At 46.5% G+C, this 66,399-nt stretch overlaps 1 protein-coding gene across 1 annotated transcript; it reads right to left on the bottom strand.

Annotated features, from left to right (window-relative positions):
• Positions 1 to 27,891: 27,891 nt before the first annotated feature.
• s1pr4 (sphingosine-1-phosphate receptor 4) lies at positions 27,892 to 29,578 on the bottom strand (the record flags this gene model as incomplete). The annotated part of the gene is made up of 2 exons (XM_080535600.1): positions 27,892 to 28,747; positions 29,214 to 29,578. 2 exons carry the CDS (start codon positions 29,576 to 29,578, stop codon positions 27,892 to 27,894), a joined length of 1,221 nt encoding a protein of 406 aa, XP_080391726.1.
• Between the last annotated feature and the right edge of the window lie 36,821 nt (positions 29,579 to 66,399).

Consider the following 66,399-nt stretch of genomic DNA (forward strand, 5'->3'; position numbering starts at 1 on the left):
TGTTTCTCCTCACGTAGAGATTTGTGTCGGAATGAGAGACTTCTATTCACATGACCTCACCCTACCTCATCACTGACCCACAGCTTATCAATACCGCTGGCTATATCAGTGAAGGGTGTTAGCCAGTAGCCAGACCTTGCTGTACAAACAGAAAAATAGCAACGTTGACTTGTGTGTGTTGACCGTCTCTGCTAGCGAGCGCTCTGCTCTGTATTAGATATCGAGGGAACTGAAGCTCTGGGGTTTGGAAGGAACCTTTAAATCTCCCAGCTTTGAAGTTAGACCAGGAAGTATTTCTCACAGCCCTGATGACATGCAGACCTTTCCCCAGAATCAAATCTGCACACTGTGCACAGGAAATGAAGAAATCATGCTGCCATGGGTGAGGAAAGTGGGGTGTTAAGTCAGTGCACATGGGATAAACCCACAACCAGCACGTTTTCATTGTGCAGATTACGGGGGGGGATATTTCATTGACTCAATGTATCAGTCACATTGACTAACTTTTACATGTGTTGAAATGATGGACGTTCAACTGTACACATGTTGCGGGCAGACAATCTTCTACATCTAAGTTATTTATGTATTTGGTCGCATTTCATGTGTTGTGACCACAGCAATCTGGCTGAGGTCAAAACACTTGAAATGCCACAAGAAATGCCACAAGAAATGCCACATGAAATGCCACATGAAATGCCACCAAATGTGCCACCAAATATTTATAAATATTATTTTAGTGCGATCATTTGATCATCAAGTCTGATGTTTCTTGGGGTATAAATACTTTCTTGCAGCTCTAACCTTTGACCTCCCTGCTCTGCCTCTTTCTGACCGTAGGGCCATACATCGACCATGCATCGACCATGCATCGACCATGCATCGACCAGGCATCGACCATGCATCGACCAGCCACCCTCTTCCTTCTGTGAAACCCTCCCAGCCTAATCCACACCACCTTTTGATTAGCCAAACATCCGAATGATCTCTTTGTTCTACAAGCAAACTCTACTGCCCAGCACCACTCCTTCTACCTGGTCTGGCACTGCTCACCTCTCTGTGTGAGGTGCGGTACGTCCCAGCACCGCGCCGTAGCCTCTGATAGTGATGGATGAGCCGGGGGGGGATGATGAAGGAGCTCACGTCAAACCCTCATCTGGGATGCAGCCTTGGGGACCGGGAACCTTGTGCTGCCCTCCAGGGTGACGGATCCACTGAGGCCGGCCCCCCCCCCATGTCCTCTGGGGGCAGACAGACAAGTAGGGGTGCAGGTGGTGCAGGGTTCCCATGACAATACCTGGCGGCTGGCGACCACTCCTTTAATGTTTAATGAAGGACACTCCACCATCCCACACCACTCCCATATGAAACACGTGAGATATTGCAAAGAGTTTGAAAAAATATGAATTCTGAGCCAAGGCAACTTTGACATTTTTAAAAGGGGCCCCCACGACTCAAAGTGTGTAAATCTCTCCTAGTCGCCTGTCTGCTCGGTCTCACCTTTAGGGCAAGTCACGCCCCCCCCCCCCCTCCCCCTGCGTCGTAACCCCGTCAGGGGGGGTAAGTGATGGAAGAGGTGACTTGATTTGGCTGGGGGGTGGGGGGTGGTTTCGGGGAGAGGTGAGGCGAACGAAATGCGGTGGGGGGACGGGGGACGGGTTAGGGGGGACGGGGGCTCCAGCAGAATTACCGCGGCCCCAAGCCCCCCCCCCCCCCCCACCCGGTCCTGGTCTGACCAGCCCCGGGCGTTTGATGTGGTAATGCAGGGTGGCAGGCAGATGTGGAGGCCCAGCTGTGGTTCAGACCAGAGAGTTCACGTAGTCCCCTGAGGATTTCCCTGTGAGCCTCTTCAAGACCCACACAGCCAGCCAGCCAGCACATGTACCGCCCTCCCTCCTCCCTTACCTCTCTCCCTCCCTCCCTCCCTCCCGCCCTCCCTCCTCCCTTACCTCTCTCTCTCCCTCCCTCCCTCCCTCTGTCCTCCGACCCTCCACAATCCACAGGATGCAGCTCCACAGATGAGGAATCCCTGGGTACATACACTTTACCAGGCTGCCCTCGAAAAGGCGATTCAGGACCCTGGCCGCTAAGACAAACAGACTGAAGAACAGCTTCTACCACAGGGCCGTCCAGGCCCTGAACACAGCAAAGACCTAAGTTCTGGGCCCTGGACAGTCTGGACGGATTGATGGCAGCTGCTGGACTGAAAAAATCAGGTGTAGTGCTGAGGCACAAACATGTACATTTCAAGCCTGCAAACTGTGACACTTTAAATAAATGTGAAATAATACTTTGTGCAATATGACAACCCTAGTCGTCTATCTGTACAGTATAGTACAGTGGATAGTGTACATAGCCTTTATTTATGTAAACCAGCTCCTTCCCTTCTTGTGATTTTTTTTTTTTTTTTTTTTTCTTTTCCCTTTCCTAACACCAGGGGAGCCACCCCTCCTAAATTTCGTTGTTTGGTACCTGTACTGTAGCAATGACAATAAAGTCCATTCATTCATTCAATCTCTCCTCTCCCTGATTCATCAGCATCTCTGTCCTGTTAATACCTGGCCTGGGGTGAACAACGACGACCTTAGAACAAAACCCCTCTCTGAGAGAGAAAAAGACATGGAGAGAGAGGAGGACCCACAGAAGGCCCGAGCTCACCAAGCAATATTCACCACAAACTCCCCCTTTCAGCTTACTATATAATTCTCGGAGCTTAAGGAAACATATGTGTCTATTTTTATTGGAAGGAGCAAATCTCGCAGCCCTCTGTGTTGGCGTACATGTTGGCGGGTTTCTTGCTCTTGTAGAATTCCGACTAACACACCTGGGCAGTTACCAGACAAAAATGTCTTCTGAGGCAATTCCATTCGGGGGTTGTTCTCCGACAATCTGTTTTGTTTTATTTTGCCATTTTCCTACTCGATATTAACTTAGAAACCTCAGAAAAAAGAGAAAGAAAAAAAGCTCTGACACAGGAAGAGGAAATAAAAGAAAGATGTAAATGTTTGCAGTTGCTGAAGACAAATTACAGACCACAGGAGACGAATTGTAATTGTAAGATACAGACAACCTTTATCATTATCACCCAGCCCTCCCCTGGCCCTCCCATGGCCCCCCCGCCCCCCTGCCCTATATGAAGAGGCAGCCTCTTGTCGAGAAACAGGATGTGGGCAGTAGAACTGGGCATCTGCCACATGCTGTGGAACCTTTTTACCCCTACGAGTTGAGACTGGAGCCAGAGTGTGCACGTGTGTGTGTGTGTGTGTGTGTGTGTGCGTGCATGTGCGCGCATGAATATGCATGTCTGTGCAAGTGTGTGTGTGCAAGCTTCAGTGTACCCAGACTGTGTGTGTGTGTGTATGTGAGTGTGTTGTGTGTGTGTGTGTGTGCGTGCGTGTGTGTGTGTGTGTGTGTGCGTGTGCTCAATCTCTGGTGGTTTCAAAGAGCGATGCCCCGGCTGTGTGTGTGCGTAGGCTTACCCTTCCCGGCACAGCAGCACCACCGACCATGGCATCCTCTCTGGCAAGGTCCACGGTCCACCGCCCACCCTGACCCAGCCAGGCCCCCAGGCCCCCAGGCCACCTCTACCCCCTGCTATGGCGCCTCTCCACCCCTGGCCAGGCCACCTCTACCCCCTGCTATGGCGCCTCTCCACCCCTGGCCTGGCACCCACCCACCACTGGAAAGTTCAAATGCTCCAGACCAGCGCAGGATAAATAAACAAACCCAGAGAAGGAAAGAGAAGGAAACCCCTGAGGCCCCCTTGCTGTGCTGTTCATTAATCTACTACCTTGGTCTGGGAGCTGTGTTCATTAATGGACTACCTTGGTCTGGAGAGCTGTGTTCATTAATGGACTACCTTGGTCTGAGAGCTGTGTTCATTAATCTACTACCTTGGTCTGGGAGCTGTGTTCATTAATGGACTACCTTGGTCTGAGAGCTGTGTTCATTAATGGACTACCTTGGTCTGGGAGCTGTGTTCATTAATGGACTACCTTGGTCTGGGAGCTGTGTTCATTAATGGACTACCTTGGTCTGGTCTGAGAGCTGTGTTCATTAATGGACTACCTTGGTCTGAGAGCTGTGTTCATGTAACACTAGAACAGCTATGGGTGGGGTCATTTGACCAAGTGAGTAAAACAAATGTTTATATCTTTGCACTTGATAACATTTCAGGACCCTCCTTTCATGACTTTTCCTAGATACTGTATGTGCGTTCTACCACCCAGTATCCTTACATTTTCAAAATCACATCAGGATAAGCTAGTATAAGATTCATATTCAGATTCATATTCAGTTGAATGGTCGTTGGAATAGTACAGTGACAACCAAATGCATTTGGCATCCAGACAGATTACATTTACAAACAGTGCAATAGTGCATAGTGCAAGTCATAGGTGTGTACAGATATATGTACAGGCAGGGGTGAGGTATGAACAAAAACAACAATGTGATGTTGATCCTGTTGGGGGGAGGGAAGGGGGAGGGGGGGGGCTGGGGGGAACTGGGAGGGGTGTGCAAAGTTAATTCTGTTTGGGGGTGGAATAAAGCTTTTGGTATAATATAAAAGCTATTTTGCAGTTTGTTTTTCTGTGTAGGAGGCAGGCAGGCTAATTTACAAGACGCGCCAACTAGTGGTCTTTGCGTGTAAGTAGCAGCTTCCCATACTAAAGACTATGTCACTTGACTATGTCACACCCCAGAGGCGGCTCTAATAGTAGCTAAAATAGGCACAGCGGTTCTACATTTACATTTACATTTTTGGCATTTAGCCAAAGATGCCTTATTCCAAAGCGACTTACAATCAATACATTTGACTAAGCAAGTGAATCATCAATCCACCAGTCATATCAGGAAGAGTAATCTAGCTCAGGCCAGGGGCCAAGGGTTCTAGTGTTAATAATAATCATCATAATAATACTAACTTTTTATTTGTATAGCCCTTTTCCTGCAAACGTTGCAGCTCAAAGTACTCTGTCGTTGCAAATGCAAAGTAACGGGTTACCTTGGTCTGAGAGCTGACTAGTGTGCTGCAGAGAGGAGACGACAACAACAACATGATTTGCGATAAACGAGGAACAATACTGGCTCTGTGTGCCACGCTGCCGTCCAATCACAACGCCGCCCCGCTCTCTCCTAAACATCATAATCATCTCCGAAAACTGAATTAAGGGAGTGGTTGAAAGAATGTCTCCTCTCATTTTGTGGAGTCGATTTTGATGCATGATTATATTGACAAAATATGTGTTGGATTATTCTAGTGATATAAAATGGTGGCTTGCCTTGCTTACAGGGGGAGGGGGGGGGGGAGAGCAACAGATGATCAGTGTGCTTTGCTTTGAAGTTAGGAAACTGTAATCTAGCAAGATTCTCAGCAGATGTTTGCTGAAATTGTACACTATGTACCTTTTTCCATTTCTTGATAACATTTTGTCCATCTGCTGCTTTGGAAATTCGAGCTGAGTCATTGGGTTTTGGGGCATAAGATAAATCATTATGTGTTGGTTATTGCATGTTAATAATACTGTACATGTAGGTTTATGACTTGTTTCACAACCGATAACATTATGGTTACAGGCTACTTTATTGTGCCAAGATAGCTTTATTGTCTGTCACACAGTGACAGAAATTCTCCTTCGACAGGCAGAAGTGCAGCTCAAGAATATATTTCCACATTAAAAACACACATAGGTCACATACATTAATACACACAATAAAAACAGACAGACATAGCAGTGTTTATAAAAATGTAGTGCCTTTCCTGGAAAAGTACAATAGCAGTGGGTGAGAGGTGAGGGAATATCACAGAGCACACAGGAACAATCAGTGCCTCTCTCGCTAGAAACTTCATACGCCACCTGGGCTCCTTGGAACCACCTCCACCCCGCCGAGGGGAAAGAGAGACAGTGCCCCTTTAAGGGCTAAATCAGAAAGGAAGAAAAGCCGAAAAGGCGTGAGAGGAGGTGTGTGTGTGTGTGTGCTTGTGCGTGTGTGTGTGTGTGTGTGTGTGTATACATGTACAAGTCAGATTGATACACACATACACTTGGGGGAGAGCGAGCAGAAAGAGAGAGAGAGACGGACAGAGAGAGAGAGAGAGAAAGAGAGAGAGAGAAAGAGAGAGAGAGAGAAAGAGAGAGAGAGGGGAAGAGAGAGAGAGAGAGAAAGAGAGAGAGAGAGAATGCATTAGGCACTAAGAGCTATCCCTCTCTGGCTAAAGGCTAATGCAATTGCCACAATAACAGTCTCAACGGAGCCTGGAAAAAAACAGAGAGCGGGATGAAAGAAGAGAGGGAGGGATAAGAAAGGGAGGGAGGGAGGGAGGGAGGGAGGGAGGGAGGGAGGGAGGGAGGGAAGAAGGGAGGAGAACTGGCAGCGCTGCTTCCAGACTCTCATATGGACAGTGGATCTCTTGGGACAACCAGTTGAAAGTATTTCTCCTCTTTCTCTCTCTCCCTCTCAATTACTCTTTCTCTCCCTCTCTCCTCCTTCCTCTATCTCTTTCTCTCTCCCTCTCTCCTCCTTCCTCTATCTCTTTCTCTCTCTCTCTCTCTCTCTCTCTCTCTCTCCTCCTTCCTCTCTCTCTCTCTCTCTCTCTCTCTCTCCTCCTTCCTCTATCTCTTTCTCTCTCTCTCTCTTTCTCTCTCTCTCTCCTCCTTCCTCTATCTCTCTCTCTCTCTCTCCCCTCCTTCCTCTATCTCTCTCTCTCTCTCTCTCCCTCTCTCTCTCTTCCTCTCTCTCTATCTCTCTCTCTCCCTCTCTCTCTCCCTCTCTCCTCCTTCCTCTATCTCTTTATCTCCTGTTATTATGGGCTGATGGCGCGCGTCTCCGGGAGTGATTCATCAGGTTAAAGGGAGAAGAACTACAGTAGCAGTCGCCAGCAGGGTGTGTTAACATCTGACCTCCTCCCTCCTCCTTCTCCTCCTTCTCCTTCTCCTCCCTCCCTTCTCCTCCTCCCTTCTTCTACCTCTCCTTCTCCTTCTCCTTCTCCTCTCCTCTCCTCGGGGCCAGCCAAAGGAACCCAACACTCCTCTCTTCTACTCTTCCCTCTCTTCTCACCATGCAGCGATGGGAAAAGGACAGATTCTCTTCTCTCTCCGGCTATGGGAACAGTCCAGGACAGGACAGCCTCTCTCTCTCTCTCTCTCTCTCCGTCCCCCAAAAAACAACCTCAGCGTGGGACAGAGCTGCTGCATGCTGCTGGATCTGATATGACACATTCCTCACGGCAATCATTCTTCCCAGGGAGAAACTCCTCCACTGTTCCTCCTGACCCGCGCTCCTTCTTATCCTCATCTGAACTCTGCAACCGTGCGATGGTGGATCTGGTGGGCATGGTGAGTGGCAAGCACTGTATGACTTCTTTCTTTCTCCCTCTTGTTATCTTTCTCTATCTATCTCTCTCTCTCTCTCTCTCCTTCTCCTTCTCTCTCTTTTCTTCTCTCTCTGTCTCTCTCTCTCTCTCTCTCTGTCTCTCTCTGTCTCTCTCTCTCTCTCTCTATCTCTTTTCTTTTCTTCTCTCTCTTGTTCTCTCTCACTTGGAGAATGAACTCCCTTGTCACCAAGATCAGACAAGCTAACCTAATTACTTAAAAACCTGTTTAAAGTTACTGCGACTGTGGTATGTGGAGCGTCAGTGTAAGTTTATGTTGTAAATCTCTGGCTAAACCATGGCGCGTAAGTTGAGTAAGTGAATGAATGGCAAAAGTCATGTGTCATGTTCGAGTATGTTTGAATCGGAAAAAAACTAGTTGGTTCCTTTTCCACCCTAGCTTTTTGGTCCTTCAAAAGACCATTGAAATGTCTTCTAATAACTGTGTTGCAAAGGTGCAAAACCTGTCTTTGTGCCTCCACTCCCTGTACCCTCAGCGTGTGCTTGTCAGCCCCAAATATGTAGTCTCGATGTGGAACGGTTTGATTTCATTTTTTTTTTTTTTCATTTTTCAACTGTTCAACAATTTTTTTCACAAATAATTCACATAGTTGAACGTGTTCCAGTTCCACGGTTTAATCAGGATCCGCTTATTCAGGAGTTCGATGTTATTTTCGGGGGATAAGGGTAATATTTCACAAGGGCCAGTGTTTTATTGGCCCAGGACAGTTCTCTGTGTCTGTGTGTGCAGATCTGTGCAGAGTTCCCGTGTGTCCTAATGAAGACGTGTGTACTGACTGACAGGGGCGTCGCCTGGGCGCAACAGACAACAGCTGTTTGTTATTTGGGATTTGGGCTGTGTCGATGTCTTTGGTTGTCGATGATAGAGGGAACTGTGTGTGTGTCTGTGTGTGTGTGTGTGTGTGTGTGTGTGTGCGTGTGTATCTGTGTCCCTGTGTGTGTGTGTGTGTGTGTGTGTGTGTGTGTGTGCTGTGTATGTGGTGTGTGTGTGTGTGTGTGTGTGTGTGGTGTGTATGTGGTGTGTGTGTGTGTGTGTGTGTGTGTGTACGTGCGTACGTGCGATCGTGCGTGTCAATCGTCTGCGCGTGCATGCGTGTATGTTCCCTTCAGATCAGGCCCTGAAGCGTTTAAGTGTACAGGCTGGTTCCTCTTTACCCTTATCCAATCTGGCGTGCCACCACACTGAAGCAGAATGGTTGTCTGAACTTCTTGGCAATTACCACACACATCCAAGCACATGCTACACAAAAATGAAGGAGTCTTTGATAGGCCAGACTGACGCATATTTACTTTTTACGACCGACCGAGTAGTAAACAGCTTCCCCTTGTTGGCTGCTGGTGTGTGAGCTTAAACACATGCTTATACACACACACACACACACACACACACACACACACACACACACACTCACAAACAACCCGCCAACAGTACTCATATTCTCAAAACACGTGCATATCGTACAATCCTCCCTTTTTAACCAAATGATCACCTCTTAGGGCCACCAGTCATTGGAGTAATCAGGTTTTCTGAAACTCACAAAACTGCTGTTTTCTATGCTGTTATGTCCTGCGGTACAGCAGCAGCAGCAGGACCAGCAGCAGAAGGCTACAATTGGAGACATGTGTCATGGAAAAACAGTCCGCCTTAGTGTGGGATAGGGAGATTGCATGCTTGGGATGGGAGGAGAAGGAGGGAGCCTCCCCTAGTCACAGAGGTCATGATCCTAGCACGTCAACTCTTCCTACTCTTCTCTCATTGTTTTCCTTTTTTTTTTTTTTTAAAGGCTCTGTCTGTTTATGACGCTGTGAGTGTTTGTATTGGCCGAGGCTCAGAGGAACCGGTTGATATTATGGGCTGGTTCAGAGGTTCAGAGGTTCATGACCTTCTGGTATGGACACGGAGGCTTCAGATCAGGGGCGGGTCTCAATAGTCGTCAGTGGCGTCCTCTCCTCGCCTCCTCTCCTTGCCTCCTCTCCTCGCCTCCTCTCCTCGCCTCCTCTCCTTCATCTGAACTGATCGAAAAGAAAGTAAACACACACGGGATAGGTCAAAAGCAATATGGTGGATGTGCCCTGTGAATCTGCTTCCACCAGTCCAGCTCTTTCACATCAGTGGAGAAGAAGGAGAAGAAAGGGGAGACCAGAAGAGGAAACATCTGTAGACTATTGGGACGTGCCCCCCAGGTCTCCTCAGATGATCCCACTGTGTTGTTGTGTCTGTGCGCCTGTGGTGATTACTCCTCTGTGGTAATTTCAGTTCACTCACACACTCTCTTTCCCCACTTAAGGGCTTGTAACAGGAAGACAACAGCTATTAGCTAATAGCCAGGCGATCAGATTATGGTGATAGCGTCATCAAGCCAGGGCTTTTATGCAGTTGTGTTGTTTTCCCTCTCTTATGCGTTGTCATCGATCATGTTTCCTTTGTGTGCCTTTCTCATTCCCTCGTTTTCACTATGAGGAGATAAGAAGGGCCTGTGTCATTTCGGCTCCTGTCGCAAATTATATTAGCTAGTTGTAATCAAATCTACGGGAGGAGGCACGCACGGGGAGGGGAGGGGAGGGGGGGGGGGGAGGTACAATATTAAATTCACTTATCAATTTCCAACTACGTTTGTACTGTAGAATGACTTTTTTTTTTTCGTTCATGATGATTGATTAGTAAATGAAGCTACATTTTAACAAACCGCATTAACACGATACAAAGTGAATTATCGCTAATGGGGACAAAGAAAAACTTGATAACTAGTTCCTTCATTTGTCTCTTCTGAGAGGTAGGTAGATCCTGGGGATTGAGTGGCTTAATGGGCTGAATAATTAAACCCAGGACCCTAATGAACAATACTAATGACTTTTTAATGCCATGGGGCCAGACTACCACCTGAGTGTCGGGGTGTGAACTGACCTGCGCTTTGGTCATGGACTTCTCTTGTCTCGTTATCGCTTCCATCTCAGATACTCCATCACTACTCCTTTTCAAAGGCCTGTAACCATTTACATACATCCCCATACCACCCCAAAGGCCATGGTCATGGTAAATGGTAAATGGACTGCACTTATATAGCGCCTTTATCCAAAGCGCTTTACAACGGCCTCTCATTCACCCATTCACACACACATTCACACACCAATGGCGGCAAGCTACCATGCAAGGCACCGGCCCGCTCACTGGGAGCAATTTGGGGTTCAGTGTCTTGCCCAAGGACACTTCGACATGTGGCCAGCCGGGGCTCGAACCGCAGATCTGCCAACCTTGCGGTCATTAGACGGCGGCTCTACCTCCTGCGCCACAGCCGCCCCCTGTATCCATTTACATACATCCCCATACCACCCCAAAGGCCATGACCAGGGTGTCACACACACACAGTCATACAGTAGTAGCACATTTTGAATGTAAACATTGTTGTTCCATTGAAAGCAATGTCTTACATTTTAGACTTAATTCTACGTTATAAAACCTATACTGTACAATACTGTCTGAACCAGGCTAGATACTGTACTGTACAATACTGCAGGAACCAGGCTAGATTGGCTTTTATAAACCTAAAGTGGTTTAGAAGCTGGACACGCTGGCATCTCTAGTTTCAGCTGGCTGGCTCTCTCTCTCTCTCACACACTCTCTCTCTCTTTCTCTCACACTCTCTCTCTCTCTCTTTCTCTCACACTCTTTCTCTCTCATTCTACCTCTCTCTTTCTCTCACACTCTCTCTCTCTCATTCTCTCTTTCTCTCACACTCTCTCTCTCATTCTCTCTCTCTCTTTCTCTCATTCTCTCTCTCTCACACTCTCTCTCTCTCATTCTCTCTCTCTCTCGTTCGCTCTCTCACACTCTCTCTCTCTCATTCTCTCTCTCTCTCTTTCTCTCACACTCTCTCTCTCTTTCTCTCACACTCTCTCTCTCACACTCTTTCTCTCTCTCACTCTCTCTCTCTCACACTCTCTCACGCCTGCTCTCCTCAGCTGGTCGTGTGTTTCTGCGAGCAGCAGCGTTTCATAGTGACAAATCACTGTGGCGCCGGGGTGTGAGATGCGGAGTGACGTCAGCGTGGCGTCTCTGTGGTCCGATGCTAAACTTACACCTGCAGTCATCACCGGCAGACACATGTTAGCAGACGCCAGTGTCAACAGAGGTAGTTTTAATGCTGGGAAGACATTTTTGTTGGGTTTGCTGACTGGGTTCACATCTTTACCTCAAATAAACCGCACAATGCACGGCAATAACCCTTCACATTGTGAACGAGTCCACTTTGCCTCAGTCTCAAGACTCAGACGAACAACACCCTGTTTCAACAAACCAGCAACAAATCTCTGTAGTGTTTAGCTATGGAGATATGGACAAGATGTTAAGTGTTTGGGGACTGGGATCTAAGTATGAGCAATAGGCTGAGGCCTATTATGACATATTTGTGTATAGAGTGTTGCGTGATTCAAAGTTCCATTCTATTCCATTTCTTTATTATGTTAGTGCAGTTAGGTTTTTATTCCAAATATGACATGCATGGTCTTGGGTAATCCTTTGTTTGCTTAACAGAGCTGGATAGCTAGCTCTGCCACAGAGCGCTACCCTCTAGGTGCCGCCCTCTGCCAGGAATACGTCACCTTAAAACCCACTCTGTCAACACTGTGGACGGTGATCAGTGGAAAATGATATCACACATTAAACATTTCCTATAGCACACCTACGTATCTAGCACACACACACACACACACACACACACACACACACACACGCGCGCACACACACACACACACACACACACACACACACACACACACACACACACACACACACATATACACACACAGTCTCAGAAGTCACACAGAGGATAAGACTACTCCCTCTCTACCTAAAATACACTCTTACACTTTCTCCTTCTCTGTTTCACATCTCAAACTAACCAACATATGCACAGTATTCAAGTGTGGGGGAAGTGAGGGAGGGAGGGAGGGGCTACAGTAAGTGTTAACACGGAGCTAGACAAGACAAATATATTTCCCCCCTCTGGAAGAAATCTGCACCACAATTTATTGCTGAATGCAAAGAAGGACACTCTGTTCCCTGGAACATGAAGGCGACGTATGAATGCAGGATATCGTGAGTTTAGAATTCTAAGGTTCTATCTCCGTTTAGGGTAGTTCAGAGATATTGAGCGTCAAAGTTTTTACATTCCATTATGTTTTGTGAGATGGAACCTTTGTATTTTATGAATTACTAACTCAAAAATGTCAACATTTTAAAAATAACACCACACAGGCATTAATAAACACCTAATGGATCAGATTATGTAAAAAACTCAATTTTGACAGAAAAGGAGGACATCTCAGGATATCTCAGGGATGTTGTATTGTCTTGACTCTTTACCAACATTTACATGTAGGCCTATTCCCAAATAGGCTATTACTAAAATATACTGTAATGTTTGAGTGTATATTCATACACTATTATTCATACACTTTGATCATACACATCATAATACGTATGATAGACATGGTCAGATATCTATGTTATAGTCTTCAATGACTCCATATATCTTGGCCGTGACATGGACATCCTAGGTAGGTCCCCTAACCTCTGGACAAATATGATTCATATCCCTTCATGTGGAAGGGATAGTCATAATGTATGAGATGTGGACCACCACTACTGTAGATCATGTTCTTTAAAGCAAAGGCTTCTATGATGTCACCCTGCGTAGGTTTAGGTTAGCCAACACCGCTCTCCCCACCCACAGCACCTCCTCTGGCGTACACCAGGCATCTCTGAGACGCAGCTATCCTGTTATTATGTCGTCTCCACAAGGGTAGCCCTGGAATGTTCCGGGTTCTGGAGGAAAAACAACAACAACAACAACAAAAATGATAATAATACAGGACATTCTCATAAAGCATCTAAGAAGGAAGTTGTTAAAAAGAGAGGAGCTCGTTTTAACTGCCGCTCTTGGAAGTTCTAACCCTAACCCATGAAGAACTAGAAGCTTCTAGAACTAGAAGCCACTTTTAGGGTTGAGAACCTTCAGCTCGATCTGCTTTGCTTTGCTCCAGGATTCGAAGGAAAAGGGTTGTCACAGGGGAGAACCTGGCTAGCCCTGGTTGTTATCCTGCTATGTTTATTTGCAGTCCTCTGAGGCCAGTTATTCTTCACAGAGACATAGTGTCTTGTAGTCCAGGATATGTTTGGTGTCCAGTTTTCCTAGGTCCTAGGTTCCATCGGGATTATTGAAGTCCAGTAGCAATAGACAGCGTTCGTTTCTCCCGCCATCCCAAACAAGAACAATGTTTTCCCTCTGAGTCATTTCAAACAATGAGCGCTGGCCGAACAGCTGTGTCTGCATATCCCAAACCAGCCACCACATCTGCTGCTCCCTGCTGACGCAAATCCATGCAAGACAAAGTCTGCACAGTCATCCTTCATGTCCACTAACTTAATAAGAAGAAACCGTCTCTCATTACTGGAGTCAGCGGACTGGTTCTCATTGTCGGACGTGGCTTATGAGCAATTTCATGTGGTATGGCTTAGTTACTGTAGAGAATGAAGAGCTGTGAGCTATTCAGATGGCTTGGCTCAGTGTCGTGTGGGTAGATATAACTGCATAGGGCACAGTACTGGATGGATGGGGAGGGATGGATGAGGAGGGATGGATGAGGAGGGATGGATGAGGAGGGATGGATGGGGAGGGATGGATGAGGAGGGATGGATGAGGAGGGATGGATGAGGAGGGATGGATGAGGAGGGATGGAGGGATGGATGAGGAGGGATGGATGAGGAGGGATGGATGGATGAGGAGGGATGGATGGGGAGGGATGGGTGAGGAGGGATGGATGAGGAGGGATGGGTGGATGAGGAGGGATGGATGGGGAGGGATGGATGAGGAGGGATGGATGAGGAGGGATGGATGAGGAGGGATGGATGAGGAGGGATGGATGAGGAGGGATGGATGGATGAGGAGGGATGGATGAGGAGGGATGGATGAGGAGGGATGGATGAGGAGGGATGGATGGGGAGGGATGGATGAGGAGGGATGGATGAGGAGGGATGGATGAGGAGGGATAGAGGGATCGATGAGGAGGGATGGATGAGGAGGGATGGATGGATGAGGAGGGATGGAGGGATGGATGAGGAGGGATGGATGGATGAGGAGGGATGGATGGATGGGGAGGGATGGGTGAGGAGGGATGGTTGAGGAGGGATGGATGAGGAGGGATGGATGGAACACAGTACTGGATGGGGAGGGATGGATGTGCTAATAAGTATCTTGATCATTTGTTGTGTCATAATGAAATTGTAATAGCTTTCTCTCTGCCCCCCCCCCCCCCCCTCCCTCTCTCTCTCTCTCTCTCCCTGCAGGGTAACCGGAGCTACCCGAGGTTACAGGTGGTCTACAGCCGGAGAGAGGCATCTGGTGGCAGGGAGGGGGGGGGCTCGGGGGGGCTCGGGGGGGGTGCATAGCTACCAGCTACCAGTCTGGTTGTGGTGGGGAGGGTTCCTGGCACAGTGATTTGGTGCACAAACATAAACAAAAATCACATTGCCAGGGATTTCCACTCCTTCACAGCTCTGCAGGACGGGAGACTCAGCGTCGTCGGTCGGTATGTCCTCTCCAGGGGTATGGTTTTGGTTTGTGTACCCCTCTTGGGTCTCGGGTGTTGGTTTGTGGAAAAGAAGAGCATATAAAAGGACGAAAGGCTGAATTCGGTTGTTAAGTCTGACGTGACATTTAGCAATTTCCGGGTCCAAACCAGAAATTCTCCGCACCAGAGTACCAGTGTACTAAAGCGGTAGAATGACAGTTCAATCGTTTTTTAGACTCAAATCTATTCATACAACAAGGGACACAGCACTTTCCTGTTTTTCCCATATTTGTCAGCGTCTTTGAGCCTCGGAAAAGCGCTATATAAATATAATGAATTATTATTATTACTGAGGCATTTCGAAGAGAGCGCCTCAGCCAACTTTGGAAGCGCAAACACGTCACGACTTAACAACCGAATAGGGACACCTATCGGTCTTCTGTTTGCTTCTGAAACAGAGAGCAGTATCCCCAGATAGAAAGAGTGAATGATGAAAGCTTCAGGGAGGTTTAGACAGACAGGAGGTGTTTTCAGCTCTCACACATTTAGAGATTTAGAGATTACCTAACTGGTCTTAGCCTTTTACTAACAAAACCCCCAAACGCTTTATTCCCTGGCCCTTGAATGTGCTCTAATGCCTCTAAAGCTGCAGATGAGAGTCCTGCCTGACTCTGCTCTGCTCTACCACAGCCAGGAAGTCAATCCACCCACTGCATTTGAAAGCAGTCCAGCTTTACACAATCATGTATCATATTTTGGGGAAAGATCATGTATCACCAATAAGAATGCACAACGACCTACGGCTTTATAGCCAAGGAGATAAAGCTACTGGTGCCGCCGTTTGAAATGGAGAAACTTATGATCCTACTTTCTTCGGTAGCATTTGCTGATAGATGTACCGCCCCTCCTGGTGCCCCCATGGTTGAAAAACATCTCGCTTAAGTGCCCTTTTGAGTGGCAAAAATGCCCCTTTGAGTAGCAGATGTGCCCTATTGGTGCCCCTCCAATGGTCTAAACTTGACCATGTGCACTGATGGGGTCCCATGTTGTGCAGTAGGTGCCCTTTTTTTCTTTTCGCCCCTGCCCTTCAAACAGCCTGAGTCCACCACTGTGGAGTCGTGACAGTCAAAGGCAAAGTTCTTTGGGAACGTAGCCTACGGTACAGTATATGAGTCCTACAAAGTACAACTTTACAACTTCACCACTGAGCAGTCTCCGAAAGGTCGTCCAAAAGTGTCTTTATTCTCTCCCCATCCGGGGCGCATCCGGAAGGGAGCAGCAATTTGCTAAAGGCACAGAGCTTAGCTAATTGGTGAGCATTGATCCCTCCTATGTGTTGTTCACAGTGGCTAAGTTCAGTGCCTGAAGTGAAATAGTTTGATACGATGCGGAGAAGAAGAAAGGAAGAAAGAAAAAAACACTTGTTGATGTGAGGATATGACGTTGATGGATGAGTGGGAGAGAGAGAGAGAAGAAAGGGGGGGGACAGAAAACGAAGGAGGAGAGAGCGGTGCGCAGCGGCGTGACGTGGTCGGGCACCGACCGAGGCGGCAGCGAAGGACGCGGCAGGATACTCCCGTAAAAGACGCCCGGAATGCTGCGGGAAATGTCAGGCGAGCCCAGGCGTGCCCGGTGGTTCTAGTCCACTTCAGTCAGCGCAGAGCAGAGAGCAGAGAGCACCCCCGCTTTGGCACGGAACACCGGCAGGGACTCATGTGGTAGAGGAGGAGGGAGCTAGCTAGGCTCGGGCTTAGAGAAGGCACACCTTCTCTCTCTCTCCTTCTCTCTCTCCTGCTCTCAGAGGAGGGCTGTGTGTGGGCTCTCTGACCTCCTCCTCTCTCACCCTGAGGGCTGTGTGGGTACACGGGCGGTAAACTTTGCTGCCACTTTGTAAGTGTGTGCAGTTCAGTTTATTATGCAAACAACAACGCACATACTGGACATCTTCTTTTTACGTTTATTTTCATTCATACTATGCTGCTGTATGGCCCTGTATGGTGGGGGCTGTGCCCCCCTCCCGTGCCTACTGAACTGGTATCAGTGTGTCTTCTGAGTACTGGCTCAGTTCAGCAGGAACAGGAGTGGAGCTCACTATGTGCCATTACATCATCGCCAGCCAATCAGCATGCAGCAAGATACCCAGTATTCCATTAGACCCGCCCCCAATAAGCCAGCAGAGGTTCCAACAATCATTGGCCTTGATTAAATAAACCAAAACATGGGAGGCATTCAGAATTAAATCGAATGAAGAGTTTAAATGTCCCTACTGGTATGAATGTGTTCTAATCAGATGTATCACTGCGAGGCATTGTGAGACGTTAGTTCTTTGAGTTTGCTGCATACTGATGCAGTCATTCTGTTCAGACCGCATGTTTATTTTAGTGTCACATTCCTCACTTGACAAGGCCGCAAACATGCATACGCACGCACACACGCACACGCACGCACAGGCACTCACACACACACACACACAGACACAGACACACGCACGCACGCACGCACGCACGCACGCACGCACGCACACTCACACACACACTCACACTCACACTCACACTCACACTCACACACACACACACACACTCACACACACACACACACACGCACACGCACGCGCACACACACACACACACACACACACACACACACACACACACACACACACACACACACACACACAGAGTTCCCCATCTTTCAGAGCCATCAGAAGCCAAACAGAGAGAAACTGAAGTTCATTGTGAGGTAATCCAAGTGAAATGTCTGCTATGTCTGTATGTAATTGATGCCGTCCTAGATGGGCCCTTTTTAAGCAACGGGGGGAATGTCTGCAATGTTGCTTTTTGCTCCCCTGCCTCAGAGATAACAGAACAGGCCATAAATCAGCACTTTAAGAAACTTGCTGCTTTTGTCTTAAGGCTTCTTTTCTTTAGCCCCTAGGAAAGAGGGGGTTCATTAGGTGCACTATAAATCTGCGCTCTTCCAACAGCCAGGCCATTGAGAGAGACTTCTCTCAAAGCAATTTATCTCAACCTCGAGGACCTAGGAGGGAGATCACCTGAACGAGATCCAGTTTGTCACGTTGTAATAATGACAAGACTTAGCCAGAGGCCACGCCACTGGAATCTGGCCCTCAGGGCGTTGTTCCAGCAGGTGATATCACTCCAACAAGGTGCTCAGAGTCAGACAGATGTTCTCCCTGACTTGTTTTATCTAGGGAATAAAAAATGTGTGTGATACAGAGAGGAAAGGGAGTAAAATGGATTTATTCAAATTGTCAGCAGGGTAATTATTTCTGGTCTGATGCGTTTCTTTTGTTATTACGTGTCTTTGAGCTGTACGTCAGTAAATCATGTGCGTTACTGCCAAAAACAAGCAAATAAAAGATATGACTCAATACCAATGACTGCTCTGTGTCTTTTGTTTTACCTGAAGGGTATCTCTTGCTGCAGTTCAGTGGTGTAGTCTAGGTGATACGCAGGACTACGCCGTATACCCACTAGGAAAGGCCAAGGATTTCCGTATACCCACTTAAAAATGTGTGAGGATACGTAACAGCGTTTTGTGACAGAACTTTCACACTTTCATTCAGAAAATTCACCCCGTCTGTGTTACGAAGCACTTGACTTTTGGACCATGGGGACTGACTATAGCGTCATATACCATCAACGGGGGGAGATGCGACATGAAATATGTCAAAATGCAGCACTATCATGCACAGATCAGCCTTATAACATGTAATGTTAGATATATAACGTTAGATTATTTTATGGCATTCCGAAATCAACGATATGAGGCTGGGAGGGAAAAATCACAGTATACCCACTAGAAAAAACTAGACTACACCACTGGGGTGTCGGACTCTGGATATTGCTGAACAACACCAGAGCTTTTATCATTAACTCCATTGCTGGTTTCCCTCGTATGGTCTAGCCTCTCTATGCTACAGGAAAGGGCCATCAGCGAACCGTTTGACCCAGCCAGCATGAGGTTTTCCAGGTCACTACCCAAGGTCACAGGTTCAAATCCCCACCAGGATTACACGAGGAGAATCCAGTGGCAAGCGGATTCTGCCACCATACACTTACAACTGTAACAATGACAATACACAATCTCCACCGCCTCAAACACACAGAGGCCCTGAACCCTGCGGTGGCCCAGAACCAAAGACTCTGTGCCGTGGCTCACACGCCTCTTATTTTAGCCTCCGGAGCCGGTGCCAAAGTAACGTTCACCAGACGGCTCTGAGGCTGACGAGCCTCCGTGATGTGGCAGCTTCATTTGACGTGATTTGCTTCTGTTGCCCCCCTCCAGTGTTTAATCAGGGGTCTTGTGGTCCCTGGCTGGGGCGCTCTGCAGGCGGGGGTAATTGGCTTAACCCTGAGCAGGACCAGCTGCGCTACAAAGCCAGGGCCGGGTCCTCCGCTCTGTTTCATAGTGAAGCGCCTAAATGACAAGCTGGGAGAAAAACCACCAGCGTTGGGCTAGAGCCGAGTCCTCCCAGGGTTACGGCCTCAAGAAAACCCGCTCACAACCCAGAGACGTATGACATAGCTTTGATATGTGTGTGTGTGTCTGTGTGTGTGTGGGGGGGGGGCGGGTGTGTGGGGGTCAACCCATGACATGGCTTTGATATGTGTGTGTGTGGGGGGGTGGGGGGTGGGTGGGGGGGTAGGGGGGTGGGTGGGGGCCTCAAGAAACCCACTCACAACCCAGAGGAGTATGACATGGCTTTGATATGTGTGTGTGTGTGTGTGTGTCTGTGTGTGTGTGTGTGTGTGTGTGTGGGTGGGGGGGGAGGGGGTGTATGTGTCTGTGTGAAGTCATGCCGGCATTATCGTCGTTGGACCAGTTGGAACGAGAATGTTTTAGTTTTTTTCTTATTGATCTTAAATAAGCAACAATGGAGGAGGGGGCCCAGTAAAGTAAACCTTCAAAGGGAAAGTGTTTGATTTAAAACAAAAACAAAAAGTTGTCATAGATATTTACAAAGAAATAATGTCTTCACTTTGGAAACTTCCAAGGCTTGTATTGTATGCACACACACTCTGTCCTCACCCTTGGATAACACTTCACAACACAATTAGTTGTGGTAACAGCGACCCAGCCAAGAGAACAGGGGAAAGGAACTGAGAAAACATGTCCATGTTCGTTCCAAAGGTAAGGAGCAAAGTCACTGCACTTGGACGACATCCAAGCATCTGTCATTGTCTTTTTTTGCCCAACGAATACAAGAGTTGGAGTTACAAATGCTCACCTCCCTCCCTGCTCTAGATGAATAGGGATAGCCTACCCCCTCACCTCTTTATTTCTCTTAACACTACAACAGCCGTGCCTATTTTACCTACTAGAGAGCTAGAGCCGCCTTGGGGGTCAAATAGACCCCCCTTTTAGAATGTAAATCTGCTATTTACACACAGAGATCACTAGAGGGCGCTTCTCTTTTTAGCCTGCCCTCCTACACAGAAAAACAGCTTTATACTACAGTATCTTATCCTGAAGTGATTTTGAACATGTAAGGATACTGGGGTGGTAGAACGCACATATCTAGGAAAAGTCATGAAAGGAGGGTCCTGAAATTGATCAAGTGCAAAGATATAATAAAAAAAAAATACTCACAGGGGTCACCGTGAGTCACAGGGGTCACCTCTTCTAGTGTTAAGCCCTGGTGTGTCCTTCCTCTCTCTATCCCTCTCTCTATCCCTCTCTCTCTCCCCTGCCTTATAGGAGCTGGAAGGCTGGAGAGATCTGAAACTGAAACGGGTTGAAAGGAGGAAACAGCTGAGGAGGCTTCAGTGCTTCTCTCTCATGCTCTCTTCTTTCCTTTCCAGCTGTTTTGTTCCTACACTGTCAGAGCTGAACTCAGTTGCTCAGAGGCCTTTGTGTGTGTGTACGTATGTGTGTGTGTGTGTGTGTGTGTGTGTGTGTGTGTACGTGGACGTATGTGTGTGTGTGTGTGTGTGTGTGTACGTGGACGTATGTGTGTGTGTGTGTGTGTGTGTGTGTGTGTGTGTGTACGTGTACATATGTGTATGTGTGTGTGTGTGTGTGTGTGTATGTGTGTGTGTGTCTACGTGTCTACGTGTACGTATGTGTGTGTGTGTGTGTGTGTGTGTCTAGACACGTGAATTATCTCCAGCGATGACATACGGTACACCGAAACGAATCAAAGCCAAAAGTGGCTTCAACAGCGACGCACATGTGTACGACCGTCCTGGATGAACTCCACAGCCTGGAGGCTAGATTCCACGGCCAGGTGGGGCAGATCAAGCAAACGGCACAAATTACCGTCTATGCAAATACAAAAAAAAACACTGGAAGAATTGTGTGTGTGTGTGTGTGTGTGTGTGTGTGTGTGTGTGTATGCGTGTGTGTGTGTGTGTGCGTGTGCATGTGCATGTGTGTGTGTGCATGTGCGTGTGTGTGTATGTGTGTATGCGTGTGCGTGTGTGTGTGTGCATGTGTGTGTGTGTGTGTGTGTGTGTGTGTGTGTGTGTGTGTGTGTGTGTGGACAATCAGCGACTTCCTTCCCTGGTCTTCTGTGGTTCTCTGTGTTGGCTCAGTGATTCAACATCAATTGGAGAGGCAAATTGTTGGGTCAAATTGTTGGTTACTGTATCCACAACATTGAGTGTTTAGCCTTAACTCATGACTACTAAATGCATAGTTTGAGAAAGAAGATGCTTTTAGATCACATGTAAAAGAACAAATCGTTCTTTTTGAATAGCGGGAGAACATTGCAGCACTTCTTTGGCTGTTTATGAACTCATCCATCCCTCCTGCCTGCCGCTCTGAGATCCCTAGTACTGCCTGTCACTACCTCCATGACCTAATTAGTCAGTCTCTAAACACACTGGGCGTGTCTCAACGCAGTAGTGGGAGTGGCTTCCTCTCCTTGTCTCTCCTTTTCTCTTGGCTAGAGAGCTGGCCAGGTGATAGCAAACGCCCTAGTAGCCTGATAGTCTTTCACCACCACTTTCACATATCGTGAGCTTAGAATGATAAGGTTCTATCTCCGTTTAGAATGATAAGGTTCTATCTCCGTTTAGGGCAGTTCAGAGATATTGAGCGTCAAAGTTTTTACATTCCATTATGTTTTATGAGATGGAGCCTTTGTGTTTTATTAATTACTAACACAAAAAAAATCTACATTTTAAAAATAACACCACACAGGCATTAATAAACACCTAATGGATCGGATTATGTAAAAAAACTCAATTTTGACCAAAAATTGAGATAGAACCTTATAATTCTAACGTCACGAAATGCCCTAGTAGCCTAATAGTCTTTCGCCACGACTTTCACATATCCTGTCTATCCTCAGATCAGTGCAGATGAGGGAACAGAGGCTTCTTGTGACCTTTGATGACCTTGTGACCTTTGATGTACCCACTCACTGAAGCCCCTGCCCCCCTCCCGCCTGTCTCACCACAGTCAAATAAATCCCCTTAAATCGTTGTATAAGCGGCAGCCTATGAGGTAGATGCAAATCTTCACACACGCCCTAACACAGCATCTCACCACATCCAACTCCTGTCCTCGTCCCCCGTCCCCCGTCCCCCCCCCTCCCGCGCACGCCAGACATCGCCCGCCATGTTTACATTCTGGCCACCTTCCCTTCACACCCCAGAGAACTCGTTGTCATGTCGGGAGGGTAGGACAACATGCTCCGCCATCCGCCGATGGGTTCATGAACTGTAAGTGTGCAAGGCAGGGGTGGGGGGGGAGGGAGTAAGTGAATCATTACATGTCTGTTGAACACCTGGAGGCACAAAGCTGTGGGTAATTAAAGAGGGCACGGACGCGTCTGCACGCAACCACAATAATAAGAGAGAGGGAACAGCGCAAAGAAGATGTCAAAGAAGATACAACAAACCAAACTTAGCTTAGCCCTCGGCTAATAAAGGCCTGGCCTTTTGTTGTTTCTTTTTCCATCAGGCACTGTGGCTGGACACCTGCCAGGACCCAAGATGAGAGGCTTATATCCACAGTAACAGTAAAACTGCAGGAGTCTGCGTGAAGAGAGAGAGGATCGCTCGCTAGCAACTGTTGTTGTTGGCTTCAACGTCGTCAACATCAAGAGCGACAACAACAACAACAATCTCAACAACCTTATAAAGAGAGGAGGATATAACACTGTATTTCCTGTGAGAGGCCCCCTATAGTCGTGTGTGTGCGTGTGTGTGTGTGTCACAACTATAGTCACTTTTGTGAAATGCTATGCAAATGACTGACACCAGTTTCCCTGTCTATTCAAAACACCCAACCAGGATTCCAAAAGCACCTACCTGTATATCTCACCTGTATGTGCCCTGTGTGCGTGCGTGTGTGTGTGTGTGTGTGTGCGTGCGTGTGTGTCTGTGTGTGCGTGTGCATGTTACATCCATTACCTGTGTGTGGGCGGAAAGGTAAAGGGCACATTCTCTTTCTCTCATCTCGTGCCACATTTGCTTCCATAACTACTTAGCCTGTACAGCTCAGAGGCGCCAGGAATGCCCGCCAAACCAAACCACACACACTGCGGGTGTGGCACAGGAGGTAGAGCTGCCGTCTAATGATCGCAAGGTTGGCAGATCGGCGGTTCGAGCCCCGGCTGGCCACATGTCGAAGTGTCCTTGGGCAAGACACTGAACCCCAAATTGCTCCCAGTGAGCGGCCCGGCCGGCGCCTTGCATGGCAGCTTGTCGCCATTGGTGTGTGAATGTGTGTGTGAATGGGTGAATGAGAGGCCGTTGTAAAGCGCTTTGGATAAAGGCGCTATATACTGTAAGTGCAGCCCATTTGCCTCATTTACATTTACATTTTTGGCATTTAGCAGACACCTTATTCCAAAGCGATTTACAATCAATACATTTATCATCAATCCACCAGTCGTAGCAGGAAGAGTAATCCAGCTCAGGCCCGGGGCCATTGATAGAAGGAAAAACCTTCTCCTATCACCTTCTTCTAAACCTAGGTTGTTGTTGTTGTTGTTGTTGTTTTTGTTTTTTATAGACACTGGAGAAACAGAGAAACAGTACAAGGGGGGTGGTAGAAGTCATAGGGCAGGGGTCGGCAATTAGGTTTGGCCTCGGGCCAAATTTGTTTTGAGCCACTAGATGGCGGGCCAGAACATAATCAAAGGCTAATTTAAGTAATTGATTGTTAAAAAATGTGACACGTTCTAATGCTTTGACTTTTCTTTCGAAAAATGTACACATCGCTAGTCAACTAACACAGCTTGTTTTGTGAGCCTGCTAACAATGTAAAGTAGTGTTCTAGTTAACTAGGTAGCAGTTCAATCCATTACGTTGCAGTATTAGGCTTGACTAGCAAGTTTGTGTTGTGATTCTCAACAACGTTGAAACGTAGTTTCACCCTTTTCCATAGTTTTGAATAATAAATATGTGGACTGACGATGTATCGCAGCCTAACTTATTCTAATAATTATTTAACATCGTTTTATTCTGAATTATTCCCCCCTCCTCCCAGACAAGGTCACATTATTTATTATTGGATTGGTTGTTTGCGTGCCGGGTGAAGTTAGCTAAACAGTTAACCTGCTAGCAAGAGAAACATCATGTCACTCTCCAAAGGTCTAAAGAGGAAAGTTGACGGTGGAAACAGGGCATTTAAAGAGGAATGGACAGCGAACTATACGTTCATCCTACCTGGTTTCATCAATGCAGAGCCGTTGTGAGACTCACATCTTCCGTGCTCACGATGTTCCCTTTCTATACAAGTCGTCCTTTTCGTCAATGAATGTGATAAAGACGCACGAGAGGAATCGATTGATGCATAAAAATAAAAATAAACTGCCTGCGGATTAAAGTGACGTCAATATCACCAGATATCAAGCAAATAGTGACCGATGGGAGATGCCACTTTTCACATTAAGTGAGTACCAAGCCTGTCGTTATTGTATTTAATAACCTAATTTTATTTTGTATATTTTGAATGAATGGCTCATTGTACTTATTATCCCTAATAGCGCGTTTGCTCTGTCGTTTCAGGAGCATAGGCCTACCACCACTTTGCGCCGATTTTGTTGTCAATGTTTTTCAGAAAATTAAACAGAATTTGCTTTGTTACTGTTCATATGTGTGTTGCAGTCACATACGTAAACATTACGTTTGAATGATTTAATGAGCTGATGTTATTTTTTTCAAACCACACACCGCATGTTGGCTATTTCAGCACCACGCCTTGTCCACCTACTTATGATTCACTATGAGGGGTTCAGCGTCAGTGCGCTTCGGTGCACCCCGCTGCCTGATTGTCTGTCCCTGTGTCATTCACTCTCAACATGGATACAAGTACAATACGCATTATTCAGGTGGAGGTAGATTCTCTATTCGGACATTATAGGCGCGGTGTTGGACTGTCGGTCCGATATTGTAAAAAAAATTAAAAAAATAAAAGTGGATTCTCAAAATAATCTGCTGGGCCAAATATTATTGGTGACGGGCCAGCAATGGCCCACGGGCCGCCTATTGCCGACCCCTGTCATAGGGGATACAGTAGAGGGGGAAAGCGGGTGTCTTCAGGAGACGCAGTGCTGGGGGGCAGTAGATGTCTCAGGAGGAGCAGTTAAGGTGTAACCTGAAGAGATGGAGGTCTTCAGTCTCCGATGGAAGATGGGTAGTGCCTCCTTATCTCCTTCCCTTCATCTGCACTGAGATTAAAGAACCGAACCGGTGTCTAGTTGGCGTCCACCAATGCTATCCTACCCTATCCATACACTATCCGACTTCAAATCAGTACGAAAGAAGGATGCACTCTCTGTATTCGCGCCTCTCCCCATTCGTCTGTGAAGAGCGCCCTCTTGACTCCTGAGTGATCCATCACCAGTGATCTGTAATCTCCGCCACGCACCGTCTTGTTTTTACCAGGCTCATCTGAAACCACCTCCACTCTCCTGTCTTCTGGAATGTTCTCATGGGTCTCCCTTACCCAGTAAAGCCTTGACATTTAATGGTTTGATTTTTTACTAGGTGGGTGTGAGGTTCACATGGGGAAGCTACAATGTTACTAACCCCATCATTATTTTTTTTATAACTGATGTTGTTAATCTGCTAGAGCAAGTTATCGGCTCTGTTTGTACTCCGATACATCACCCCCCCGGGGCTGAAGGAGAGGTTTGGGGAATCTTGTCAAGTTACCGACACCATGTACGACATCTCACCTTGTGACAGAACACGTTATCCTAAGTGTCACAGAGCTGAGCTGCGGTACGTGGCTACGTCTTGCACCATCCTCACACGGCAGATTGTCTTAGTGAAGTTATTTAACAGCCACTGTTATCTATCGATCGATAAAACAAGTCATCAAATAAAAAAAGAACAATGCTTCATTACCAGGCCAGTTCATACAGACAGAATAGCGGTGTTCTGTAGGTTAGTAACCTGTGCTCCTATCCTGCTGCCAGTCTGCACTGATATAGGACAACAGTGGAACAACTTTGTGGCTGAACTTTAGTTACATTTCGGGTGTCATATGCCATCAAAGGGGAGAAATGCGACATGGAAATGTGTCAAAATGCACGAGTCAGGACTGTCATTATCAAACAGGGGTGCAAACTGGTGATGACCCAAAAAGGTGACACATTTTTTTTGTGGCTAACCTTAGGGGGGGTAGCGCTAGCACTAATGGTGTTAAATAGATACCGCTAGCACTAACGGTGGTCTAACAATGATGCATGTGTAAGTAGCGGCAGCCCTGACCTTAACACCTGCAGAATTACTTCAAAAACAGTTTACCATGACCCCCCCCCCCCACACACACACACACACATTTGTTTTGCAGATCTACATGATTCACATGGTTGGCATATTTTGAGATAAAAACGGCTAATTTAGCAGAAAGGTGACAAGTTTGCACCCCTGAAAGCAGCCTGACATGTAACGTTAGATAGCTAACATTAGACAATGTCAAATTTCAAATATGTGACATGTTAAGTGGATCACAGTACGCACTGCCTCAGTTCAAAAGAAAACGATTTCATCTCATGCAGTTTTCACTCCTACCTGAATTCTAGAATGTTCCTCTTTGACTACACAAGCAGGCAGCACTCATGTCACCTGCCTTTAGTTGTGTCGTCCCCCAAGCTCCTGAGAGCCTGTCTCCTCCCTGAGGTAGGTGGTGGTAATTGCTCATGGGTCGCCCAGTACTAGTGTCTATTATGCTGGGTTCCCTTTATTTCTCACGTTTCCACTCAGCCACAGAAGAGACATGGAATGAATCAAGACCAAAACCTACATGTGTTCTTTCATCTGATCGGAGGTATGCCTACTGTATTGCTTGAGACTTGCAAAAGAAAATATGATGTTGTTAAAACCTTTATGCATATATTTTTTCAGTTGTCCATAGAAATAGCAGTATTGTCATCCTCTTTAATTCACAGAAAAAGGATTGATTTACAAGTCAACACAACATTATTCATTTACAATATATACTGTATGTCTGTAAGTATACAATTATAATCTTACCAATAAAAACGTATAGCATCTATGTGTTATTCAGCTCTCTTTAAAAGCACATACATCTCTTACAATGACAACAAAATGTACAAAACAGCTGAGCGAGGGAGGGGGAGAGAGAGAGAGGGCGTTTGTCAGTCCCTCTTTCTTCTTCTCTCTCTCTCTCTTTCTTTCTTTCTTTCTTTCTTTTTGTTCTCTCTCTCGCTCTCTCCCTCTCCCTCTCTCAAACTAAAGAAGCAATCATCATACGCCGTTACTGCTATAGGGTAACTATGCAAGTGCATATACTGCGGCCTTTGATGATGAAGCAGAAATCAATGTGCTTCAATCAACAAACAGTAGAGAGAAACTGTTAGTTCTGCTTCATTTGGCTGGAGCTACTTTACTGGTGCAACAGCAACGTCTGTGGTTGCACCCCTTCCACACCCAAACAGACACTCACACACACACACACACACACACACACACGCCCCTTGTGGTCTAACCGCTCGACACAGACAGGCACGTGGTCGTGGAGCTCAGCCGTCGGTTCTTCTTGGGGGGGGGCTTCACCGTCGGCGGGGGGCTGTTAACGCTCAGGCTCCGCACTTTGCTGAAGCTGTTCCTCATGCTGCTGTGCCGGCTCTCCGACGTGCTGCTGGTCTCCTTGGACAGGAAGGTTCCCGGCCGGCAGAGGCCTGCCTGGACGCAGCAGCAGCACAGCAGCCCGGCGATGGCTTTCCTCAGCTCCGTGCTGCCCAGCGAGTAGATGATGGGGTTCAGGGCCGAGTTCAGCACGGCCATGCCGATGACCCAGTCGGCGCTGAATAGCGGGGCGCACTGGCGAGACACGCAGAAGAAGTCCACCAACAGCAGGAGGAAGAGGGGCCCCCAGCACACCACGAACACCCCGACTATCGAGATGACCGTCTTGAGGAGACCCAGGGAGCGCTTGCGGCTACGCTGGCTGCCCACGTCGGCGCTCCTGCACACGTGGCAGTAGATGGAGCCGTAGAGCACCCCGATCCCCAGCAGGATGAGGAAGAAGATGACGAGGGAGAAGAGGATGTAGCTCTTGGAGTAGAGGGGGAGGAGGGTGGAGCAGGTGTCCAGGCTGCACACGCAGTTCCAGCCCAGCAGGGGGAGGAAGCCGATGACAAAGGCCAGCAGCCAGCACAGCGCCACCAGGCCGTAGATGCGGCACGTCTTCCTGGCGGACTTCTGGTGCAGCGGCTTCATCATGGTGGTGTAGCGCTCCACGGCGATCAGGAGGAGGCTGAAGATGGAGGCGGCCAGGGCCACGAACAACACGCCTTCCCTGAACAGCCACAGAGCCGGGCTCAGCTTGAACGTCTGGCTGCCTGGATGAAGGAATAAATGAATGAATTAATTAATTAATTTGTGACGTTAGAATTATTATTATTATTATTATTATTAATTATTATTTTTGTAAAAAATTAGTTTTTTACATAATCTGATCCATTAGGTGTTTATTAATGCCTGTGTGGTGTTATTTTTAAAATGTTGAAATGTTTTAGTTAGTAATTAATAAAATACAAAGGTTCCATCTCACAAAACATAATGGAATGTAAAAACGTTGACGCTCAATATCTCTGAACTACTCTAAACGGAGATAGAACCTTATAATTCTCAGTCACTATTTATGAATGATTGGATGATTTCATAAATTCATTCTTTTATTTTTTATTTTTTTTTACAATCTAAAAAATACATCAAAACACAATACAACACATACTACATACGATCAACCGTCAAGCAGAACGCAATAAAACCCATGGGGTTATCTCCATATCAACTGTGACCAACCTGACATGCAGATGTTGACCACGTACGCCGCCCCCGCCAGCAGGTCGCTGAGGGTGATGTTGGCGATGCACACGTAGACCCAGCGGCGGCTGTGGCGGATGCGTGAGAGCACGGCCAGGAGGACCAGGAGGTTCTCCAGCACGATGAGGACGCTGATGAGCAGGGAGATGACCGCCGTGGTGCTGAGCCCCCCCTGGCCCGGCCCCCGCTGCCTCTGCTGCAGACGCCCCGTGTGGTTGTAGTGTCGCAGGATCACACTGCTCAGGTTACTGGTGTTACTGATGTTAATGATGCTGCTCAGCTGGAAGAGGTAGAGGCCAGGACAGGAGGCTGAGGAGCTGAGGGAGGACAAGGCAGCCATGGCTGGGTCGGGTTGGGTTGGGTTGGGTTAGGGTTGGGATGGGTTGGGTTGGGTTGGGCTGGGTTGGGTTGGGTTGGGTTGGGTTGAGTTGGGTCGGGTCGGGTCGGGTCGGGTTGGGTTGGGCTGGGTTGGGTTGGGTTGGGTTGGGTTGGTTTGGGTTGGGTTGGGTTGGGTTGGGCTGCGTTGGGTTGGGTTGGGTTGGGTTGGGTTGGGTTGGGTTGGGTTGGGCTGGGTTGGGTTGGGCTGGGCTGGGTTGAGCTAGGCTGAGGTGAGTTTGGCTGGGCTAAACTGGGATAGTTGGGTTGGGTTGGTTCTGGGCTGGTGCTGGGCTGGGCTGGGCTGGGCTGGAGTGGGGTGAGTGTGGAACTCCTGGCGTGGGCTCAGGGCTCAGGCTCAGGCTAGCACACTCTCTCACTCTCTCACCACTGTCTCACAGCACACCTGGTAAACACAGAAAATTAGAGAAAATATAATAATTCATATTCATATTCATTGCAATTATAAAATGAATTCTGTCCATTGGATCAATAAAACATAAATAACAACATAACAATATGAAAATCAATAATGGTTAAAAAAAAATATCACTTTGATGGTATTGCATGCTTCCACTACGACTTTTTTTTCTTTTTCATTTAAATCTCTCTTGTTTCACTTCTCTGTGGTTAGATGTGGTTAGGGTGGAGCTGCCTGCTGCCAAGCAGGGGGTTTAAACCTGTAGCATGTGCTGCTGTACTGTCATCTTTCATTGTTGAACATTTTCCAAACTCTCATCAGAAATAAAATATATTTAAATACCACCAGCATGATTTTTTCAAAGCTGTTATTCCACTAATTGTTTTCTGTCCACGTTGCAAAAATACAAAAAAGTGAACTAATCAAAGATTAGTTTACAAGATTACTTCTGTGTTTGTTTCTGGAACATTGATTTTACTGTATTCATTATTTTTGTTTCATTCTTTTGGGTTATTTTTGCAATGGTTAAATGCTGGAATTGCTCAATTGCACAATTGCTTAATTGATAGCACAAAAACAGCTGGCACGACATCACCCTTAACAATATTTTCCAATCCAAAATAAGTATCTAATTTCAACATTTAATTTGAAGAACCACATTTTTACTGATTATTTTGAATTCTTTACCAACAAACTGTTTTCAGAATGCATGTGTGGTTACTTACGTGTGCAGAGCAGGTTGGTGGTGATGCAGTGTGTGTGGATGGCCATCCCCTCACTGAAGTATGGTACAGATGTGGCAAATAAGGAAGTAACACAGAATTCAAGTAGGTCCACACCCATGCATAGGACCAACACACACACACACACACACACACACACACACACACACACGAGATGCAAGAGGTTGTTGACGCTATTGGATTGCTTCATCATCAGAAATGTTTTTTTGACCAATGCCACTCATATGCCAGTCACTCAAAAGCCATGGTCATGGATAACTTTATACTGTATAAGCTAATGTCTGTTCATTGATTAAAGTCACTACTGTCTGCGAATACTTTTATTATTGGCTTTTTCTGTGATTTTCACGATCACTCTGACAACATTCAACATTCAAGGCCACTTTTACTACCACTGCAATCGTCTAATCAACAAGTTGCCCCATGGTGAATACAGGAAGAGCTTTTCATCACATTTTTTTTATGACACATGTCGTATGTTGTAGTAATCACGCCTGGATGTTTTTGAAGGATATGTGGCAAGAAAAACAGAGAGACTTGGCCACCAGGATGGATGGCATCCAGCCAGAACTCTTACACAAAAAGCTTGTAATACGAATGTGTTTTACTCAATATTATTTCTGAGAAAGAATTACAAAGAAAAACGGAACCTTCCAATCAGATGTGTAAAGGGACCCCACCCTTGGGTTCCTGTACCGCTGAGATACTACACGGTTTCATACGTCACATCACCCAGCTGGGGCAGACCACAGGCTTGCCAATAGTGGCTTGGCCTACTTACTGCTGTGTGCATGGGCCAAAACCACTTACCAGATACTGTGACATTCAATTTCAGTAATCAAGGAAGGAATATCACCATTGACTTAATAGATTCTTCACTCCAATCATGGAACACTCCAATCATGGAACGTTCATGGTTTGTTCCTTGTTTGGTTGGTGAAGGATATACCATAGCCCTACAGTACCTGCACCTGTGAACCATTGGTCTTGCACATCTCACTGCACCATGGCATGCACACTTGTTTCAGATACAACCACCTCAATATAAGCCTTGACTCATGGGAAGTCATATCCAGGACAAGCAAAGCAGCTGCAAAGTAATTAGATTCACATTAATGAGGTACTATAAGGGTTAGGTAAAGTTAAGACTCACTCCTAATGGAAAAAACTATGAAAGCTATGAAATAATACAATTAGATACCAACTCATTCTTGGTTTTAGAATGGAAGTTCAAATGTTGTTGGTGCATTTGTGTCACCTGCACAACAACGCGACCCTGTCATTGTGAAGGTTGGTTTTTAATACCTTTTCAATGTGACCTATATTTCAGAGTCGTTGAGGCATGTAGTGAGGGGCCACCCCTTGACAAAGCCAAAAATAAAACTCATACTTCATCAAAACTTCTCCTTTTCAGTATTACTGAGAGTAATAATAAAAAGTAATAATAGGTGTGTTTTAAGACTGGATTTGAATGTGGTGAGAGTGTCAATATTGCGTATGTTAGGTGGCAGAGAGTTCCAGAATGTTAGGTGGCAGAGAGTTCCAGAATGTTAGGTGACAGAGAGTTCCAGAAGGTTAAGTGGCAGACAGTTCCAGAATGTTAGGTGGCAGAGAGTTCCAGAGTGTTAGGTGGCAGAGAGTTCCAGAGTGTTAGGTGGCAGAGAGTTCCAGAATGTTAGGTGGCAGAGAGTTCCAGAGGCGGGGAGCAGAATGGCCGAAGGCTCTAGATCCCATAGTAGTCAGGCGGGCAGAAGGTATAATGAGTAGTGAACATCAACATGCCTCACTAAACGACCTCCAGGCCTTGAGAGACAAACGCTCACATGTGAAGATCAACAATGCAGACAGATGACGTCTGATTTACTGTTCACAGGGCTGAAAACACACAGCACAGAGCATCCACCGCATCCTGAGGTGTCAACAACAACTCCCATTACGGTTGAAAACGCCCTTTAGTTTTCGTGTTTAAAATAACACATCGCATGAAAAACCCACAAAGTGCAACTGCAAGGATGTTCAAAGTTTTTTCATTTTTTCTCTTTTTACGACTTTTTTTTTCTTTTTTAAAACAATCCTGTTTTCTTTCTCTGGAAACGTTTTTAGGTTAAAAGAAGTCAAGACCAAGTTATGTGAAACATAACAAGGCGTCTGATTTCCAACATGCTATTGCCTGTCTAGAAACTAGGGTCCATTAATCAAATACAGTATATGGCCTGTGTTACACACACTGCCTTTCTGCACCGTGCTGTCAGATATGTGTTTGGTTTTCACACCAGTGTGTCCCGCAGGGTGGAGGCTGAGACTCGATGTAGAACTTGGCAGTCGGTTTGTGGAACTGGCTGTCATGCCGTTTGATTATTCACTAGACTACGTCCCACTACCCTCCTTCCTTTTGCACTTTGCACATTTTATACAGTCGATGCCTTTAATGCTGTTTGGTATTCTCAGGTTTTATGGGTACTGACTGTGAATGCCAGGCACATTTCCACATTGCATGGATGGACAATAGTGTTGGGTTTTCTATTCTATTCTAATTTGTGTACATGTTATGGTACATGTGGGAATACGGTACATGTGGGGAAACTAGGGTTAGGGTTAGGTGCTAGGGTGCTACGGTTAGGGGTAGGGTTAGACATGCCAGCATGTACCAAGTCGACGTAGCACCTAACCTTAACCCTAGTTTTCCCACATGTACCGTATTCCCACATGTACCGTAACATACATATTGTATGATGACTTCTCATCCTACAATACTGAGTTTCCCATCAGACCTGAATGGGCTCTTCCTCAGGACAGACGACCCCTCCCTAGGCGACACACTATCGTGCAAGTTAGGTTTGAAAGATGAAACCTGCAGTGGGGTCAAGTGGTGCTAAACGCTGGTCTTGGGTTGGGCATTTGTCCCATGCATGGTTGCCTAAAGTCTGGATCTAGTGAGAGTAAGGTGATCCTAAATCGGTGGCTAGGGTCCGGGACAACCTCACCCCTTGAACATCTAAAGTAGCACGTTGGAATGTACACTGCCTTTAGCGTACTGGAGAGCTGTAATGAATGTGTATATACAGTATGTTACCACCCTGTAGTGCCATAGGGTGTCGCTGTTTCACCAGAAACCGAGCTGGAGCTTTAGGTACAACACACTTTGTTCAGAGACTGCAAATACACTGTCTGTCATGTAATATATGTAACATATGCCATACAAATATAGCGAAACCCAACACAATGATTTATTTGTAATTTCAGGAAATTGAGGTGGAGTCCACAGACAGAACAAGAGCTTCAGGAAATACACACAAGTTGGAGAGCAGTGCAGTAAGGTAGATTTTGGAAGATGAGGGAGCAAATAGTTGTCAGAAGACTGACTATGATGTGATTTACAGTAAATGTGACCACCTAAGCACCACACACATTACTGTAACTTGTAAGCAGTTCATATGAGCTCAAACAGAAAAGAGAGCAGGTTTGATTAACTGATATTAGCTACACATCCCAACTGTCTGTTGTCAGTGAACACAATGCTACCTGACATGTAGACCAACAGCAGACACATGTACTATCTTGTCAATGGTACACCCCTGTTCTCTATCTCATCACTTCTTGTTGACTTCACAAAGCCAACAAGAAGTGGCCCGCCCAGGGTTTGGAATCTGCACGTTCTGTAAAATACCAATAAGTCTTTTTAGGAAAAACTTCATATAATTTTACCCATGTTCTCAGTATTTGTTATAGCACTGTTATACAAATGGCTACAGTCATACGTTGTGCTGTGTTGTTGAATATTAATTTACTGTAGTCCACTTCTTATAACTGGAGTATGATTTGGCCCTGTGGAAAAAACAAAAAAGAAAACATGGTTAGCGTTCCAAAGAGTAATCATGAATTACATATTTTTTGGTGTCTTTACCTACCTGGCTTTAAGAGCCTTTCTATATTAAATTCTGATTTCAAAGCAATCAATAATGAATGTGAGGCATGGCCTTCATCGCTGGTGGTATGGTTTGTGTGATGCACTCCCTGTCAGCTCAATGAATGAAGAAGGTGATCTTTGCTTAGAGAAGATTCAGACAACGTGGGAATATGTTGCGGATTCAATTCAATTCAATTCAACTTTATTCGCCATGTGCAGTGCACTAGGAACATGACTTGGTATTCTCCATGCTAAACAAGCTACAGTACATACAACAACAAGACGACAATACTCAAGACAAAATATACAGTACCAATATGAGTGGATATTATGAATAAATACTGTACAACTAAGTGCAAGAACATGTAAAGTGCAAGGTGCAATGAGCAGTTATTGAGAAGGGCTGTGGCTTTGGGGGAGAAACTGTTCAAGTGGCGTGATGTTTTTGTCCTGGTGGCCCTGTAGCGCTGTCCAGAAAGGAGTAATGTAAACAAGCTGTGAGCTGGATGTGAGGGGTCAGCCACAATCTTGCGTGCTCTCTTCAGTGATCTGGAGCTGTGGAGGTCTGTGATGGGAGGCAGGGGGCAGCCGGTGATCCGCTCAGCTGTCAGTACGACTCTTTGTAGGTGGCCTTGGATCGGGCAGATGCAGAGTCGTACCAGACAGTGGATGGTAGACTGGTCCAGTATTTGACTCAGCAAAGCAACTGATGGATTCTGGAGTAGCTTGAGTAAACAGGAAAAGCTGGTCTTAGACAATCGAAACATCATACATGAGGAGTTGAACTGAACTGAACAAGGTAACGATGAAGACAGTCAAACACAGCACTTTGACTTTTAACATTATAATTTGACTTTAACACCATTAACTAACCTGTGATGAAGTGTTCGCCTGCCACAGACGTAGGCCTACACGTGCTGACTGGAAGGGTCCCACTGGCACTGTTAACCACTGCATCCTCTCTGCGGATGGCCTGAAGCCACAGATCTCTTCTTTTACTGTCCTTCGCTCTTTGAGGAAGTAAAGAAAATCGTAAACTGGGACTATATATATTTGTGGTGCAAAATACTTATGCAGAAGCGCTTGTTTACCCCCCCAAAGGGGGCGTGGTCGTTCTGATGACAGGGAGGTGACGTATGCCTGCTCTGACGTCATCCATTACCTGCTGGCCGGTGAATGGAATTGCATCTACCTACCACTGTCACACACAAGGTTTAAAACACAGTTCAAAAAGTTCATAATCTTACCATAGGACGCTGAGTAACTTCACTTGAATTGAACTCTGATTCTTTCTTTACCCTTCTTCTCAAAGTGTGTATTCCTACTGTACTGTACATAGCGTGATGTTAGAATTATAAGGTTCTATCTCCATTTTTGTCAGAATTGAGTTTTTTACATAATCTGATCCATTAGGTGTTGATTAATGCCTGTGTGGTGTTATTTGTAAAATGTTGACATTTTTGAGTTAGTAATTCTACTACGCGCGAATCATACGAAGGGGAGCAAGATATGGCAGGGGACTTTTTCTGTCAAAACTCCGGTTTTGAAGAAAAGCACTCCATACCTTTAATCCGGTTGTGTTCCCGGTCAAATCTGACCGAGAGCAACTTTCATCAATCATAAATATTGTGTTTTACATTTGATTGCCTCAAGGCCTTATGATCTCCTCCACACTAGGCATTTGAACATATAAAATTGCTGACTAACCACTGGCATTGAATTTTGAGGTTTTAGTCAACTTTGTAACATCGGTGGTGTTTCCGGTCAAAAATGACCGCCATAGGAAATTAATGGATAACACAAGTTGTAACAAGCTACAACATTCCAGGATGTATCAGACCTGTTGTTCAAATACCTCATATATAAAGTTTGACACATTTCAAACTAAACAATTAGGTGTTTGTTATGGGAACCCTTCTCTTTCCCGTGCTTATGAAATGTATCAAACGAAACAGGTGTTTGTTATGGGAACCCTTCTCTTTCCCGTGCTTATATGTCCATCCAGTTATTCAGGTTAACCAATAGTCTACATTGTTTATGTCTCATCAAATTTTGCACAGTATATGTTGAGATGTTGAAGAACTGATCCAATGTGTTGTTTGGCAGAGATATATAGAGTTTCAGGGTGTAACTGGCCTTCTTATTTGAAATGAAAATGAAATATTCAATTTCTACTGTGTATTTAGTCACATTACAGTAATTTGGTCATATCTATGTTTATTTTTTAACATCTCAGAGGTCTCAGCTTTCACCAGGTACCAAATTTAGCAAATTTGAACATGTAGTTTTGGAGATATGAAGCAGTTAATCAGACCGGTCTAATTAGACCAGGAACACCAAGGATGGGGGGGCAAACATGAACACAACCGGAGGGTTAAGAGATGATAACCACTAATAAGCTGCCAAACCAAAAGGTCTATCATATCAAAACATAATCTAGGGATGTATAGGAATTAAAAAATCACATCTAGAATTTGGTAATGAGAAATGGTTTGGCCCAAGGACGATTTCGGCGCCAAAGCGAACTGGTCTCGTGACCCAGGGCGCTTGGAAGGTTTACCTCAGAAAGACTCGAACAGCGGAGATCAACGGTCGCACCTAGTAAGTAGAAAATGTAAGAAAATGTAAGTCCTATTTCGGCGATTTTGATATTATGTGGTATTCTAGTACTTTGAACTCCATACTACATTATGGTGAATAAACATTTTAAGAAAACAAAAGAGAAAGTACTTATTTTTATGTTTTTGTGGTGGGTAGTTTGCTAGCGAAACAACGTCACGTTGAACGTGTCTCATTCTCAGTTAAGCAACGCACGCACACATGAGCGAAAGGAGAGACGATACTTCCACCTGTGTTATTGCCAGTTTACTGATGGTCACAATAAGCATAAAGTAATAACATCTTAACTAGAAGACACACAAATGGATCTGTCCCTCGCATACCGACGAGGCGAGCAGACTAACACCGCATCACAAGCAGACAAACGAGACCGTCCGATCTGCATAGGCTCCTCCCCCGACCCGGAGGAGAAAGGGGTCGGGGGCAGCATTTCTCACTTTTTTTGACATGATACATTAAAATGCTCATAACTTTTTAAAATAAAGGGCTATCTCAGTCATTCAACCAGTTATGCATAGCTGAGAACTTCTAATTTATGGAAATATTAAAAAATGAAAATGTCAAAATGCCACCATGTGAAGGGTTTTCCCAGGCCACCACACATTTATTAGCTAAATTTGACTAGTCGTAATTCGATTTTTACTAGTCTAAATTTGTATTCAAGATATCTATAACGTCATTCTGACTAGTCAAAACGACAGTTAGAGATATCTGTAATTCAGTTTTGACTAGTCAAAATAATAGTTGCATTATAAACGTCATTATGACTAGTCCGAATTGTATTGCATGACGATGCTCATGATGCGAGGTATCTCATGATATTGGCGGGACCAGCAAAGCATTTGATGAGTGTTGGCAGAAGCAATGGCGGTTGCTGTGGTGGATAGGATAGCGCGAAAATGCCATGAAATAGAGAGAATATATCATCAAGGGATTTGTGGTGAACGTGAGATTCGTTCACTAGATGCTTGTAGCTACTAGAAATCTACAGCGCAGTAATTGAAGCTGCTCCCGCGTTTTCTGACAACAACAGACATATCTGAAACGTCATTTCGCCTAGTCTAAACTCTAATTTAAGATATCTGTAATAACATTTTGACTAGGCAGAATGAAAGTTAAAGATGTCACCAATTTGAGATATCAATCATTAAAATGAATTTCAAGATATCTATAACTTTATGATAGATATCTACAATTAAATTACGATTATTCCTAATTCCAGTTTGAGATATCTACAACTTCATTCAAGATATCTTCAACTTAATTTAAGATATCTTTAAGGACAATGTAGATATCTTGAATTAATGGGAATTAAAGATATCTTGAACTGGAATTATGACTAGTCAGAATGAAACCGTAGATATCTGAAACTGTAATTACAACTAGTCATAATTCAGTTGCAGATATCGGCAATGTGAATAGCTGATATCTACAACTGAATTGTAGATATCTGTAATGACAAACCCCATACACTTGAATGGCAAAATACATTTGAATCTTACTAGTCAAAATATAATTACAGATATCTAAAATGTGAGTTTTGATTAGTCAAAATATAATTAAAGATATCTTGAATTTGAGTTTTGACAAGGCAAAATGATGTTGCAGATATCAGTAATGAATATCCATTGTAGCTAATACATGTTAAAACGGCTTGCCATACTCGTGTAGCTTGTTAGCTAGCTGTAGACATGTGTTAGTGATCCAGTTCTGTACTTACAGAGTAGCTGGCACAATTACAATCAGTTTCAAGTTACTTAAATAGTGCGTTCGTTTAATTTATTACTTAAGTCTGCTTGATTGGCGCACATTGCGGATGACAGAGGCTTATCTACTTATTGTTTTTGAAGCTCCCACAGTTTCTTTCAGCTACAATGATTCTACTATTTGAAAATCTTTGAAAAGTAAACACGCTAAATTAATAAAAAACTAATGTATAATGCTTAATGTATCGCAGATCCCCAGGTAGTTATCTCATGCAAAGTATATGCAACCAAATACTAAACATGAAATAGGGGGACTATCATGCATGAGTGTCACCAGGGGAGTCTCCGACTCTCCGACACCACCTACTGGTGGCTGGACTTTATTGGAACTAATTGCTAATACCTGTCACCTGTTGTATGTTTGTTTGTGGCTATTTAGGTGTGTCCCTTTTCCCTGTTCCCTTGTAAGTCGATCACTTGTGTTACCCCGTTTGGAATGCTTCAGTATCCTGTGTACGTATTACCACTTCACGTATCCGTTACCCGGAACGTGATTGAGCCTTGACTTTGTTTGCTGGTTTGCAGCCTTGTACCTCCTTTGGAGCCCTTTGCTCAAACTTTAGTTTCCGTGTACTTTATTATTGACCTCAGTTCCTTAGTTGTTATTGCATACGTGCTGAGCCCTACTGCTCCCCTTTTTGTTGTTTTGTCTGAAAGTTTATGTTTGTACCTGCGAACTATACGGCTCAGTAAAGAGAGTCTTTATTTTATTATTTCTCCGTCTCATTGTTTACTTACACCGCACCTGGACCCGACACTATTGTATACATACAGAACCTTTAGAGAAACGTAACAGATCGACTAACCACTATGGATCCAGCGGATGTAGTACAACTTCGCACCGTACTGGCCACCCAAGGTGCCATGCTGACCCAGCATGAACGTCTCCTCAGGGAGATGAGTGAACATCTCCGCCAGCTGTCCCTCACCATCCAGAGCCTGGTGGACCGCCAGGACAACGCTGAACTGGTCGCCGCCGCAGCCAACGCCGTAGCAGCCCTACCTCCACTACTGGTCCCTACACCTCCGCCTACACCTCGTGAGCCTCGCCTTCCACCTCCAGAGAGGTACGACGGACGTCCAGAGGGCTGCCGAGAGTTCACCACTCAGTGCACCTTAGTGTTCAACCTACAGCCGACCTCCTTTCCCACCGAGCAGTCCCGGGTGGCCTATATCACCACTCTGCTAACGGGACGTGCCCTGTCCTGGGCGACGGCAGAGTGGGAGAGGGGGACTGCGATATGTGCCAGTTCCCAGCTCTTCATAGCAGAGCTGCGTAAAGTCTTCGATCACACCCGGGTACTCTCTACCTACGAGGCAGGCAGGAGACTCACCGCCTGTCGACAGGGTCATCGCACGGTGGCGGACTATTCCGTGGAGTTCCGCACCCTGGCCAGAGAGACCGGGTGGGAGGAGCGCGCTGTGGTCGTCCTGTATGCTCAGGGGCTCTCGGAGGTCATGAAGGACGAGTTGTCCTTCCGAGAGCTGCCTGAGCAGCTGGACGACTTAGTCGACCTCTCTCGGCGGGTGGATAATAGACGCCGGGAGCGGGACCGCGAGAGAGGCTCGGCTAGGGGCGCGCCCTCCCACCTAACGCCGGGTGTGAAACCACCCAGTGGCTTCATGGAGGAGCCAACCTACGATGAGCCAATGCAGTTAGGAGCGACACGCCTTTCCCAGACCGAGCGACAGCGGCGTCAGAGAGAGGGGCGCTGTCTGTATTGCGGGCGGGCTGGACACCTAGTCGCTACGTGCCCAGAGAAGCCGGGAAAAGGGAGGGCTCGCTAATGTCGGGAGGGGCATTGGTGAGCCATGAATCACCTTCTGCAATGGGCGATCACCGGACTTTTTTGGGGGTAACGTTAGAGGGGGGACGCCGCATACGACGGGTGTGGGCGTTGGTGGACTCGGGGGCGGCGGGGAACCTTATGGACATGGGCTTAGCCCACGAGTGGGGACTAGCTCTCAAGGACCTTCCCGTTCCATTACCGGTCCGCGCCCTGGACGGCCGGCCTCTGGGGACCGGCTTCATTACCCAGTGCACACCACCTATTCGTCTCCAGGTGGAGCGAGAACAGTGGGAGCTGATCCAGTTTTTTATTATTGAGTCTCCTGACTGTCCTTTGGTCCTGGGGCACCCCTGGCTGGCGGTGCACAACCACAACATTAACTGGTCCACGGGGCGAATCACCAACCCTCCCCGAACCCCACTCCATTTCCCAGTCTCGTTGCCAGCCCCATCCCCAGCCCCATCCCACTCCCTAGCTACAGCCCCTAGACCCTTTTCCACGCTAGCGGCGGGGTCTACAGACATTCCAGTGGCTCCGGCCGTAGTGGGCGTTCCCCAGGTCTATTGGGATCTGGGGGAGGTTTTTAGTAAGCAGCGGGCTAGGGAACTACCCCCCCACAGGGCTTACGACTGTGCCATCAACCTCCTGCCCGGCACCACGCCCCCTCGGGGGAGATTGTTCTCCCTCTCCGGACCTGAGACCCTGGCCATGAAGGAGTACATCGACGACGCACTCGCCGCGGGCCACATTCGCCCTTCCACCTCCCCGGCGGGTGCAGGGTTTTTCTTTGTGGCCAAGAAGGACGGGGGGCAGCGGCCGTGCATTGACTATAGGGGGTTGAACAATGTTACCATTAAAAACAGATACCCTCTCCCTTTGATGACTACGGCGTTCGAGTCATTGCAGGGGGCCCGGATCTTCACTAAACTGGACTTACGGAACGCGTATAATTTAGTGAGGGACCGGGAGGGCGATGAGTGGAAGACGGCGTTTAACACTCCGAGGGGCCATTATGAGTACATGGTGATGCCGTTCGGCCTCGCCAACGCACCAGCGGTGTTCCAGGCCTTCGTTAATGACGTCCTACGGGATCTCCTCGACCACTCGGTTTTTGTTTATTTGGACGACATTTTGATTTTTTCTAAGGATGTGACGCAGCACCAGACTCACGTTAGGGAAGTGCTCGAACGCCTCCTCCGCCACAAACTGTTTGTCAAAGCGGAGAAATGTGAGTTTCATGTGGAGACGGTGTCCTTCCTGGGGTTCGTGGTGGACAAGGGGGATCTTTTGATGGACCCCGGGAAAGTCACTGCAGTTTTGGACTGGCCGCGACCATCCTCTTTAAAGCAGCTCCAACGCTTTTTAGGGTTTGCCAATTTTTACAGGAGATTCATTCGTGGTTTTAGTTCCATAGCCGGCCCTTTAACAGCCCTCACTCAGTCCAGTCTCCGCTCTTTTTCCTGGTCCCTGGAGGCGGAGAACGCCTTCAATACGCTTAAGCAGCGTTTCACCTCAGCCCCCATCCTCGTGCACCCGGACCCGTCCCTACCCTTTGTTGTGGAGGTGGATGCCTCGGACATTGCGGTAGGGGCGGTTTTGTCACAGCGCTGCGCCAAAGACAATAAGACTCACCCCTGTGCCTTTTTTTCTCGCAGGCTGTCCGCGCCGGAGCGCAACTACGACGTGGGGAACCGCGAGTTGCTTGCCATCAAACTCGCGCTGGAGGAATGGAGGCACTGGTTGGAGGGGGCCGTGCACCCTTTTATGGTTTGGACGGACCACAAGAACCTGGCCTATATCCAGGGGGCCAAGCGCCTCAACTCCCGACAGGCCAGGTGGGCGTTATTCTTCACCAGGTTCCAGTTCACGATCTCCTATCGACCGGGCTCTAAGAACACCAAGCCCGATGCACTGTCGAGGCAGTTCGATCCTGTGGACCTGGTGGAGAGTACAGATTCGATCGTCCCCACTGGCCTGGTCGTCGCCCCCGTGTCCTGGGGAATCGACAGGGTAGTGAGAACAGCGCTGAGGCGGGAGCCTGACCCGGGCGGGGGTCCGCCGGGGAGGCTTTACGTTCCGAGGACTGCGCGCGCACGACTGCTGCAGTGGGCGCACGCCTCCTCCCTCACCAGTCACCCAGGGGCCACCAGGACATTGGACTTCATACGAAGGAGGTTCTGGTGGCCCACAGCGGAGGGGGACACGCGTGCGTTTGTGGCAGCCTGTGCCCTATGCGCGCGCAGTAAAGCCTCCCGGCAACGGCCGCCGGGACTCCTACACCCCCTGTCCATCCCCAAACGTCCCTGGTCGCACATAGCCCTAGATTTTATATCGGGTCTACCCCCATCTGATGGGTTCACCGCCATACTCGTGGTGGTAGACCGGTTCTCTAAGGCGGCGCACTTCATCCCCCTCCCCAAACTCCCCACGGCCCAAGAGACGGCGGAGCTAGTGGTCCAGCATGTCTTCCGGGTGCACGGACTACCCCTGGACATGGTATCCGACCGGGGTCCTCAATTCGCCTCCAGGTTCTGGAAGGCATTCGCCACCAGCCTTGGCGCCTCCATCAGCCTGTCCTCCGGGTTCCACCCCCAATCCAATGGGCAGACGGAGCGCGTCAACCAGGACCTGGAGGGGGTCTTGAGGTGCTACGTCTCCAGCAATCCGGCGACATGGAACCGGCGGCTGGCGTGGGCTGAATACGCCCACAACACCCTCCTCTGCTCCTCCACTGGCCTCTCCCCTTTCCAATGCCAGTACGGGTATCAGCCCCCCCTTTTCCCTGAGCAGGAGGAGGAGGCAGCTGTACCATCGGTCCAAGCCCATGTCAGCTGCTGTCGCCGTACCTGGAGGCGGGTGAGGGCGGCGCTTGTGCGGGCTTCGGACAGGTCCCAACGCCAGGCCAACCGCAGGCGCCGTCCTGCCCCGGTCTTCCGTCCTGGTCAGAGGGTCTGGCTGTCTACCCGGGATCTCCCCCTCCGGGTGGAGTCACGCAAGTTGGCTCCTCGCTTCGTGGGGCCGTTTAAGGTGGTGCGGCGGGTCAATGCCGTGGCCTACAGACTGCTACTCCCACCCTCCATGCGAGTTCACCCCACCTTCCATGTATCACTCCTCAAGCCCGTTGTTGTCTCCCCCATGGCCCCTCCACCCCGCCCCGCCCCCCTGCCCCGTCTCATTGATGGACAACCTGCCTACACGGTCAACAGGATCATCAACTCCCGGAAGGTGGGTAGGGGTGTCCAGTTTCTGGTGGACTGGGAGGGATATGGGCCGGAGGAGCGTACCTGGGTGCCTCGGCGGGACATATTGGACCCTAGTCTTATTTCTGACTTTCGCCTGCTCCATCCCGAGGCACCCGGGTGATCGGCTGGTGCCGCTCGTCGGGGGGGGGGCACTGTCACCAGGGGAGTCTCCGACTCTCCGACACCACCTACTGGTGGCTGGACTTTATTGGAACTAATTGCTAATACCTGTCACCTGTTGTATGTTTGTTTGTGGCTATTTAGGTGTGTCCCTTTTCCCTGTTCCCTTGTTAGTCGATCACTTGTGTTACCCCGTTTGGAATGCTTCAGTATCCTGTGTACGTATTACCACTTCACGTATCCGTTACCCGGAACGTGATTGAGCCTTGACTTTGTTTGCTGGTTTGCAACCTTGTACCTCCTTTGGAGCCCTTTGCTCAAACTTTAGTTTCCGTGTACTTTATTATTGACCTGAGTTCCTTAGTTGTTATTGCATACGTGCTGAGCCCTACTGCTCCCCTTTTTGTTGTTCCGTCTGAAAGTTTATGTTTGTACCTGCGAACTATACGGCTCAGTAAAGAGAGTCTTTATTTTATTATTTCTCCGTCTCATTGTTTACTTACACCGCACCTGGACCCGACACTATTGTATACATACAGAACCTTTAGAGAAACGTAACACATGAGAGTGTTCTTGTTTATAAATGGTTTAAACAATACAAATGTCCTCCAATAAAAGCTGACAATCTGTATTTTAACTTCATATTAAAACCTTGTTCTTGCCTTTCTGTTATTTCCCCTTGAAAAATAACAGAAAAAGTAAGGGCAGAGTCTTGATATTAAACTCTGACTTTTCTTGCTGTCCATAGGACTTGTATAGATGGGGATGCTGCTATCTGGCACTACTATCCAAGGCTGTTAGTCATGACTCAAGTCATCTCTGAGGTGGTACCTCCACCGGAGGCCCTGGCTCCCTCAGACAGCCCTGTAAACACTCGGGATGAAGCCACTCCTGTGAAACATCGTCATGGGGAGACCAAGATGGAGGTGGGAGGGGCTACTGAGGAGCCTCCTGTGGACTGGTGTGAACCTGTAGAAGATGATGATGATGGCGATGATGATGATGATGATGATGATGATGATGATGAAAATGACGCACAGAGCTTGGACTACTCTGTTGGGGAGAGACGCATTTTTGTCCGAAGGGAGGCGGAAGAGGAGAGTCTTGCAGGGGAGAGTGAACGGAGCTGGAGCGTGGCGGGCAGTGAGAAGAACTTCAAGAAGAGGGCCAATAACCAGTATGTTGGTATTGTTTATTGTTGGCCGTGTTCATAGTACCAAATATCAATTATGTGACTTCTAAGCCATAGTGTGTATACTGGTCATTCTCTAGCAAATGGTTACTGGATATATTTCCCTATAATCCTCTTTGTAGATAGCCTTTTGATGTCTTGTCATATCTGTATCTGTATTTCTGTTATTCCACTACGCTTTTCCTAATGATTCAGTATTCATCTCATGTCAATTTTTAGTTTGCCACGTAAGAAAAGAACGAAACCTGAAGAGGGATGGGAGGAATGGCCAGTACTTGGAGACGGGTGGATGCGCAAAGTGGTCGTTCGTCGCTCAGGTTCCAGTGTCGGCCAGAAAGATGTTTATTACATGAGGTAAAAACTACCTTAGACCAATGGTTAGTGCAGATTTTTTGACAACTGATATGATGATCATAATCTCAATCTGAATAGCACAAATGGATACCAAAGGTTTTCCTACAAACTTTTGTCGTTCGCAGTCCGTTGGGGGAGCGTGTGAGAAGTCGAGTTGAACTTTCCAAAAACCTGGGAGGAACTCTTGACATGTCAATGTTCAAGTACAAAACAGGGCTGTTCGTAGATGGCCAACAGAAACCCATGCGTAAGAGAAGGAAGGTAATGAAAAAGCTTTTTAATGAAAAAAAACCTTTTCTCCCTGATGAATATTTCAGCATATTCTAGACTTCAGCCTATGTAAACTGTAGACTAAGTCCATGAACATTCCCAACATTGCCAATCACTTGTATTTTTCTTATTTTGTTACAGAATGAACGTGTGGAATCACAGGTAATATTACCCAACCATCAAACTTGCTCCAATCTTTAATTACCATTAGATGATGATGATGAAAACTTTTATTTTCCCCAATGGGGAAATTTTGTTGTCAAACAGCTTAGTTAGGGCAGACAGAAAACATTCAATAAATAAATAAATAAAACAGTGCAGGCTCAATAAGTAAAAAGTGCAAGATAAAGTGCTCAAGTGCATGTATAGTCCAAGTAGCAGTCTTAACGGCCTCTCAGCTCCAGGTCTCCCCCACCCTGCAGGGCCTGGTTGTAGAGTCGGAGTGCAGCTGGAATAAAGGACTGTCCAAATCTTTTTGTACTTTGACGGGGGAGAACAAATCTGTGGCTGAACTTGCTCCTCATCCCCGCCAGCTCGCAGTACATTGGGTGGGAGGGATTGGCCAGCATGGCCGCCAGTTTATTCCCCATCCTCTGTTCTGCCACCACCTCTAGGCTGTCCAGCCCAGTCCCCACCACAGAGCTGGCCTTCTTCACCAGTTTGCTCAGCTTCGCAGCATCCCTGGCACAGATGTTTCCACCCCAGCAGGCCACGGCGAAGAACAGAACGCTGGCGACCACCGACTGGTAAAACATTCGCAGCAGCTTGTTGCAGACGCCGAAAGACCTCAGCCTTCTCAGGAAAAACAGTCTGCTCTGCCCTTTCCTGAGAAGAGCCTTAGGAGCTTGAAACATAGTTTTTTGTCAAATTATAAAGTTATTATGGTATCTATCTCTACTGATAGATGGAGTTGTTCTTCAATCATTATGCAACTTCTAAAATATAAATGAATTACATTACATTGCAAACAATGAAGCTAAATGAATAAATACTCGAGTGGCCAGGGCAGGTAGTTGGCCAACCGTCCGCGGTTTAAAGTCCGCCAGAAATGCCGGTTTTGGGTCAGCAAATGGACCAGCAAATGGTGGGACAATTTCGTGGCAGGGGGTGTGGTTGATGAGGAGTGGAAGTTAAACTTCCGCATGTCCAGGGCATCACTCGTTTCTTTGGCCGAGCTCGGACAGTCGTATTCGTATTAGTATGGGCAGAGATATTTTTGTGGTGTGGACTGTTACGGGTCTACTTAGATCGATGCCATCGGCTATCGACTTGTTTGCTTGTTTCTGCATGACCCGTGTGTAGAGGTGCTTGTTCCCTCCACTTTGATATTACATGGCTGAACTTGATACACGTGTCTGTCATCATTGCTGCATCATACCATACACAAACATGGTGTCAGAAGCTGCTGAACTCACGTTAGCGGAATATTAGATAATATGAAGTTAGTACAGGTAGAGTAGCCTATGTCTGGATCGGAATCAAGTGATTCGGAGACTTTAGAAGACGAGACAAGTCAGCGAGCAACGATAGCTAGCATGGCAGCCATTACTTTTCCACCCCCTTCACCCATGAGCTTCACGGGCGATTGGAGCGTCAATTGGGACATATTCCGGGCCGAATATGAGGACTATGTCATGTTACTGGCATAACTGAAAAGGACAAGAAAATCCAGGCTGCAACTCTGAGGACCGTGATGGGAAGTGAATGCAGACATATATACCGTCACAACTTAAATCTTTCCGAAGAGGATCAGGGGGATGCTGCGATCATACTGGCCGCGTTGGAGAAGTATTTCAAACCTACCAAGAACACAATATATGAAAGGTACGTCTTCGGGAGCTGCAAACAGGAGGAAGGAGAATCTATAGACGGTTTTGTGACCAGGCTGAGAGAAAGGGCAGCAACCTGTGAGTACGGACAGTTAAGAGATGAGATGATTCGTGACAAAATTGTACTGGGTGTTGGTAACGAGAGCATAAGGCGCAGATTGCTTAGAGAAAAGCAACTGACGTTGATCACAGCAATTGACATGTGCCGCGCAACGGAGCAGACAGACATTCGCATGAGAGCGATGGAGATAGCGAGTCCTCCGCACGTAGAAGCGGTGCTCGCCGTTGCTAGGCAACAATCTAGGCAACAACAATCCAGGCAAAACCAATGGAGGCAGAGCAATTCACCCAGAGCTGTAGACGCAGGCTATGCATGTAAATACTGTGGCAACTCGCATGCAAGGGGCAGAGATCACTGCCCAGCATTCGGAAAACAATGCAAATCATGTGGAGTAAATAATCACTTTGCTAAAGTGTGTCAAAAAAGCAAAAGACCCACTGAGGGAAAGATACACTGCATGGAAAATACAGCTGAGAGCTCAGAACAAAACAGTGAGGAAGACATATACATGCATGAGTCAATTGGTGCAGTGCAAGCCAAAGGGAAGAAATGGTTTGTAACATTACGTTTTCACAACAAGCCACAGCAATGTCAGTTGGACTCTGGAGCGACATGCAATGTAATGAGCCTTCATGACAAGAAAAGGCTGGCACCCAACGCACCACTCTGCCCAAGTGAGGCTAGACTAAAGCTGTACTCCGGGGAAACACTGAGCTCCATAGGCATCTTTGAGACAGAATGTAGAGTAAGAGGTCAAACATACAAGCTCTCATTTGAAATAGTTCAGTCTAGGCAAAATCCTCTCCTGTCAGGCTCTACCTGTGAACGCCTAGGTCTCATGCAGTTCACAATCCCTGAGGACGTGCTCAAAGTGGAACATGCACAGCCTGGAGCCCTAACCAAGGAGCAGCTGACTAACAAATACAGTGATGTATTCAACTCACCTGTGGAATCTCTACCCGGGGAGGTCCACTTTGACCTAGATTCCAGGGTTCCTACAGTTCAATGTGCCCCTCGCAATGTTCCCATTGCAATGAAAGCAGCAGTCAAAGCCCAGCTGGACAAGTACGAGGCTGACGGCCACATGGCGCCGGTCACAGACCCAACTGATTGGATCAGCAACATGGTTATTGTAAAAAAAACAGACAAGCTCAGACTATGTATAGATCCTAAGTTCCTGAACAAGGCCCTAAAGCGCTCTCATTACATCATGCCTACTCTGGATGATGTCCTGTACAAACTACCGAAGGCAAGAGTATTCACCTTAGTGGATGCCCGAGATGCATTTCTACAATGCAGACTTGACTACGAGAGCAGCCTCATGACCACATTCTGGACCCCCTGGGGGAGGAAACGCTGGCTTAAGCTACCATTCGGAGTGTCTGTGGCACCCGAGGTGTATCAGCGAAAACAACACGAGCTCCTGGCTGGACTCAAGGGCATCGAGCCCATTGCGGACGACATCCTGGTTGTGGGTTGTGGGGACACAGACAAAGAGGCTGAGAGTGACCATGATGTCAAGCTTTTGGCACTGATGGAACGCTGCCGTGAGGTCAAGCTGCGGCTAGGGTTGAAGAAGCTGCAGTTCAAAGTAGCTGAGGTCCAGTTTCACGGCCACATCCTCTCATCCACAGGGCTGAAGCCTGACCCAGAGAAGGTGAGGGCCATCATCGAAATGCCCAATCCAACTGACGCAAAAGGGGTGCAGCGTCTGATTGGCTTTGCCAACTACTTGGCCAAATTCATGCCACACTTATCAAGTGTCTGTGAGCCGTTGCGACGCTTGCTGGACAAGGAAACCCCCTGGCATTGGCTACCCAAACACGAGGCGGCAGTTCAAGAACTCAAGTCTCTAGCTACAACCATGCCTGTCCTGCGCTACTATGATGTGACCAAGCCAATCACAGTCCAGAGCGACGCCAGCCAGAATGGTCTCGGATGCTGCCTCATGCAGGAAGGACAGCCCATCGCGTTCGCTTCGAGAGCTCTTACCCCCACAGAAAAGAACTACGCACAGATTGAGAAAGAGTGTCTCAGCATCGTCTTCGCCTGTCAGAGGTTTCACTACTATCTATATGGCCGCGACCTGATCACAGCGGAGACAGACCATAAGCCCCTAATCTCCATTTTCAGCAAACCTCTCCTCAACGCTCCCAAGAGGCTTCAGAGCATGCTCATGACCTTACAGAACTACAGTCTGACGGTCATCTACAAACCAGGGCCTGAAATGTTCATCAGCGACACGCTCAGCAGAGCAACAGCAGGATGCACCGGCAGAGGAACAACCTACCAGCGGCACGCTATCTGCTCCCTGCAACAAGAGCAAGAGGAGATACAGCATGTGAACCAGGCAGACTACTTGAATGTAAGTGACCAGCGTCTCGAACAAATCAGGCTGCACACTGACCGAGATGAATGCCTGCAGGCACTTAAGTCCACAGTTCTCATAGGCTGGCCAGATGTGAGAGAAGAAGCACCTCTCATTACCAGAGAATACTGGCCTTACAGAGATGAAGTCAGTGTACAGAACGGTGTTCTATTCCGGGGGCAGAAAGTCATCATCCCAAAATCACTACGCCCAGAGATGCTTACGCGCATTCATTCAAGTCACACAGGAGGAGACGCATGCTACCGACATGCTCGAGAGACATTGTACTGGCCGAACATGCAGGCAGAGATAAAGGATTTTGTGGGCACCTGCTCAACCTGCAATGAGTATGCTCACAAACAGCAAAAGGAGACCATGCTCTCACATGAACTGCCCACCAGGCCGTGGCAAATTCTGAGCATGGACCTGTTCAGTCATAGGCAGAAGGACTATCTTATTATAGTCGACCACTATTCTGACTTTTGGGAAGTTGAGCTCCTCCCTGACTTATCTGCAGAGACAGTCATCAAGCGATGTAAGGCACAGTTCGCTCGGCATGGCCAGCCAGAGAGGGTCATCACAGACAATGGCCCACAATTTACCTCTCAGTTCTCACGTTTTGCCTCTGAATGGGAGTTTGAGCATGTGACCTCCTCTCCAAGGCACCCGAAAGCAAACGGCAAGGCAGAGTCGGCCGTCAAGATTGCAAAGAATCTGCTGCGCAAGGCTATGCGTGACAGTGACGACCCCTGGAAGGCCATACTACACTGGAGAAATACTCCCACCGAAAGCATGAACAGCAGCCCGGCACAACGTCTCATGTCTCGTCGGCTGAAGACCTCTATTCCAGTGACAAACAAGCTGCTGGAACCAGTCGTTGTGGTAGGAGTCACTGAAAAGCTGCGCCACAGGAGGCAGCTTGCCAAGTCTTTCTATGACCGGTCCGCCCGGGACCTGCCGGAGCTGGCAGTCGGGGAAACCGTCCGAATGAAGCCTCTGCCTACTGACAACACTGGCATCTGGAGGGCTGGGACCTGCCTCCGCAGGGTTGCACCGAGATCGTACCTGGTGGATGTCGACGGCTCCCTCTATCGACGCAACAGGGTGGACCTCAGAGTAGCCGAGCCGACTGCTACTCCGACCTACGAAGAGAATGACCCTGTGCCAGAGAGTACTGCTGCAGAGGCTCCCCCAACTGTGGCCGAGCCGAGCCCGGTCAGGTTCACACCTAGGACCTCACCTAGTCCAATTGGCACAGCACCATTTGAGGGACGCGCATACACTAGGGCTGGACGGCTGTCTAAGCCACCTGTGAGACTCAATTTGTAACCTAAACTATATAGGGCTGTTGCCATAAAATAAAAATGGAAAAAAATGAAAAAGGAAAGACACAGAGAATACAGAAGTTAACAGAGACTGTTGTTACATTTTATATAAGAACAAACTTTTGTTATTTTTGCACTAGATTACTTTTGTTATTTTTGCACTAAGTTCTAAGGTGTTTGTGTTCACTTGGAAAAGGAGGATGTTACGGGTCTACTTAGATCGATGCCATCGGCTATCGACTTGTTTGCTTGTTTCTGCATGACCCGTGTGTAGGTGCTTGTTCCCTCCACTTTGATATTACATGGCTGAACTTGATACACGTGTCTGTCATCATTGCTGCATCATACCATACACAAACATGGACAAAGTAGTTTATTTTTTTTAAATGAGGACGAAAATATCAGCTTAAAAAAATATCCGTATAGGTGTAGTCCAGGCCGTCGGTGCATTTGAGCGCATTGCCGCTGCACTGGTTGGCCAAAAGATGTGGCTAATTGATGTTATGTATTTATGTTACTTCAGCCAAAGGCTGTTGGGGCCGTAACTTTTTCCTCAGTAGGAATTGGCAGCTTTGTTCATATGTTGTTAAATAAATGATAACAGTAACAATAAAATTGTCATTGTTCTTGGTTCAATTACATCACCGTTATCTCTAGACGTTGCTTGAAAGAACACCAAATATTGATATGTCCTTATTCCTTAAAAAAATAACTAAATCTTTCATGGAATGTCCTAATTTTTTTCGCATGACTGTGATATGCCATTTAGTTCACACTTTTATCCAAAGCCACTTACTTTGCAGTGAGTGGATACATCGTCTTTTGATAAAGATTGTATTATTTTCCTCCTTCCTCATTGTTCATTGTGTCTTTCAGGCCTTGGCTAAAAAACTGAAACGCCGTTCCTGTGGGAAGTGTGATGCTTGTCTCTGTAGGAAGGACTGTGGCACTTGTGATTTCTGCATAGACAAGCCCAAGTTTGGAGGCAGCAATAAGAAGAGACAGAAATGTCGTCTACGTCAGTGTCGGAGACAAGCCAGGGTGAGGGTTGAGAAAGCACCGTTGTTTAAATTATTGTAGTAGAAGTATTTGGTATGATTTTTTTTTTTTAAATCATTTTAGAATTTCCTTGCATGCATTCATATTGATATGTTCATGGTATCTTTGAATTCATGAAATGCCCAACATGTGTAATAATTACATGAACAGCCTCCTAACAAAGTTTCCAACGGCGCTCTTATGTGTATGTATGTGTTTGACAGAGACACTTGTTGCCCTTTCAATTGGGTCAGACTGATGAGGAGGAGGAGGAGGAGGAGGAGGAGGAGGAGGAAGACCAAGTACCTTGAATCTAATACTATGAAATGTGCAGTTTTTGACAGGAATCCTTTTCAAGACAGCAGTATCACTAAATTATCCAGCTAACTTGGAAAGAAATCCAATATTTCACATGATTTTCTGTTTTGACAAGATACTTAATCTTGAGTTGTTGAGAGTCTAGTAATGAATTAAAGTAAAGTATCTTTATTCACTTTTTTTCAAGATATTTGGTAGTTAGCTGGCTTTCTCATTGATCCTGCTTTTCTAACAGCCCCTTGGTTTGGTTTGTCCTGAGCTGTATGTATAGAGCACAATTATTAACATGTGTAAAGTGATTTGACCCTAATAAGCACCATAACCATGTGTGAAATATTTCAGACCTTGAGAATGTTAGGATTGAATTAGGTCGCAATACTACCATCAACTAGAATGGTTTGCTGCTCTGAAGAGATTTCCAAATATCTACTTTTGCTGTGGGTACAAGAAGTTTTCATTACCAACTCTATTTGACTAGATGTAAATACAAGCTATTTTTTAAAGAGTATGACAAGGTTTTTTTTGTCATTTGTTTGGGGTTTGCGTCTCATCATTATTCAAAATGGTGGGATCCCAGTTGTATGTGTTGTGCTGTTCCCTTTCTTCTGGAAAGCATGAATAAAGGTTTAAACCCAACATTTGTTTGGCCCTATTAATTGAATAAAGGTTTTTTTGCAGTATTTTATTTCCATTGGTGGCTGAAGGTGCATTAGTAAATATGAACTTTCAGCACAATTTGGAAGGTAATCTTATGAAGAAGAGGAGGCGAAATGGGAAACGCTACCTGCCGAGGAACAGAGGTAGGAAGAAGCGGCGGTTGATGATGGCGAGGAGGAAGGACCTTGAGGATGTCGCCCTCTCTCCCTCCCAACCTGGACAACAGTCAGAGTCAAGCCAGAGCCTTTCTCTCACAAACCAGTTCCTCTCACAAACACCTCAGTGTTTACCCCTAGCCCTCCACCCACTTCAGCTGACGCCAGACTTTGGCCCAGTTGATGTAGCCAGTCTAGACGCATCCACAATATCCAACCATTGTGACTGGGTGTCCAAAGACTACCTCACTGATGACCTCCTCACCAATGCGTTCGGCCATGTGGACAACCACCATGCTGCTTCCCAAGAGCCCCAGAGGACTGAGCCCCAGAGGACTGAGCCCCAGAGGACTGAGCCCCAGAGGACTGAGCCCCAGAGGACTGAGCCCCAGAGGACTGAGCTCAGTGACCCGAGGGAGGAGATGAGGAGGGAGAGCCAGCGGCAGCGAGAGCAGATGGCCAGGGTTACGTCACTGGGTGTGGACAACAACATACTGGCTGACAGGGAGCGGTATTACCTGGACAGGGAGCGGTATTACCTGGACAGGGAGCGGTATTACCTGGACTCGCTGGACTTGTCTGAATAATGACCTCAAACATTTTACTTTGCATGTTTAGTATGTTTCACCTATAAACATGTTGGATTCAGTTTGACATTGTTCTGTTTGTATCCTTGTGTAACTTTGCTTACAGAATCAGTTATTATGGATACTTTTTTAAATGTATCTATACTTTACTGGAGTAATTATTTTTCAGCCGACTTTTTACTTCTACTCATTACATTTTCACGCAATTATCTGTACTTTCTACTCCTTACATTTTAAAAATACACACACACACACACACACACACACTATCGATCTATCTATCTATCTATCTATCTATCTATAGCACATACAGTATAACGCTGCATGGATTGCATGCATCTATCTATCTATCTATAGCATATAAAGATGATTGCATGCAACTAATAATTAAGTTATCTGCAATAATACTATGTGCAATATGACAACCCTCGGGTACATAAGGTTCAGAATAGGAAATGTTAGGATATTTATAGCATAGCATAGAGTACAGCACAGTGTTTTATTTGTATAGTATAGTATAGTGGATAGTGTATATGACCTTTATTTATGTAAACCAGCTCTTTTCCCTTCTTGTTTTTAGTAAAAAAAAATCCTAGCACCAGGGGAGCCCCCCCTCCCAAATGTCGTTGTATGGTACCTGTACTATATCAATGACAATAAAGACCATTCATTCATTTATTCATTCATTCATTCATTCATAAGGTGCATTTCTGCAACAGCAGATTCAATTGCACCGTTCACTTAATTCCTGCAGAGGGCGCTAAATCACCAGGTTTTGGGTGCAGCCAGTGTATTACGGTACTGTATGGAATAATGCTTGCGGCTTTTTCTCAACTTTTTTTCACCACCGCGCAGGAGGCAGGCTGCTATTATTGAGAGAAAGGAAGTAGCTACCAGCAAGTACGCCTGTTTTAACGTCAAAATATTCCCTAAAAACAGGTACTTTGTTGTAGATAAGCCCCATAACTTGGTGGTGTATGTATGAGTCGACCTAACTGGATTTTCGTCTTATTTAGGTTGAGTTGTTGGGTTCATTTCGTCAACATTTTCGTCTTACTTAGCCTGATTAGCTGTAGCTCAGCCGGTTGGTAAGCAGAGACCTGATTTCACAAAAAGGGAACTGGGGTTAGACTGAACACTGTCTGAATTTTCTGTCATTTGTATTGCGGGGAATGCAATTAAGGAGTGGAAGACAATGAGATGTACATCTGAGCAAGGTAATTATTGTTGTTATTCTTGTTATTTTGGGTGCTTTTGGTTGTCTGAACTAAAGTTTCCAATGATGGAACAATCAGGATAAGGTTGCCACCAGACATGGGAGGCTATTGTTATAATATAGGATCTATATTTATATGGTGCTTATATGGATCTATTGCTTGTTTTAGTAACCAAAGCATTCTATTATTGACAGTTGATGGTTGATATTGACAAACATTGCAATGGTTATCCTTCATTCATGTAATAGAGAGAATGGATTGGAATAGTTTTTTAAAGCATTATTCTTGACAGTTGATAGATTGATATTGACAAACATTGCAATGGTTATCCTTCATTCATATGATAGATAGAATGGATTGGATTAGTTTTTTTTAAATAGTCTATCACCTGGCCTAAGTTAAGACTATTAATAATCTTCTTCTTCTTTTTTGGCATGGTTCCTTGCCCTGACTGACTGTCTGAGTAGCTATGATGATGTAGCTATGATTTGGCTGATGACAGATTGTTCCATCTACATTCACATTGTGAGTTATGTTATCATGAAGGTTAGGCTACTTGTTGCTATGTGGGATGGATACATTTCCTTCATTTTGGGACACTGGCAACATTTTAGAATTCTGAGGTTCTAATGTTCTAATTCTAAGATTCTAATGTTCTAATTCTAAGGTTCTAATGTTCTAATTCTAAGGTTCTAATGTTCTAATTCTGAGGTTCTAATGTTCTAATTCTAAGGTTCTAATGTTCTAATTCTGAGGTTCTAATGTTCTAATTCTAAGGTTCTAATGTTCTAATTCTGAGGTTCTAATGTTCTAATTCTAAGGTTCTAATGTTAGAACCTCAGGTTCTAATTAGGTTCTAATGCTCCAGAATGTTGAGGTTTTGATTCCAATTCCATTCCATTGTTGTCCAACAAAAGTGGCCAGACAAGTTGGTGTTGATCTACAGTAGACCGGCTACGACACACACAACAATACCCTTGTGTTTGTCTTTTTCTTGCATTGTTTGATGGTGATGATGACTATCATTATTCTAGAGTTTTACAAATGAAAATGGCATAGTTGACATGTTGTTAGTTGTTTTTGATTCAAACATATGGGGGAGTTCTGTCTCCTACTCCCACATCCCCAGCTTGTCTTCACTAAATCACCAAATGTGAACAAAATCATCTTCTGTACTGTTGCTACATGATGACTAATGTCCTAGCTGTGGAAAAACATAATCACAAAGTAGGCAAAAAAAAGAGAAGAAAACCTGTGTTGGAACAGTAAAAATAAGGCATGAATTTATTTCACTAGTCAATAGCTGCTCTCAGTCAGTCACGTCTGCTGTGTTATTCCAGTGGCTGCAGTGTCTTAATGTGGCAAGTAATTTCCTCTTAATGAAATAATAGTATTTACACTTGGCTCTGTCAAGCAGCTCTGTGTGCCATGTGTGTTTCAGAAGAAGATCTAACGACTTCCAGTTTTTTTTTGTTGAGAAAAGATTCCTGTGGAAAAAAGAAGATAGGAGGCCTGCACATCTTCAGAGCAAGCGTGCTGTACCGTAGCTCTGATAGATAGTAGTAGCCTAAACATAATTGTTACTAGACAGGAAACATGTTTAATAAATAGAGACTTTGTTCCATAGCCTTACACAAATGACTCGGAATGTTAATTACCGATATGAAAGATGGGAAGAAGGGGTTGTTTTTAAATATGCTTCTTGATTTTTTAAAGTAGAAAAAAAAGGCACTCAACTCAACTCAACTGAACCCAAATAAAGACTTTTTTGTTGTCTTAAGAAAAGAGCCATATGGCCTTTGGCTCAGGGCTCATAATACCTTATTACTCCGCTGTGGAGTCACTCGACAGGGGCTGGGAAAGTGGGGGGTGAGGGAGGCTCCGAGGGGGGTGGAGGTCGGTGGGGGGTGTTCACTGTTTCATGTTTAGGAGCTGAGAGTTATAATTGGCCTACTACTAGCTATAGCCTACATCCTGGTCGGTGCAGTGGTGTGACAGATTAAATCTCTGACTGTCATGGCAGGACACTGATATCAGCCAGCGCTGTTAGGCAGGCCTACACAGTTAAGAAGGCCTGTTTTTGATAAAGGATTCTTTGATTTCGATTTGATGAATGAGGATATGGCCAATCTAGTACAGTAGAGCATTCTTTCTGATATAGCCTAGTTGTACTGTAGATATGGTCCATTCTAGATGTCTACTAGGGACAGGGAACTCTGCAGCACGGATGAAAATCTTGATATTGTTAATGGGTGTGTTGATTTATTCTTCAATACTGTTCCCTTAAGTATGATCAAAGACAATCTTTTCTATATTATTTGTTGCCGTAACTGTGTTTCTAAAGAGTAGCTGGAAAGCTCCAGTTTGATAAACGCAAACTACAAGCATTGTTTTTCTCTTTTAAACCACAACATTTTAGCTTTTTAAACTATTTTTTAAATGACTGGACTTTTTAAATAGGCACTACATTTTTATAAACACTGCTTTGTCTGTCTGTTTTTATTGTATGTATTAATGTATGTGACCTATGTGTGTTTTTAATGTGGAAATGTATTCTTGAGCTGCACTTCTGCCTGTCGAAGGAGAATTTCTGTCACTGTGTGACAATCTTGAATCAAGACCAATCTAATAGAGAAACTGTTTTGGTGTCCTGTTGTACTGTAGACCATTTCAAAACGAGAAGCATAGTGCATGGGGTTACTTACACAAGTAGACTTGGTGTCGATTTGAACGTTTTATGGATTCATCTGTTTTAGAAAAAGGATGCAGAACTTTGGCAGGCTAGGCTCCATGCCATAAACAGGCTAGTTAACACCCCAATGGATGATAGAGAAATCCCCATGGTTCTTCGGGCTACGTCTGTCATGACAGAGTCGCCTATTTCACAGCTTCGGGTGTGATGAGGTCCCATTGGTTCCATGTGTAGACACTAGGCATGCATATTTTTAGATGTTGACTGACTCTAGGCAGAAACGGAGGCTGCCAGTGAAACGTCTGTGGCTATAGGTTATCTTATCGTTGAACGTGTTCGTGGTGGGTGTCGGATGGTGCTGTGGTGGAGGTCCTGGAATAACTTGGGGAAAAACACTCTCGTTTTCCAAATAAACTGACGCGACTCACAGCTTGACACTGCTAGGCACTTTTGGAAGTCCTAGTAGAGCATTTTTAAAGTATGTATGATACTAAAACCTCACTTTTTTACTTCTAGCTCCATAGATATTAAAACCATTCTGTCTGATAATAGGCTACTTCTTCAGGAGATGAAGTTAGTTGTCGAGCTGAGCAGGTTTTAAAGCCTTCTGCCGACTGCCGCAGTGCTGGCAGAGCGGTCGTGCAGTAGTACGCTGCAGTCTCAGAACGCCTAATGAGTCCCTCTGCTCCACTTGCCTTGTTTATATGCAGCTGGCCTACCTAATGTGAGCTACCTCACCTGTGGAAACATACAGCCACCTGCTGTCCCTCGACACGGGGAAACACAAGCTCAGCACTGCACTCGTATGGTGGCATGGAAACTCCTCTGCAGTTGGATCCAGGCTGGATTTGGGTCCTTAACACTAGAACAACCTACTATTAGAGCCGCCTCGGGGGTCAAAGGACCCTAGTCTTTACAATGGGAAGCTGCTACTTACACACAACGACCACTAGTTGGCACGCCTCGTAAATTAGCCTGCCGAATACACAGAGAAACTGCAAAATAAGCTTTATACTAGCTTATCCTGATGTGATTTTGAAAATGGAAGGATACCGGGTGGTAGAACGCACATATGGAAAAGTCATGAAAGGAGGGTCCTGAAATTTGATCGAGTGCAAAGATATAACACTTTTCTTTACTCACATGGCTGTTCTAGTGTTAAACAGGGGGATAAAAAGGTGCTGCTTTACCTTTTGAAATAAAGCTGAACTCTGTAAGTAGGAATCAGAACATAGGCTAAATTGTAATAGCCTATAGGGCCTGACTAGGGGCTATGTTTTGACTGAATTGTAATGATGTCATGGGAAATCAATGGGAGATTGACTGTGACACTTAAGGACTTGCCAGGTCCTCCTGGCAGTGTAGAGGCCTCTCGCTCTGCCTGCTGGGAGCATGTTTTCGTCTCTGTGTCTATTCTGTTGAAGAATACTATACTGGGATGGGCTGGCTGGGCGGGTAGAATGATCCTTTGTTTACATGTGTCGTTACTTAGCCTAGTTTACTTTTTGTGCCCTTTACTTACCGAGCCACTTGTCGATGAAGTCTTCAGGCGAAAACAGGGGGCGGCTGTGGCGCAGGAGGTAGAGCCGCGGTCTAATGATCTCAAGGTTGACAGATCGGCGGTTCGAGCCCCGGCTGGCCACATGTCGAAGTGTCCTTGGGCAAGACACTGAACCCCAAATTGCTCCCAGCGCCTTGCATGGTAGCTTGCCGCCATTGGTGTGTGAATGTGTGTGTGAATGGGTGAATGAGAGGCCGTTGTAAAGCGCTTTGGATAAAGGCGCTGTACATAAGTGCAGTCCATTTACCGTTTACCAAAACAGATAGCTCTCGATGGACCGATATGATGTAGGCAGGCCTGTAGTGTTTGTTTTGTTCTGCGCTAGTTCACGTTGCAGCTTTTTCTTATCCGTTCACAGTTGGAGTAAACATTATCCCACCTGTGACGCTACAGTACAGGTATGTGCTCTATAGCAACTCTGAGATTACAACATTATTTTAACATGCTGTTACATAGTAGCATCAGTACGCGTCATGTACGTGTCCGAGGAGATGAGGAAAGGGGTTGAGGAGCAAAGTAGACAAGGAAAGGAAAGAAGACCAGCAAAGGATGCCGCTTTCGAATTGGGACACTGACACATGGTTCTGGATCTGTCTCTGATTGGACCGTGGTCAGAGTTGGCCTGTAATCCAGGGGAGCCCGGCCTGTAGCTGGCAGTAGCTGGGCAGGAATGCTTCTGGGTGTGTCCTTTTGTGGGGTTAGAAGGAAGAAAAAAAAAAGCTTTGAATTCTGCCGAGCAGCAGCTAACCTAACCGAGCTATTCACCGCGGATTTGCGATGACGTGCGTTCGGTTCAAACGTACGGAAAATGCTCAAGAGAGTGAGAGAAGGAGTACAGAGAGAAAGAGAGGTAGGGAGAGAAAGAGGGAGAGAAAGAAGAGAGTGAGAGACTGTCTAAGAAGTTGGAAGGCTGTCAGTGTCCACACTCCGCAATCCCCTTGGCAACTAGGTCTCATTCAGTGTGGGCAATCAGATTTTTTATGGAGGTTTATAAATAGCGGTAATTATAGTGCGAGTGAAAATTGCCAGACTGTCAATTTGAGAATGGCCTACATGTGTTTGTTGGTGTTGTCGTGCTTAGCCTCCACTCAAAGCCACAGCCCTCAATAACATACAGAAAAGAAAACATAATCAAATCAGTACTGGGATCAAAGGACAGGCCTAAACAGATAGGAGGACAGTTGGCTCATGATGATTCTCAAAATGAACTTTATCATAGAAAGAAGACAGATGATTGTGTGTCACTTCACTTGTGAGATGACGTTAGAAGCCTTGTGTCTAATGACATATGACACACGCATTATGACATATGACACATGCATTATGACATATCGTGAGCTTAGAATGAGAAGGTTCTATCTCCGTTTAGGGTAGTTCGGAGATATTGAGCGTCAAAGTTTTTACATTCCATTATGTTTTGTGAGATGGAACCTTTGTATTTTATTAATTACTAACTTAAAAATGTCAACATTTAAAAAATAACACACAGGCATTAATATACACCTAATGGATCAGATTATGTAAAAAAACTCAATTTTGACCAAAAATTGAGATAGAACCTTATAATTCTAACGTCACGATATGACAACTCATCATTCTGGTTGGATTTTAGGATGGGCCTCGATGTCGTCATACCCTATGTATGCACTATGCACCTTCCTTCATAGGCCCTAGGTTCACAGGGACCTGCACTTGACTCCTTCCCGGGCCCGCCGTATCGCAGGTCCATGAGACTCTTGGCTCTGGTGCGTAGCTGTCCACCCCCTCACTGCCGGCCCAGTCCCTGAACATCGCCCTCAGGAAGAGGACTGTCTGGCCTTGTGTGTGTTTGTGTTGGTGTGTGTGTGTCGACAGGATGACTGTGTGTCGAGTGTGTAATAAACTAACTCCCCCTCCATCTCCTCCTGCGGTCAGTAAGCCAGGCGGAGGAGACATGAGAGGGCTGGGGTGAAGGAAGGCCTGTCCCTGGGTGCATATCCACCAGCCCTGGCCTGGCTGCTCTGTGGCCTCTCCAAACCCTCTCCATCTGCTCCATAGTCAAGGCCGCCCCGCCTCCCTCCCTCCCTGCCTCTCCTCTCACCACAGTCAGAAGCACCACAGCAGCAGCAGTGCAAGTCCCCATAGGCGTTTACTGCCTCAAACATCACCTCATCTGGTACCGAAGCTTCATGACTGAATTATGAAGTATGACAGGGGTAAAGTCAACATGACGTCAACGCGTGTTACCTTCTCCTCTTCTTAAAGTTATTTTTTCTTAGTGGGGCAGTCCCACACATAGTTTTTCATTTTATTGGACAGATATAGGCTAGTGAAGGGAGACAGGAAAGTAAGGGAGAGAGGGCATGTCAGCAGGGCATGGGGCCGGATTCGAACCCATGCCGACATGGGCATATGTGTGCACTGTAGACCGCGGCACTAGACCACTAGACCACCCCAGGCCACTGCCTTCTCCTCTTCTTGACGAAGACGACAGGTTCAAGTTGTGTTGGCGTTTTGTTTCAAAGCTCCTCAGGAGATAACAAGATAGCAATTGTAAACCAACAGGCCTTTCTCTCTGCCTGTGAGGAAGAGGAGTGAGCTCTAGAGACCAGTTCACGCTGGTGCCAGTTGAGTTCAGCCCTCCCACCGTGTTGAGTTTAACGAACGGCACCAGGGATGGGCTCAAAGCAGAGGGAAAAACCAGCCAGGCCCAGCAGCAGGGTGACGAGACGTTCCCATTGACTCTGCCAGCCACTGTAGTCCACACATACATACACAGACACACACACACACACAGACACAGACACACACACACACACACACAGACACACACAGACACACACACAGACACACACACAGACACACACACAGACACACACACAGACACACACACACACACAGACACAGACACAGACACAGACACACACACACAGACACACACACAGACACACACACAGACACACACACAGACACACACACACACACACACACACAGCAGCAGCAGCAGCCAACCCAGTGTGACTGGGCTGAACTGAAGTCTGTGTGTGTGTCTGTGTGTGTGTCTGTGTGTGTGTCTGTGTGTGTGTCTGTGTCTGTGTCTGTGTCTGTGTGTGTGTCTGTCTCTGTGTCTCTCTGTCTCTCTGTGTCTCTGTCTCTGTGTGTCTGTGTCTGTGTCTGTGTCTGTGTGTCTCTGTCTCTGTGTCTGTGTCTGTGTGTGTCTGTGTGTCTGTGTCTGTGTCCGCGTGCTTGCGTGCCCAGTACACAGCAGATGAGTTAGCAGACTGTGTGATGGATGCCTGGAGGTCTCTGGTGAGGGACGGGATGGCGGGGGGGAGAACCTTGGATCAGTGAAGTATTGGTTGGCCGTCCTTCAGCCTCGTGTTTGTTTTTGGTCTATTTTTACCTTCCAGTCTGGGCCTGTTCACGGCTGGATGTCTCCATATGCAAGTTACATTTGAGGGGAATCGTTCAAATATGACTACGGTGTAGGGTTGCAAAAGAAGCCCCTTAAGTTTGGGAAACTTTCGGATCATTTCCATATGGGAAACTTTGGAAATTAGCTGAACGTTTTTTGGTTTGTTGTCCAGATGGAAGATGAAACAGTGAGGGTCGGTCTCATAGGGGAACAGGAAAGGATAGGCCAACAATAGATGAGGACACAATGATGGTGTTTTTGCCTTTTGGGGTGTTTGAAAACAAAACAGACAGGCGTGATGCATACATGCTGTTACATGACCCCCCTGTTTTGCATGGCGGTCCTGGTTAGTAGAACCACATGGTTTAGTCTGTCAGGGTGTGGTCAGTCAGGGTCTAATACCTGACCTTAAGCTCCTCTGTCTCAAGAGCATTGTCTGGTACTGAAGGCGGGGGTGGGGGTACTGAAGACTGAAGGAGGAGGGAGCTAGGAGAGATGGATGTGTGTGTGGGGGGGGGGCTTAAGATGGACTTGGTGCAGTCAGTGAGAGAGAGGCTATTCTGGTGCCACAATGGAGTCATGTGTTTGGGAAGTGTTTTCAGAGCAACGACCCACATGAGTGCTCCGACACAATATCCCCTCTGTCTTCCTCCTCCTCCTCCTCCTCCTCCTTGCCTCAACTTCCCCTTCACCTCTTCCTTATTCTGCAGCTGCTCCCCCGCTAGCCTCATCCTCCGCCGCTCACGTCTTCAGGCGACGTGTGTGTGTGTGTGTGTGTGTGTGTGTGTGTGTGTGTGTGTGTCTGTGTGTGTCTGTGTGTCTGTGTGTCTGTGTCTGTGTCTGTGTCTGTGTCTGTGTCTGTGTGTCTGTGTGTCTGTGTCTGTGTCTGTGTCTGTGTGTCTGTGTCTGTGTCTGTGTCTCTGTGTGTCTGGAGGAAATTCCCTGAGACTGAAGTCCCCTCCCACGTTGTTCCTGTCCTGTAGGCTTGTGGTCACTCCGGGGGTAAACCAAGCTCTCTCTCTCTCTCTCTCTCTCTCTCTCTCTCTCTCTCTCTCTCTCTCTCTCTCTCTCTCTCTCTCTCTCTCCACTTCCTTCCAACAGGTGCGTTTCACTAGTTGGGCCCTCAGTGACCTGAGTTTCCCCTCCCAAGCCAAGTTTTTCCCCCTCCCAAGTCCTGTATGTTGCACCCATAGGATTAGAACATTGATTTAATAGAACACGGTGTGTGTGCCTCCACAGCCCGAACCCCCAGAGTGGAGTTCTGGAACATTCTCTGGCTTCCATTATTGTCAACATGATGCCACGGTCGGCCGTTTCATGTGGACTGGAGGATGCTGGGTTGAGTCTTTTTGAGTTTCGGAGTTTCGGCTCATCGGACTGATTGAAGGCACATTTTTCCTGTTTCTACCAGCGTTTCCACCGCCATCCAGGCTAACTAAGGTCTGGTCTGGATGAAACAGTCATCTGATCTTTTGCAGGCTCCTCCTAGTCCTCGGGAGTCATGCATGGATGTTCTGCAGAATGACAGAGTAGTTTGCATGCGATTTGCATAGAACCCTCATCTTGGTTTGCAAGCGGGGCCCTACAACCAGTTTTGAATGGGTTTGATGAAACTCAAAACAGCCGTTAAGATTATAGATCAATCAGACTCGAGGTTTAACCCTCTCTCTCCACACCATGTGGGGTTTTGCCCTGAAATAATCTCCTCTCCTCCGCCTCTCTTCCCCTCTTTCTCTCTCCTCCTCTCTCTCTCTCCTCTCTCTCTCCTCTCTCTCTCTCCTCTCCTCTCTCTCTCCTCCTCTCCTCAGCCAGTGGCATCTGGACTGAGTTACTCGAGCCGGGCCACATGTGAAGCCGCAGGGGGGCAGGGGAGAGATGTGTGTGGGGGTGTGGGTGTGTGTGTGTGTGTGTGTGGGGGGCGGGGGGGGGGAGGTGGCAGGGGAGGGATGTGGGGGGGCAGAGCTAGGGGTAGCTGTAGCCAGGCCTGTTGGATTACCGACCTGCTGTGTAAATTACACAAAGAAGGATTTTATTGAGCGCCAACTAAAATTGGTGTTGAATTCCCACAGGAGCAGAGGTAGAGGAGGAAGAGGTCTGTTACGGTACATACATACACACGGCTTCACCTGGAGGTCATGATCTGGTTACATTGTTGTGTCAACACATATCCTATGTCCACACAGTTGGTTACCAAACAGACCCTCTTCTTGACCTGGAAAGCCCTTTTGATAGACGTCCGGTTACAAACCTATTAGGGTTGTAACGAGGATAGAGGCTACTGGCTAGTGCTAGCTCTTTCATCACTCATGCCGTTGGAATGTCAGATCCATACAATGCATTCAGATGACTATAATAATTAACATGCAAAGGCGGAGCCATGGGCTAGCTAGGCTGTATGCATATATGTTTGGCCTACTTTAGATCTGGGCTCTATCGTCGCCTTTTAGCATTTTAGTCTCCTAGTGAAAAAGTAGCCTCCTCAGTTGGAGTTGTGGTATTTCCACTGGTCTTCGCGCGAACCAGTGTTAATTTTGGCAGGCTTTTTTTTGGTCACTTAGTCTTTGGTGTTTAGATGAAGGTGCACACCAGTTCTAGTCACACCAAGTCACCTCCATTTTTCTTAGTTCCAGTCCAGTTCCAGTTGATGAAAACTGAAACATTCCAGTGCAGTCTCAGTCCACAAAAACCCCAAAACATTTTAGTCTAGCCGTAGTCAGCGATGAAAACTCTAGGGATAGTACTAAAATGTTTTGGTGTTTTTGTTTTTGGAGTTTTCTGCCAATCATAAGCAGCTACGCTGACACGAACGGTCTCTGGTTTATTTCTTGCCTGTCAATCAGTGACCGCTCATGAATAAAGGCAATAATATCTACATGCAGCCAGTTGGGTCTTCCAGGCTATTCTCCTCTGTTCAAGCTAAAGAAAGAAAGAAAGAAAGAAAGAAGTAGCAGATGCTCTTAAGATCACGTTTTATTGTTCAATTGCTAACCAGCCTTATGGGAGACGTGTGCATGCGTGTGCGTGTGCGTGTCTGCCTGCCTGCCTCCTCTTTTCCCCCTTTGCCCCTTGAGTTCTCTTTACCGGGCAACGTCTGCTAGATGAGTTAAGACCGACTCGAGTCTCCAATCCAATCGAGGTGTTCCTTTAAAACAAAGGAAGT

The sequence above is a fragment of the Nansenia antarctica genome, assembly GCF_963989245.1.
Source record: "Nansenia antarctica genome assembly, chromosome: 7".
Lineage (NCBI taxonomy): Eukaryota > Metazoa > Chordata > Actinopteri > Argentiniformes > Microstomatidae > Nansenia > Nansenia antarctica.